The sequence below is a fragment of the Homarus americanus genome, unplaced genomic scaffold, assembly GCF_018991925.1.
Source record: "Homarus americanus isolate GMGI-L3 unplaced genomic scaffold, GMGI_Hamer_2.0 scaffold18703, whole genome shotgun sequence".
In the NCBI taxonomy this organism is placed as follows: Eukaryota; Metazoa; Arthropoda; class Malacostraca; order Decapoda; family Nephropidae; genus Homarus; species Homarus americanus.
In genome coordinates this window covers 2,271,995-2,344,083 of record NW_024749779.1, presented here as the reverse complement: position 1 = coordinate 2,344,083, position 72,089 = coordinate 2,271,995, and the positions used below count along the sequence as shown (strand labels likewise).

The following is a 72,089-nucleotide window of genomic DNA, read 5'->3' as shown; positions in this document are numbered from 1 at the left end:
CCGACGTTAACCATAAACGTAATGTTGACAGATGCTCACATAATATAGATGGATAACACAGGTTGAGGAGCTATAAATGTTGCAAGCAGTTAGGTTACTTCTTGACTTAGCGTGAAGAATTATAGATAGTGTTGTTGTGGTCACTGATGAGAGAAAGATTACAGATCCCAGAGGTGTGTGAGGACTCTGGTGCGGTGTTAGTGTGTCGGGGCCTCAACTCCTCCCTCAGGATCATCCCCATTTCCTCTGACGGTGGCTGCTGACTGATGATTTCCGATGTTATGGGAGAGAGACCTGGCTCAAATATTCTGTCCATTAGTCTTCAAATTATGAATACAAATTAGTTTATTAAGTTGACCTAATGACTTATTACTTCGAGGCATTACTTAAGACATCTCCCTGCCTACATCATCCTGCCGTAAACTACTTAAGAGAGCCACGAGAGAGAGAGAGAGAGAGAGAGAGAGAGAGAGAGAGAGAGAGAGAGAGAGAGAGAGAGAGAGACGGTACCTTATTTTCTCAAGACTTATCAGCTATATCTTGGCTGTTACACCTGCCAGAAAAAAAAAATCCCTGACAAATTCTGGCCTTTCGCCTTTATACCTCTTATTAGCCGTACATCAACTGTGGTTAGTGTGTTTGTCTGGGCCCTGCTGTCTGTTTGTTCACATTCTGCCGTGTGAGCTGTCTAATGGGGTGTGTGTTTGTACTCTGGCCACAGCCTGGGGTCTGCTCCATGGTACTCGTAAAACTTTGCCGCTGTGTAATTTTCAGCTGTTTGGCGGCTCCCGTTTGTGTTTGTGTTTTTTTTATCGCCGGCATTACAGCGTGGGAGATCTAAGCAATGTGTTGCCCGAGCGTCGGGAACTGCCTCGTTTGTTGCCCTGCGTGGTGGTTTGCTCGTTAGCCAGAGGTCGGAGCTGATTGGTGGGGGGTAGAAGGGGAGGGTTGGACCACCTGCAGTGTCACTGTCGTTGTCTCTCCAGGTGACATTAGTTACCCGCAGGTGAGGTGGCTTGGATACTTGTAGGTCGGGATGATATGGAGAGTAGGTCTGGCTTACATAGAATAGGTCTGGCTTCCTTAGAGTAGGTCTAGATTATATTAAGGGAACTCTGAGTTGTATACCTGTAGAGGAAGCTTCTGTCTTATGAGTCACCCTACACCTTACCCAATGTTTAGTGCTCTTTAACAGATAAAAATCATCGAATTCAAACATAGGTTAATAGCTTAAAAGTCGTGTGTGGCTGCCGAGTGGCTACTACAACTGCCTCCTGTACTAAAAGTCTCTGGTTCGCCCTCACGGCACCCCTAGTTCATCTAACAGGACTACCTAAGTATACAGTTGGGGAAGTGAATTGGATCAGGTACAGTGCCAGGCTAAAATAATAACTGCCATCAATAAACTGGGAAGAAATCTGCTAGTGGCCACAAGGAGCTGGTATCTCTCCGACCTCCTCACCCCGTACACCTCGACCCCACTGAGGAATAACTATAAACCTACAAGATACTTTTAACTTTCCTTAACATAATAAGATAGGCGTTAATAGATCAATAAGAGAGCTTGTTGAACAAGGTACACGGGAGCTACAAACACAACCCGGTAGAATAATTATAACTTGCTATTGATACGTCTCCTCCCTGCTAAGATAAACTAAAAATACTATAGTTAAATTGCTTAGTTTTCTTTCTCCAACTTTTGGTAAACTATATTTGTAATGATAGGAGTCTGAATTTAATGGGTGGAGCCTGAATTTAATGGGTGGAGCCTGAATTTAAAGGGTGGAGCCTGAATTTAATGGGTGGAGTCTGAAGTTAAAGGGTGGAGCATATATTAAATGGGTGGAGCCCCGACTTACTGCTGTACATGGGTGGAGCCTAGATCACACGAAGGTCTGGTCTTCAGTGGAGGTGGCTGGGTGAAGGTCATGTTAATAACCAGGAAGCTCAGACTGTCACCTGGGCGTTAACCTAATAACTGAGCCAGGGGAAGGGGAGGTTAATGTCAGATTTACTACACCTTGGTTCATCACCTTGTTATCTTATTTACATGTATATTAATATAGTTATCACATCACTGTGGAAATTATGGGATTTGGGGTCATCGTTTTCGGAATAGTTGTGTGTTTTATGTTCGAAATAATCCCCCTTTATGTAGAATTCATATTTCAGGAGTGCCGGATAGCCTACTGAAACAATTCCACACTTTGGCAAAAATAACGAATGGTATTTATACAGATTACTTGGTGTTCATTCTGACGTGTGTCACTCACTAACTTATTTACGTCTCTGAGGTTAATTATGAAGAACAAATTATTTATAAATTGATATTTTAAGAATGAAGGAAAAAATTAGATTTTTTTCTCAAACACTTGTACAATAATCTTAAAGTATTAAATCTTTTGTGTAAAATAACCAAAGGATAAATTAACTAATATACAGTAAATTAAGGTCACCCAAGACAGCTGTATCACTTTTCCTGGACACCAGTTTTATCTCGTGAGTCTGGTACATTATGACGCCATTTTATAAAGACACAGAGAAGCCAAAATAGGCGACATACATCTTAATAAATGTGAACCGGTGAGCCACAGCCCCGCCAACAATGCTACTGATCAAAAGTAAATAAAGTCTGGATTTTACAGATTTATAACGCCGATTTGTGCTTACATAGATGTTGAGTGTCCGAACAGCGCAATTAAACATACTACTGTACAAGAAACAGTCCCGAGCGAGAACTAAAATAGATTATTAAAACATTACCAGAGACACCCTTCGCCAAGGTTCGAACACAGTAGTGGTCAATTGAGCTGAGTAACACATACATCTGTTCTGGTGCCGACAAGGCCACGAGTCATGCCCAGGTTAGTTAAACACTTGATAAATTTTCTCGTAGCTATTTATCTCGCCTCCCTACACGTGTTAAGTATATTTTTCATTTATAATCTTACCATAAAAGTCCTTAGGTGAAGTATACACTCAAACAGATGGATGTTGAAAAAATAAAGAAAATCAAGTAAATTATTTGGCCAACAGAAAAAAAAAATTATTTTGTGTGAGACGAATTATGACTGTGGCAGCTATACAAGTTACATAGTGATTCTGTGTCAGTTATTAACAATTAACACTACAAATTGTTTTCTGTTAGTGAGAACAATGGGACCACTCATCATTATACTATTAACTGTCATCCAGGTTACAGGAAAAAAATGCAAGAATAGTTTACCTATACTTTGGACGTTGGTAAAAGATCGTCCTTGCCCTTACAGCAGCCATGAACCCATCCAGCTGTACTGTAGGTCACCTCCATGACTCTCCAGTGAGCGGATCATGAGTAGGCTACCTGCAGAGGTTCAATTTCTCTTGATACTGTGGTCACGTACGATACTGTGGCCACGTACGATACTGTGGCCACATACAATACTGTGGCCACGTACGATATTTTGGCCATGTGTAATAGAATTGTCACATACGAAAGAATGATTGCGTAAGATAGAATGGCCACGCACGATACGGTGGACAGGTACAAGGCCATGACCACTCTATAGAACGTTGAATATCGTGAATATTTCACTGAAATATAATGGTAGAATGTGTTGCATATATATATATATGCAGTATATATATATATATATATATATATATATATATATATATATATATATATATATATATATATATATAGAGAGAGAGAGAGATTTATATGTGAAAACAAATGGAAAAGAAGAGTGGTGGACGGTTCGTATAAGAACTGGATGGATAGTAAATTAATAAAGGTCAGAGTGTTGTTATCATTTGATATTTGTTATAATTTAATTTTTGTCTGATCAGTTAGTTCTTCTGGTAGCCAGTATCATTTGCCCACGGAACGAATTACTAATTGAAAAATACCTCCAGTGATAAGAATTAGATAGAAAAAAGCATCATTATGGCGTTCTCGTGAGCGTTCCTCCGTCTACTAAGTTATAGTGACAAAAACAAAGATTACAGCTCACGACAACCACGAGCAGTGAGTCAAGTCTGAGCGCCGCGCGGCCACCAGGCTTATTATATAGTTGCAATAGAGCCGGGTCATGTTACCAGACCACAGCCGCCCCGCCCACACCCAGCCAGTGATCTGTGGCCTGCAATTGGCGCCGTTACGCTCTAATGGTTAATTTCACCGTAATCATCGGAAAGGTAAACAAGAAATCCCCATCCCTTGAACAATAGTGTTGATTCTGCGGTCAGGAGAGAGGAGGAGGTGATTATGTGCGGTGATAATATGGTTTGCGCGACACGGAGTTAACGAGAGGTTACAGGTGGGTGATTTTCCCGCCATATTCCCTTGCGTTTTGTTGGAATTTACGCGAGGAACTGTAGCGCCTGTCACCGTGCATGAAGTCGCCCGTTAAAACTCTGATAAATGGACGACGTCGACCATATGTAGCTTTAAGATCCATTACATTTACATTTTATTACCGGGGAGGAGAGGAAGGCGGCTAATTACCAGATATACAGCTCTGGGACGCGGGGAGGCTGTGGGCGGGCGAGGAGGAGGGGGGACAACAGGACCCCTTACCTTCGTGCTTTATGTCCTCTTATTTCTACAGCAGTTATGGCTTTATTTCAACATTCCTCTGACTAACTCCACCAGACCAGGTACCTCCTTCCTTTGTTAATACTTGTGTAGTTAAGAAAATGATCACAGGTTTGTTTATTTTGTGGAGAAACAGTGTGGGAACTTTGTCTTATGAGATTACGAGGTGAGACGAGGATAAAGGTGAGGAAAAAAAGAATTCTCATTAAAGATTTAAATTTAGAAGAAAATAATCATCGAATAATTTGAGAAAAATCAGTAGAAACACGTGAAAGATTATAAAAAAAATGGAGGACAAATTTGAGGTAGAATAATCGAAGTAACAGAGAGAGAATTAAGAAAAACAGCGAGCTTGTTGCGTGACTCAAGGAAGACATCCTCTCTCTGTGATTGGCGGCGGCGTGATAATGGACGATGACGTGACGCGCTCTCATTGGTCGGCGGGCGAAAATTGGCTGTAAATTTACGCTTCTTCATTGGCTCCCCCTTTTTATAGCGAGAACTTAAGTCCAAAATAATTACAGGAAAAGCTGAACATTGACCAGAATTACATCCCATTTTGAAGTCTCCGCGACGAGTGTGGTCGGAGGCCAAAATAAACACTGCCTTATTGAGTCCTGTAAAAAATAAATGAGGTAATTTGTCAGGTAAAATTCTGAGCGGGCATCGCCACCTGGCCAGGAGGGGACGCCGTGGGTGTCCATCACAAGCGCCGCCGCCAGCCCCTGATGTCCCCGCTGAGGCAAGGTGAGAATAGTCAACCCTTGCCCCCGCCGTGGTCAGGTGAGGAAAGTCAACCCTTGTCCCAGCTGAGGACAGGTGAGGATAGTCAGTCCCTGTCCTCACGGTGGTCAGGTGAGGATAGTCAACCCTTGCCCCCGCTGAGGATAGTCAGCCCCTGTCCCCGCTGAGGCCAAGTGAGGATAGTCAATCCCTGACCTCACGGTAGCCAGCCAGGTGAGGATAGGTAGTTGGGGAAGGTGGGCTGTCGGGGGTGGGAGGGTTGTCAAGTGAAAGGTGGGCTGCTGAGGGGAGGTGGGTGGCCGAAAGGGGGGGGGAGAAGTGGAATCCTGGGGGGTGAGGTAAGTTGCCGAGGGAGTAAGGTGGGCTACCAAGTGGGAGGTGGGTTACCTGAGAAAGGGCTGCTGCGGGAGGTTAGTTACTTGAAGAAGGTGATCTGTCGGTGGAGGTGGGCTACTTGAGAGAGGTGGGCTGGCCTGCTCAAGGAGGTGGGCTACTGGGGGAAATAGAGAGGAGAGAAAGACAAAAATTACAAAGATGCAAGGAATAAGATAGATAGACAGACAGACAAGTAGAGAGAGAGAGAATAATATCCATAAACGATATATAACTTACTTACTCTTTTATGGAGGCAAATTATCAACCACGTGGGAGTATTATAGGAAGTGATCTGATTATCCTCCCCAGAGACGGCGTGTGTGGCCTCCCCTCTCCCCTACTGCTCTCATTCTCCTCCCTGTCTCCCCCTCTTGCTTCTCATTCTCTCCCCCTGTTGATCTCATTCTTCCTCTACCCTCTGTTTTCTGTTCTCTCTCTCTCCATTCGTTCTCATTTGTCTCCTCCTCCCCTTCTTTTCTCAAGGAGTGAGGAAGACGGTGTAGGGGGGGGGGGATGAAGGGTAGACAATAAGAAACTAGTGTTGTGCTTTACGAGTAAGTTTTAGGGGACAGATAAGATGGGGTTATGTAGGAAATTAACTGGTGGAGACAGATAGATATTTTGGGCCCTTTTTATTTATTGGGCACCCCTCTACGTCCTTGTTATGGTGAAACGCAGAAACGTTTACAGCGCCCAACAGGGAAGCATGCCAAGTTCATGCTTGCCTTATGTCGCATGAGTTAAGGGCGTAGAAGCCCTTGTTTTGGTAAAGGAACGTCACTGTCGGTCACTTCAGGTCGGGTGTCAGTGATTCTGCCACCCTACTGCACCGTGGAGAGAAAAACGCTTATAACAGTGAAAGGTAAAAAATAAATCGAGCAAGAATAGCTTAAAGAATATGGTTAGGTAAACGGTGTTAATTTTTATTGTATGTTTAAGTATGGGTCAGGTATACTATAAGGTGCTACTTTATACAGTATGTTCAAGTAAAACAAATGGGGAATCTGAGGATCAACTAGAGAAAAAAAAATCTTACATATACTGAACAAGTACACTGGGATACCTTAATGTTATGAGTAGCCTTCCACATCACATTAACTCACACACACACACAGTGACTAGCCCCTGGAGGCACCTAATTCAATTTACCTCACGTTTCCCTCCTCCCTAGGAAAAAAAATTAATAAGGCCATGCCCTCTCCCTCCCCCCTCCTCCTCCCTCCTCCCTCCTCCCTCCCTCTTCCACTTCCTCCATTATTAAACAATAACCCTCCTGTGTGTATACTGAGGCAAGATAATGATACACTCGCCTGAGTTATCGTATGCAATATTGTTTTTTTGTTCCACCAATAATAATAGGAAAGTGTGAGTGTGTCACCAAGAAGCCTGAAATTACACGGAAGCGAGGCATAATGTGGACGGTGAAAGACGACTGTGGACGGACATATACGATTATAGACCGTCGTGTAGGATTAGGGCAGGTCGTATACGATGATGGATTGTCGTATTGGATTATAAACTGTCATATATGCGACGGTAGACAGACATGTAGGATTATGGACGGTCATAATCGGTGGTAGAATCTTATATTGAATCATAGACGGTTGTATATGAGAACAGACATTCTTATATACTTATAGAGATTAAATAAAGATATAGACAGTCATATACAATCATAAACGGTTATATATGACTAAAGATGGTGTTAGACTGGCAGGATGGTGTTAGACTGAGGATGGTGTTAGACTGGCAGGGATGGTGTTAGACTGGCAGGATGGTGTTAGACTGGCAGGATGGTGTTAGACTGGCAGGATGGTGTTAGACTGGTGGTGTTAGACTGACGGGATGGTGACTGACGGGATGGTGACTGGCAGGATGGTGTTAGACTGGCAGGATGGTGTTAGACTGACGGGATGGTTTTAGACTGGCAGGATGATGTTAGACTGGCAGGATGATGTTAGACTGGCAGGATGGTGACTGGCAGGATGGTGTTAGACTGGCAGGATGGTGTTAGACTGGCAGGATGGTGTTAGACTGGCAGGATGGCAGGACTGGCGGATGGTGTTAGACTGGCAGGATGGTGTTAGACTGGCAGGATGGTTAGACTGGCTGGCAGGATGGTTTTAGACTGGCGGATGGTAGACTGGCAGGATGGTGTTAGACTGGCGGATGGACTGGTGGATGTGGAGGTGCTGGCACTGGCATGGAGACTGGCAGGATGGTGTTGACGGGATGGTGTTAGACTGACGGGATGGTGTTAGACTGGCATGGATGGTGTGAGACTGGCAGGATGCTGGCAGGATGATGTTAGACTGGCAGGATGGTGTTAGACTGGCAGGATGGTGTTAGACTTGCAGGATGGTGTTAGACTGACGGGATGGTTTTAGACTGGCAGGATGATGTTAGACTGGCAGGATGATGTTAGACTGGCAGGATGGTGTTAGACTGGCAGGATGGTGTTAGACTGGCAGGATGGTGTTAGACTGGCAGGATTGTGATAGAATGGCAGGATGGCTTAAACAATAATGCTGATGTAGAAATCTTCGCTATAGGTACTAGAAATCTATGAAAACTATTACAACGAAACTCTCTCTAGGAACACTTTATAGACTCGGGTGACTGGCGCGACCAAACTCTATGTTAGCTAAACGGACTATAGACAACACACTCATATCACTTCTAGCCCTTCATTTAGTTTAGAAAAAAAAATGTGTCTTTTTCATTTCTTTCATCCAGAGTTTTCACGTTTTGACTATTAGAACATAGTAACTAAGGTTTGTCACGGTAAACATGTATCCTAAACATAAGCATTCTTGAGTTATGCTGAGGATATATTTTATACATACTCATCTGTATTCATACACTTATTGTTATATACTGCATTGACTGTCTACTTCATGATCCGGTCGTTGTTAGTAAATATATGTCTAACAAGGATAGAAATTATAATACATTCATCATTCATCCAATTGTTTTAGCTTTAATTACATTATTGACTTGGAAGTGTTTGGTGTATACGAGTATCTCTGTCAAGTGGAGTAATTGTTCAGGTCTTCCTTTTATTACCCATGGAAGGAAAGACTCCAGGGTCTCTGCTGGTGACGGTGTGAGGGACGGCTGGGTGTTGTTCCCAGGGAGACACAGCGTCCTACTGCTGGGAGTATGACGAGCCTTTGATCCTACGCTGCTGGCTGGGTCTCACGGTGAGCTGGTCACCATAGTGAGCTGGTCACCACAATGAGCTGATTACCGCAGTAGGTTGATCACCACGATGAGCTGGTCACAGTAATGGGCATAATCACCACAGTGGGCTGGTCACCACAAGGGGCTGGTGATCACTAGGACCACGATGACCTTATCACTAATGGGCTGGTCACCACAATGGGATGATCGCGATGATGTGCTGGTCACCTCAATGGGCTGGTCATCTCAATGGGCTGGTCTCCGGGTGGGTTGATCAGCTAGAAAGAGATATTTAGACAGGATCAGGCCACTAATCTGGGGGTCTTAGCACATTCGCGTGGCAGTGTTTGGTGTAGTGACGTGGCAGTCATATAAGGGTGAGGCGGGGACCATGGTTGTGAGGCACCACCTTCTACCCACCCTCACTTCTCCAGCACCACCTTCCACCACCCTCACTCTCCAGCACCACCTTCTACCCACCCTTACTTCTCCAGCATCACTTTCCACCCACCCTCACTCCTCCAGCACCACCTCCTACCCACCCTCACTTCTCCCAGCATCACCTTCCACCCACCCTCCTCCTCAGCACCACCTCCTACCCACCCCTCACTTCTCCAGCATCACCTTCCACCCACCCCTCACTCCTCCAGCACCACCTCCTACCCACCCTCACTCCAGCACCACCTCCTACCCACCTCACTCCTCCACCACCTCCTCCCCCCTCACTCCCAGCACCACCTCCTACCCACCCCTCACTCCTCCAGCACCACCTTCTACCCCACCCTCACTCCTCCAGCACCACCTCCTACCCACCCCTCCCCACTCCTCCAGCACCACCTCCTACCCACCCTCACTCCTCCAGCACCTCCCACCCACCCTCCTCCAGCACCTTCCACCCACCCTCACTCCTCCAGCACCACCTCCTACCCACCCTCACTCCCAGCACCACCTCCTCCACCCTCCTCCCCTGCCCACCCACCCTACCCACTCTCTCCTCCACACCTTCACCCACCCTCACTCCTCCAGCACCCCCCCTCCCACCACCCTCTCCTCCGCTTTTTCCACCCACCCTCACTAATCCAGCACCACCTCCTACCCACCCTCACTCCTCCAGCACCACCTCCTATCCACTCTCACTCCTCCAGCACCACCTCCCTACCCCCTCCTCCTCCTCCAGCACCACCTCTCCTACCCCACCCCTCACTCCTCCAGCACCACCTCCTACCCTCACCCACCCTCCTCCCACCAGCACCACCTCCTACCCACCCTCACTCCACCAGCACCACCTCCTACCCACCAAAACCCCTCATAGATTCCTCGCCTTCACCCACACCACCAAGACACTCGCTAAACTGTTAAGTCAACACACATCTATTAACGATGGTGTCCGCTGTAAACGCTTGTTGTGATGCGGGTTATTTTATACCCTGTTTACATCCTTAGGTACATCCACACAATACACTTTTATACCACATACATACACTCACCATACACACGTACAGTAGACAATATACACATCGAGAACATCTACCGTTACTTGTACACGTGTCTATCAGTGTGGACATTTGGTGCACAATAAACTAGCGGTTATCGCCCTTACTCTCGGCCCAATATCATCCTTCATCTCTCTACTCCCTCCTCCCCTTTATTTCCACCCGCTCCCTTATTCCTTCTCTTCCCCTTCCCATCTCTCACCAGTTCTCATTCCCTTCATCCCATTTCCACCCCCCATCCCTACACTCCCCTATTCCTTCTCTCACCCCCTCTATCCCGCTCACACCCCATTCCCCACCACAACCCACTCCCTCACTTTTACTCTACACCCCCCCCCACCCATCCGCTCACTCATCGCCACCTTTTCGCCCCTTCCCGCATCCCTTTCCACAACCCCTCCCTTACGTCCTCCTCCCCTTTTTAATTCCCCTAAAACAAAATGCTTCCCCTCCTCTATTTCCTCCCTCATTCGCGATCACAAACGCGGGGATGGGAAGGGGGAGTAGAAAATGAGGGGGTATGAAGGGGAAAAGGGGGAAGGAGAAGGAAAGGGTGAAAGAGGCGAGGTTGCCACACTTGGAACAGGAGGGTGAGTGTCAGAGGAAGGGTGCCATTCTTGGATAGGTAGGGGGAGGGTGTCACACTTGGAGGAGGGGGGGGGAGGAGGTAAGGGGGGAGGGTGTCATATGTGGCACCCCTTACCCACCAGGGAACGACTCACTAATTGGTGGTTGAGAGGTGATTTAGTGACACAGTTGTGGTGTTTGGCTGACCCTCCACCACTCAGCTGTGTCTGTCACCACTCTGAGTTTCATGTCTTTGAGTCTTTTATGAGTTCAGTGTCTGGCAGCGTTTGTTATGGCTCCAGTGTGTGTGTGTGTGTGTGTGTGTAATAATAATAATAATAATAATAAAAATTTTATTCTTATTATTAGTAGTGTTATCATTATTATTATTTACTGTATACTGAAAATAAAACAGTGATAAGTTAAAAGCGTACAAAATACATGCGTGATACATACAGTATAGCATAACAGTAAGATGGTGATGACGAGGGTGTTGCAGCAGCCTCATCCCAAACTAATATATTAAAGAGAGTTGAGAAGGCCAATGGATTAAGTGCCTCTTGATAGTTAGTGTAAGAAGAGTGTAAAATCATCTTTAACACTCTTTTCCGCTCCCTCTAGTTGTCTTTATTGTGTTAGAGAGTTTGAGAAATATGAACACTGTATTTTTTCTTGAGTTCAGACGCAGGAATTCCAAGGGTCTTGAGACGAAGACAAATGTGGAGACGATAGGTGGAAGATTTGACGAATGTTGTGACGTGTACACTCCACCTCAGTTTGTGGATGGTAATGATGATAATGACTGAGTTTGGTGGATGGGAGGGTGTTGGGACCCAGTGTGGCAAGAGGAGGTGGAGGATGGTTGGATTAGAGGCTAACGTGTATTACTACAGTCTTGATATGGATAATGGTGACGAAAATGACAATGATCCAATTGAGGAAACTCTTGGGGATGTTCTGGAAGACGTTTTAACCAAGGTATAGGCAACATCAACATCAATGGTGTTATAGTCAATATCCTTCCAGTGAGTAAGAGATGTTCCATACTTGAACCCTGAAGGACGCAATTGACTGAAAGATGGAAATGGTCCCTCTGAAGTACACAGCTTGATGTCATTCGCTAACCGAGCCTAGGAGCTAAGAAATGAGACCTCAGGATCACAAGGCTTTATTTATAATCATGTTGTGGCTGATTACGACGGAAAATGTCACAGAGGCCTTAGACTTCTTCAGGATGCAATGGATTAAATCTTAGCCGTATGATTATTTCCCCGTGGTTTTTTGGGAACGTTTCTTCGTGGGTCCATCTGTGTGTGTGTGTGTGTGTGTGTGTGTGTGTGTGTGTGTGTGTGTGTGTGTGTGTGTGTGTGTGTGTGTGTGTGTGTGTGTGTGTGTGTGTGTGTGTGTGTGCCGTTTCATATGTATGACTGTAATAATGGTAAGATACATTTACGCCAGCTAAGGAGAGGAACACGCTGTAATGTGAATGGTATTATAGTCACTTACTGAGGAATACACGTAGGCCTAGGATAAAATGTTAACTAGGTACTATATGGTCTCACTGCGCATAGGTGAAGCAATTTATGGATACCTAGATCTTACCTAATAAAGAGGCTCAGATATCACGATAGGGTGATAAAATAAACAAATAAGATAAGGCGGCCATTAAGCTAAGTGGTTGGCAGCCATGGGGCAGGTGGGGGGTGCGGGAGTGGTGGCAGCCCTGGCGGTATGGCCGCACGACACCTTGGAGTCGTCAATGGCTGGCTTGTTTCCTTCCCAAAGATGGCTCTAATGTTTTCCTTAGAGGTGGTGTTCATGATAGGCTCAAGGGAGGGTTGTCTCGCCTCCGCCTAATAACTGTAGGACTAACACATATACTCTGTGGACGCCGCCTCAGCTATGTAAAAAATTTCTTGTAAAGAATTATATATATATATATATATATATATATATATATATATATATATATATATATATATATATATATATATATATATATATATATATATATATATATATATATATATATATATATACATACATACATACTGTGTGTGTGTGTGTGTGTGTGTGTGTGTGTGTGTGTGTTTTCTACAAAATATCAACCTTTTTAGACTAGCATTTCCTTCTTAATCATGTAGATATTCATAATATTGTATATATAAATAAATTGCTTCATACATAAATTAACCTGACTTAACCTACTCGTACTGTATATGTCGAGTACCACAGAATTATTATGAATGCGTTTGAGAAATCGTCATTTTAAGTTAGGGGCTTAACTTAGCCATTTCTACCATAGAAGATGACTCATTATCAAAATTACCACAGGTGCAGCATAATCAATCACACGCCTGTCTATCGGTCTAGCATTTCTAATGTTAGCATCATTGTTTGGGTTACAGCCAACAACAGCATTGAAGAGAATGTCTCTATATTTTTTACAAGGGAGTACTCTACTTGCAGTGTGGCATCTCAAAGTCAAATTACTTACCCTTTTTAACACAGTCTATGAAGGTACTGTACTAATGAACTGAATATTCTTGAGAGTGTGGGATGTTGTCTACTAAGATCTTGGTTTTCTCACTCGAGATAATAAAACCGAGTTCAGTACATAATTTCTGGGTTTGATCAAGAATGAGCTGTGCGTTATTAAATCCTCGTGTATGGATTAGTATGTCATCCGCTTTCTGTATAGCTGATGGTCACATGGGTTGGTTCGCTCGGTATAGCTCGCAGGAAGACATTAATCAACATATTATACAAGGTGGGGCTCAGAACTCCTCCTTGTGGTTTGCCATCTTAGTTACACTTTTATACCCTTGATACAAGACAGAAGACTACGTATTAGTTTAATACCCCTGAGTCTACTTTAAGAGACATCCTCCACATCCATTTTTGCTGACACATGAAGTATGACCAGTCCATTGGCAACATCAGAGGCAGCTTTGGGGTCAAGGAAGGTGGTGAACCTGTTCTCACTGTAGACACATCATAAAGGCAAGCATGAACTCCTCATGCTTCCCCGATGGGCACTGTAAACGCTTCTGCGCTTCACCTTGCACAGGATGCAAGGGGGTGCCCAATAAACTAGCCCACTCGTGGGCAATCTAATCTAATCTAGGTTGCTAATGCAAGTTGCGGACAACAACGTATGATCAACTGGGCATATTACTTACGCCAAACACAAATCTTACTTGATAAATTTCATCATCGTAGACAACAAATTCTTGTCTGCTTGACAGTCTTAAATATTCAAGTGTCTTTGTTAGTTGCAAGTTTAGCTAGACCACCAAGGCTCTGTGGGAGGGGATCCACAGTAGCATAATCCTGAAACCCTTATCAGCAGAACACTCATATTTGTGTCTGGTTTTAGAGAAAAATGTGTGACGCTCTGAGTTGAGGGTGTTAAGATGAAGCACTGAGGATAGAGTCGGCGATGATGAGACTGGCTGTGGTAGTGAGTTTTACAAATCTGCGAGTTTTAATCTATTCAACTTTCTCAAAACCTAACCCACCACGAAGGACCAAGGCTGATGCGAGGTAATCTATGCGAAATCTTATGTAACCTATAAGTACCTACTACACCCCTAAGACGATTAAGTCTGTCTATACATTGATGGGTGATGGCAGTTAAGGTACAGGGGACAGAGATACCACGGTGTCTCTATTCCCTGTTGAACATTTTAGTTTTGCAGTGGAGATAACGAGACTAAAGTTCGCATAGGCTACGTGTATGTGGTTTAGGGTAGTTTGCATTTAACGATGGGCTTCAATATGTACAAGAATATCATCTACATAGTTGACTCTGATATTATTTGGGCTCTCTGTGATTGGTAGAACAGGTCGTGGGTTGATGGGAGAGGACGTGGGTTGGTGACAGGGGGTGTTGGTTTGTGGGAGGGGGTGTACTGTAGGTGGTGGGAAGAGGTGTGGGTTGGTGGAAGAAAACCTGATTTGGTGGGAGGAGATGGGAGGTGATGGGAGAGGAGATAGAGGTGGCTTGGTGGTGGAGAATTTGAGTGAACAATAGATTACATGTCTAGGGATTTTCAACAGACCGGATGAATTATTGAATAGAAAACTCACTCTCATACCAGGGAGATGAAGGTATAGAAGGTGGTGGTAGTGGTGGTGCTGGTGTGGCAGGGCTGGAGTAGGAGGTAAGGTAGTGGGAAGGAGGAGGAGGAAAAAGAGTATGGTAGTGGTGGTGGTAGTGGCGGAGGGCGTAGAAGGAGGAGGAGGAGGAGTGAGGTGGCGTTGGGTGGTGGTGGTGGTGGTGGTGGGTGGTAGTGGTGTTGGTGGGTGTAGCAGAGAGAGAGGTGGAGAGGGGGGGCGTGGTGATAGTGCTATCGGCCCAGTAAGAGCCTGCATTAACGTCAGCTATAACCTTAACCCTGCCGGATACTGCACCACGCCCAGGGAGGGACGGGAGGGGAGGAAAGGGAAGGAAGGGAGGGGTAAGAGTGAGACAGAGCAAATAAAAAACCCACAAATGAATTAGATGAGACTGATTATGGTTTATAAATACGGTAATTTTAACGTCAAAACTGTCTGGGGGAAAATAACCAAGAAAGGTAGAAATTATAAGACTAATAATACATACAAGGACACTAAGGAATGTAAAGGAAAATGTGACTATGGGTACAGGGAAAGGCGGCGACGAGAGGAAGCAAAGTCATGAAAACAAATGTGAGGGTGAGAGGGTACATGTTTTATTCAGGGGTGAGAGACAACTAACCCGGATTTGTAACCCCGTACCATTCCACTCTCCCTCCACTTCTCCACTCCTCCAGAAATCAGCAATACTCCATCCCCTCCACCTTTCCATTATTCCACTCCACCATCCCCTCTATTCCTCCAATACTCCACTCTTGCATCCCTCCATCCCACCATATTTTCATCCCTTCATACCTCCACCATCCATCTATCCTTCACCACCACAAATATTACACCATCACAAACACTACACCACCACAAATACTACACCATCACAAGCACTACACCACCACAAACACTTCACCACTACAAACACTTCACTACCGCAAACACTACACCACCACAAACACTACACCACCACAAACACGACACCACCACAGACATTACACCACCACAAACACTTCACCACTACAAACACTCTACCACCACAAACACTACACCACCACAAACATTACACCGTCACAAACACTACACCACCACAAACACTTCACTACAAACACTTCACTACCACAAACACTATACCACCACAAACGCCTCACAACCATAAAGACACTTCATCACCACAAATACTACACCACCATCATTCTTACAACGCCACAATCACGTCACCACCACATCAACCTCTCCTCCGACCTTGTCCCACCCCCTTCCATTACTCTAGGCCCCAACACACCCCAGGTTGTAGACTCCACTAAGCTCCTCGGTGTCACTATAGATAACAACTAAATTGGAAAACACACGTCAGTGAAGTTGTCAAATCCTCCAGTTTCCGTCTCCACCTCCTCCGTCAATTCAAGTCTCTTGGAGTTCCTGCGCCCGAGCTCCTCGGTGTTTACTGAACATTCATACTTCCCAAGCTCACCTATGCCTTCCCTGCCTGGTCTTCCTCCCTAAATGCCACACAACGTAAACACCTAGAAAAAGTGCAAAAGAGGGCATGCAAGATTATTTTCTCCCTTTCCTACTCCACATATCAAGAAGCGCTTAACACACTGACCCTCTCGGCTCTCTCTGACCATCACCACGACCTCATCTGCAAATTTGGTGAGAAGTTTCTGCACCATCCTCAACACCGGCTCCTACTACTACCCGAGATCCCTCGTTCGCGAATTGCTGTTCGACACCACAACCGCATCCAGCCCATACGAGCACGTACTGATCGCTATAAGAACAGCCCAGTCCCAACCACTGTAAAAATTATCAATAACTTGTAATCAACCAGTGTATTCACTCCCAGTCAATTTTTTCAGACTTCCGGCTGCCATGCTATTTCAATAAAACGTTAATTATTATTATTACTATTATTATTAACACTACACCACTAAAAACACCTCACCACCACAAATACATCACCATCATCCTTACACCGCCCAAACACAACACCCGGACAACACCCGGACACACCCTGCTGGGCTTACACGCCTTTGCACTCCGACTGATCATCTATGTTTTTTGTTTGTTTTTAATTTCTGATGTATGAGTAAACTAAACATTATATACACAAACAGACAAACTTAGGTTGATAAAGACTGAATAAAGCTTGAGAGAGTCATTCGCATGCATACTCATCGACGCACATAAACAACATGTAGAAAAACAAGTACAAAATACATACACATAATTACACACAGGTAGAAACACAAATACACACACGTAGCCACACGCACATAGGTACACATAACATACAAGTATACTTACATAGACACACAATAAATACAAAAATACACCCAAATGCACACACGTAATAGGAGGACCAACTAAACCAACCTGAAGACCGTAGAGGAGTTTCTTAGGGCGATGTGTGCACCACCCAACGAGCATTTACAAACCACCCTACGTTAAGTCTCACTCTCTCTCTCTCTTGCCATTCCTTCTTCCTCTCTAATTTTCTCTCTAGACCACTCCTCCTTTCTCCCTATTCATTATCTCCTTCATAATCTCTCTCCACATCACTCCCCTCTCACCTTCTTCCTTTCTCTCCCCCTTATTTTCTCTCTAAATATTCCTTCCTCTTCTGTTATTCTCTTATTCACTTATTCAATTTCTTCTCCCCCTCTTATTCTCTCGTTAAAGTACTCCCTCTTTCTCCTCCTCATCCCTCCTCTCTTCTCTCCCCCTCCCCCCTTGGGCAGTGAGCAGTAGCGTGTAATAGGGCAGTACCTGTGTGTGTTTGTTTGAGGGTAGTGTGGATAGCCCTCGCCTTGTCTCGCGTTCTGGCCCTTACAGACCACCCAGTACCTCCCTCTATACGCTTTCTCAACGTCGTCTCCTCCACGCTTCTTCAACGCCACCCACCTCCCACATTCTTCTTAGATGTCACCTCTTCCACGCCCCCTTCAAGTCTGCCTCTTCTCTCCCATACTCCTTCAGTGTCTCCTTCTCCACGCCCCATCAACGTCACCTTCTCCCTTCCCCCTTCAACGCCGCCTGCTCCATTCTCTTCTGGTGCCACTTCCTTTACATCTCTTCAACGCTGCCTAGACGTAAACCCCAAATGGTGAATGAGAGCCCATCCAACGCCTCTTAGTGTCCCTATGCAACTCTGGTTGAGGGTCTCGTCGTCTCATTGCTAACTGAACACTGCCTCATCTCCTCTTCAATGATGTTTAAAAGCTAAATGAAGAAACTGTTACCATAGTCTCACCTCCCCTCCAACACAAAAGTCACGGGATAGGAATTTGTTATACTGTCCTGTACTTTATTTACAAGTCTCAGGGAGTGTTTTATGCCAGGAATCATGAAATACTTCATGTCGAGGTTCATGTAATTCATCATACTACGAGTCATGGAGTACCTCTTGTCGAAGGTCATGTAGTATTTCATGTTAAGGGTCATGGATTGCTACATCCCACGAGTCTTGAAATGCTTCGTATCAAGAGTAATGGACTTCTTCATGTCAAAGATCATAGAGCATTTCAAGGGTCAGGCCAGGTCACCGTGTGTTTTTGTCTGTGACGCGGACGTTCCTGTGTGCTGAGCATTTATTAAGAATGAATAAGATAATATGTGAGCATTGAACGGTAGTCACAGTTAAATGAGTTAAAGACGACTAGTCAAATTAATCCCCAAATCCTGCTGTGACCGTTTTAGGTCCTCCTCACTCGCAGGAAGCTCGAGTTTTGTGTTGTTAGAACCATGATTCTAAGGACTCCAAGGAAGCTATTGTATGTGTAGCTCACCGTCTCTTTTAGTTCAAGTATATTTATATAAGAAAGTCACAGACACAGCTACAGTTCTTCAATAATTAAATGTTCGCTAACATTTATAGAAGACCTCTTTAAATAATCTGAAACAACACCACATAAGTAGTCACGACAAGATCAGGCCATCACGTAACCTCGCTCCATTTATCACTAAACTGCTTGGCCTCTGACCCAGCGTTTGTGTGGCTGCAGTCAGTCGGCTGTGCTTTATTACAGTGCGGCTGACGTCACATATCACTACTCGTCTCCTTACCTCGCATCTGGTCGACCATCCTTGTGGTTGGAGATGATGCTTAGCCTAAAGCCGCACTCATGACGTCACTGAGCATCCGCCAATCAGTGCCCGTGTATATCCATGACGTTATGAGTATAATAGGTAAACAGAGGCGGACTGGTGAGGATGCACCTGTGCTTTATGGCTTCCTGGTGACACTCTTCATAATCCAAGTACATAATTACCTTGAGCCAACCCATCATCTGTATTATAGCTCTGGTCTCAATTTGTATGTAGATTATAGCAGCAGCTGCCTGACGATTATAGTCCTCACACCGACAATGACTTAATTATACTACTGCAGATGATGTAAGTGTTATTGATGAATTGTAATTAAGTGAAGAAGAGGTTAACTTTATTGACGCCACGCCCTCCTCCTCCCCCCCCACACCCTTATCCTCCCTCCCACACCCTTATCCCCCTCCCACACCCTTATCCCTCTCCCCACCCTCACCACCCTAAAGGTAGCTAAGGAGGGTTAATGACTCCTCCCTATATTTCGCGGTTTATCTCCCTTCCTCATCGTCTCCCTCACCTCTTATCTCCCTCCCTCCCATGATTCGCTGCCTCCTCGTCTCTTTTCCTCTTTGTCTTCTCTCTTGTCTCACTCTGTCTTAACCTTCTTACTTCTCTGTCTCCTTTCCTCCTTGTGTCTTTTCCTACTTTATCTCCCTCCATTCCATTCTCCCTCATTCCTAGTCTCCCTTCCCCTTTCACTTTCTTTTCCCTCCTTCTTGAACTTTATTCCTCTTTGTTTTCATCCTTCTTTACTTCCCTCCCACCTTCCACCCAACCATTGTTCCCCTTCCTCATCTTCTTCCCCCTTGTTTCCCTCCCTCATTGCTATTCTCCTTGCCTTCCTTCTCATCTCTCTCCCTCTTTGTTGCACTCCTAATCTCCTACCTTGTCTCTCTCATTGTCTTCCTCCTTACTCCTCTCCTTCCTTTACTCTTTATCCATCAACATCCCCCCCCCTCTACTTTTCCCCTCCTCCCCTTCCTATCCTTTTTACCGTCCCTTTCCACCTTACATTTTCCTTTCCCTTCCAAACCTTCCCTTCACCCAGCTACCCCTACCCTCTCCACCACTCCCACCTACCAGCCTTCCTCCTCCTCACCCAGATGTCACCACGCCAGCCTGTGTTTGAGTACGTGTGTTCTTAGGTTACGCCCGCCAGGAAAATGTGTGATAATAGAAGTGTAATAAAAAGTTAACAATAATAATAATAAAAGGTTCATAGCTAGCAAGTTAGTAAAGGTGGAATAAGAGCAAGGCGGCCGAGTAGCTACAGCGCTCGTCTCATTCCTTAGAGTATCTGGTTCGTACGCCACGGGACCCCTAGTTCACCCAGCTGTGATTGGGTACCTGACAACTAAGAATGTCTAGCGCTACTCTTTAAATGACTTCCTTTTATATATCAGAGTCTAAGTTTTCAGTGTACTGTGTCTGTTCCTCTCTCTGACCGTCAAGCACGCGGAACCTATCTTCTCTATTGGTAGGAATGAATTATTAAATGAGGTAGTGAAATATCCCGTCTCCACAATACAGACAAATGTAGTGAACGTACTAGTTAACAAAGAGCCTAATGAAGACAGTCTACTTAAAGCAAACAAGTGAAGTATCATTAAGACTCTGTCACACTTGGTACAGTTACATTGTCACACTATGTTGTAATAATAAAAAACTCAGGAACAACGAACAAGACACCCGTGAAGGTAGCAATAGCGAGCGTTCACACCATCCGCTTCTAGTGAAAATATCCTCAGAGGCTAGTTGATGTTGTTTCACTATGTCCTGCTCCTCCACTACATTACCTCAATAGAGTAGTAATGTTCAGAAGCTTATACCTCCGTCTATCTCTCCTTTCGTTATATTTCCGTCCGTCATTTTGTCAGCCTACCCATCTTATTATGTCTATATGTGTGTGTGATGTTTACGCTATAGAAAAGTGTGTTAATTTATTGCAATTGATCGTAGTTAAAAATAGCCCAAAGAAAGAGACTTCTCCTTACATAACAAAATCTTTACATAAAAGTTAGTTTATTTTTTTTAGTTCATGAGAGAATAACACAGTAATCGTAAAGCAGTCGGAGTGATACAATGATCCACTGACCCTGTATACATCTGGTCTCACAATCTCCTGCCTAGTAACATTGTCGATGGTATAACCTGGGTTAGAAAGGTGAAAAAATCCTTGTATATTATATCGTGTTTGTTGCCAGTTAGTTACCCATGAGGGAAGATGAAGGAGGCTAAGGCAGGGTGTACTGTCCTGCCCTTTTCCTACCTGAAGCACATAACAGAGATGAGTAAATCAATAGACTTGTAAATGAAAAAAAATCTGTTTATTGAATCTGTGTAATGATTTAGGAAAGATGTAAACAAACTTATTTCTTGTAGTTAGTATATTGAAAATCTATGATGAGGAAGAAGATTTTATGTCTTCGTTGTGTTCTTAAGGTGTTATGTCTCAGTGTTATGTTTTCGTTGTGTTCTTAAGGTGTTATGTCTCAGTGTTATGTCTTTGTTGTGTTCTTAAGGTGTTATGTCTCAGTGTTATGTTTTCGTTGTGTTCTTAAGGTGTTATGTCTCAGTGTTATGTTTTCGTTGTGTTCTTAAGGTGTTATGTCTCAGTGTTATGTCTTCGTTGTGTTCTTAAGGTGTTATGTCTCAGTGTTATGTTTTCGTTGTGTTCTTAAGGTGTTATGTCTCAGTGTTATGTCTTCGTTGTGTTCTTAAGGTGTTATGTCTCAGTGTTATGTCTTCGTTGTGTTCTTAAGGTGTTATGTCTCAGTGTTATGTCTTTGTTGTGTTCTTAAGGTGTTATGTCTCAGTGTTATGTTTTCGTTGTGTTCTTAAGGTGTTATGTCTCAGTGTTATGTTTTCGTTGTGTTCTTAAGGTGTTATGTCTCAGTGTTATGTCTTCGTTGTGTTCTTAAGGTGTTATGTCTCAGTGTTATGTCTCACCATGTCCAATCGGCTCCTGGTCACTTGGCCGACAAACGTTTGGCCGACGGACATTTCACCGACGGACATTTCACTGACGGACATTTGGCCGAACGGACATTTAGCCGAATGGACAAATGGCCGAACCTAACCTAACCTAGCCTAGCCTAGCCTATACAAATGTGCAAAAAAGAATTTTCTATCATTCAAATGTATCACATTGCAATTATATTATCTTTTTATCCTGTGTTTTATAAAGCAAATACATTGCAAAGAAAAAAGAAAAAAGTAAAAGAAAAAGGCCATATGTCCATTCGCCCAAATGTCCGTTCGGCCAAATGTCTGTCGGCTCAATGTCCGTTCGGTCAAATGTCCGTCGGTGAAAAGTCCGCCGGCCAAATGCCCTTCGGCCATCTGTCCGGCCACGGTTCAATTGGTATTTATCCTTACCATGTCCCCTGTAATAACATGTCCTAATTTTATGACACTTTTACGTCCTCTTCATGTCCTCTTGCTGCCATGATACCTTTACTACCATGTCCCCTCGCTACCAAGTCCCATCACTAACATGTCCCCTCTCTACCATGGCCCCTCTCTACCATGTCCCTTCAGTAACATGTCCCCTTACTACCATGTCCCCTCTCTACCATGTCCCCTCACTACCATGTCCCCTCACTAGCATTTCCTCTCACTACCATGTCCCCTCACTACCATGACCCCTCACTACCACGACCCCTCACTACCACGTCCCCTCACTACCAAGTCCCCTCACTACCATGTCCCCTCACAACCATGTCCCCTCACTACCATTTCCTCTCATGACCCCTCCTGCCATGTCCCCTCACCTGCCATGTCCCCTCTCACTACCATGTCCCCTCACTACCATGTCCCCTCACTACCACTGGCCCCTCACTACCATGTCCCTCACTACCATGTCCCCTCACTACCATGTCCCCTCACTACCGGCCTCTCCTACCATGTCCCCTCCACTACCACGTGACCCCTCCTGCCATGTCCCCTCACCACCATGTCCCCTCACTACCATGTCCCCTCACTACCATGTCCCCTCACTACCATGTCCCCTCACTACCATGTCCCCTCACTACCATGTCCCCTCACTACCATGTCCCCTCACTACCATGTCCCCTCACTACCATGTCCCCTCACTACCATGTCCCCTCTCTACAACTGCGTCCTTTCACTGCCATATCTTCGGCTCCGTACCTTGTCCATACAGTGTTCCCCTCAGGTCACGTGTCCTATCCTCTGCTGTGTCTAACTTTAAGGTGTTTCTTTTATGCTCCAAGCGTGTCCCATGCGTATCCCAGGCATGTCTAGGACGTGTCTTATGCGTGTCCCATATGTGTCTCTTGCGTGTTTCATGCATGTCTTCAGCGTGTCTTCAGCGTGTCTCGGGAGTGTCTGAGGCCTGTCCCGGGAGTGGCCATGGGGTGGGGAATGGAGGGTACTAGTTCCGGGAGGGGGCGACACCGGACACGTCACCAGGTCTTGTTATGCCAACTATGCTAATTGGCCAACGACCACACAACTGTTGTGCTGTTACTGCCAGGGAGGGAGGGAAGGAGGGAGGTTAGGGAGGAAGGGAAGGAAGAGGGGACGGAGGAAGATAGAATCAGCAGTGGAGGGAAGGAGGAACGTTTGATGGAGGGATTGGGAGGGAAGGCTTAGATAAATGACATCGGAAGGGAGAGGTGCTGTGGAAAGGAGGTTTATGGGATATCAAGCGTAGGAAGGTGAGTGGGAGGGATAGTGAGAGAGGAAGACAAGGAAGAGAGGGAGGGAGGGAGGAAGAGAAGAGGGGAACCCTGCACGTGGCAATTTACACTTTATAGCGGGGTTCAGGGGAGAGGGTCGGGGGAGGTGATGGGAGAGGGGGAGAGAGAGGTGATGGGAGAAAGGAGATGGTTGGAGAGGGTAATGGGAGAGGGGAGAGATAGAGAGGTGATGGGAGAAGGGAGAGAGAGAGGTGATGGGAGAGAGGAGAGAGAGGTGATGGGAGAGAGAAGATGATTGGAGAGGGTAATGGGAGAGGGGAAAGAGAGAGGTGATGGGAGAGAGGAGAGGGTTGGGGAGAGTATTGGGAGAGGGGAGAGTGTCGAGAGAAGTGATAGGAGAGGGAAGAGGGATGGGAAGGTGATGATGGAGGGCAGAGGTTTGTGAAAGGTGATGGGAAAGAAAGGGAGGAAGGTCATAGGGGAAGATGAAGGGAGAAGAACGAGGGTCGGGGGGAGAATAGTGTGAGAGGGAGATAGGTCCAGGGAGAGTGGTGTGAGAGGGAGGTAGGTCCAGGGAGAGTGGTGTGAGAGGGAGGTAGGTCTAGGGAGAGTGGTGTGAGAGAGAGAACAAACTTTTTTGTTCTGGTTTACAGCTTAATGCATTTATATTCTTCCTCTCTTGTGATATACTGTATTATATTAAGCTTATTATTATTATTATTATTATTATTATTATTATTATTATTATTATTATTTCTGTGATTTTTATTTTAGTATTTTTGTCAATAATCAATATTTATTTACTTCACTTGCTCATAGCTTTGTTGTATTAATTTATGCACCCCAAGTTATTATCACCGGGAATGAGAGAGAAACACTGATAATGAAAATGTGTTTATTACTAAGGGTAGCGTCATACAGTCTATCATACACAAGATACTATACACAATATACACTATGACTAGAACCTGTCAGACACACCTACACTACTGCTACAACATTGGTAACATTGATCATCTAGTGTTTCTCTATATTGGCACCATTGCTACGTGTTGTTTAAACCATTTGCTTGCAACATTGGTACCAAAGTTATCATTGGTACCTTGTAGTTATTCCCAACCTTGACAAACAACACTTAACATTAGGAATATTACACTTGATTACAGTCAACAATGTTACCAACTATGGATACTGGTAACACTGATCATCCTCATTGGTTACGATTTTTTAACACAACTGACCGCTGCACCACTGGAAAACTTAACATATAAAACAATATAAATTTGTACACGTGGTGACAATATTCACCATAACACAGTGACATGAAGGTGTAACGTAGTGTGACGTAACGAGAATAACACAACATTAAATATTTGTATACAACCAACACACACACACACTTATGAGTATGGGTGTTATTTTGTTCACACTACTACATACTTTAACATCACACTTATCTCCCTTAAAAACATGATAACTTACACCTTAAAAGATAAAAAAATAGTATTGTATTAATTTATTTTTATTTCTCTGCATATTTTCGTTTATGCTTCATTAATGCCAGTTGTAGGGTAAAAAAAAAAATTCTCGATTTATTTTCTGAATCACTTGGAGATGATTGATGCTCCTCAGGTGTGATCTTCAGTATTCTAAACAGGTAGCTTTGTTGTTTACCTCACCTGTGTTGGCTCATTTGTTATCACCCGCCAGGTAAGTATTGTTGATGTTGTGAGTTTGTACCAGGGAGTAATAAATATCTTTTCCTGATTATTATGGTAAGTATATCAATGACTCACATGACTCACAATGTTACTCACACGGTTACTCACTCACAGTAACACTCACACCGTCACTCACACTGTCACTCACACCATCAGTCTCGTTCATACATCCAGGTATAAGGTCTTCTCCCCCTCCTATGGCCCAGACGTGTCACTTAATCACTATTTTTTTCATGCTCATTCCCTTATCTTATAAATTAAACCATATTATCTGTTCATAATGACCTGTGTTTGTTATTGTGTCCACCTGACGATCGGTAAATATAAACTCAATTATCTAAATCAGCTTCAGAGACTTTACTAATGATTGTTAATTTAGTATAGTCAAGCATAAGAAACCTTGAGATGACCTTAATTACGTGTTTGATGTCACCGCTTCCCCTCCCTTACCACTATCCTTCCCCTCCCTCTCCCCTCCCCTCCGTGCCTTTCACTGCGGTATTCAAGGTAATACACGAATACCGAGGAGGCTTCTCTTGTAGTCTAAACTGAGATATACAGTTAAAGGCAGATAATCTTGATACTAAAAATTGAAATGAATTGAGAAAAATATGGTTTAATTCTTTAGACAGGCGGAGAACTGCGTTGTCCAGTAGATTGCTCATTAAGCTTCAGTCATTCTCCAATCAATCAGTCAGTTTAAAAATGAATCGGTGAGTAAAGGAGTTGTTTATTAGTTCTTTAATATAAGCTTTCCCAGCCAGCCACACCAACTGTTGTACACGTTTACCTACACGCTACCACACACACACACACATACGTACGCCCATATATCACACTCTTGACACTACCACACACACACACACACCAAAATCCACTCCCCGTCTATACTAACTTTCTGCAGACATGACAATAATTCTCAACATTGTGTATCTGCAGGCGACACACCTCCTCAACACGACTTATATCTACAACATTAAGTATTTAAGTACACAAAACCGCGCTCTTTGTGTCCCTGTGCGAACACTTGAGGTGCTGTGTGCAGGAGAGAGAGAGAGAGAGAGAGAGAGAGAGAGAGAGAGAGAGAGAGAGAGAGAGAGAGGAGAGGGATATATTACATGTCTTAATAACTAATACCTTTTCCAAATTAATGACACATCCACCGAAAAGAAAATGTGTGTGAATATAATAATCTTTTAAATATTGTATACAAATTAATGATAGATAATATTGCTTTATTATTCAATCATAGACTTTAATTAAATATCCTGTCCTCCCACTACCTCCACCTCAAGCACTTGCAGCACCATACAGGTAGTAAACTAAACAACATATACAGATAAAGTTTGTACAGGAACAAGGTAGTGGCTGGTGGGTGTAGCTGCTGTAGGTGAATCTACTACACCACCAAGCTGTGTCTCTCTTATGTACTACGGCTTCCTAACTACGACACTCCTAGTTACAGTAACTCCGCCACCCTTAACTATGAGATGAAATGTGTACGTGTGTTGAGTATAACTTTAAATATGTGGAAATATTCATCTATATCAAATATGCTTTACATTCAAAAGCTGTGAAACAATATGTAATGGATTGCATAAATTTGTGTCATGTGCATTTTAAAGGCTATCAGGTTACTTAATATATTGCAGGTCACGTAAGTATGTATACAGATTGCATTTATTATATACTATATATATATACTGATAAGTTATGTATGAGTTGTAGTGGACACCTTCTACACGACTCACACACCTTGGCACTGTGGAAGCTCTACTGATTACTACCTGGCACTGCACCCGGACACCTGCCTGCTCTTGCACGCCAGCTGCACCAAGTCAGACCATGATAAGTTGGCTGCAACAAACTAGGTCATGATAAACAGCTGTGGCTTGCAAGGCCATAAGCCACCTGTAAGATACCCCAGGCCATGGTAAGCCACACGGAAGAAGTCTGGCCATGGTAAGCCCGCTGCAACAAACTCAAGGCAATGGTAACCCAGCTGCAAGATACCAGGCATGATAAGCCAACTTTGACAAACCATAATAAGCCAGGTATGGACACAAGGGCGTACAACCCGTGCGCTACGAACACACACACACACACATATATATATATATATATATATATATATATATATATATATATATATATATATATATATATATATATATATATATATATATATATATATATATATATATATATATATACGCTAATAGGCTCAACATTAATACTAATTAAAGTCAAGCCACTTGGAATGGAAGGGTTTTAACATGGCCGTCCTTGGAGACAGCGGTGGGATCTTGGAGACCAAGCCTGGGGGACATGTTATGTAGGAGTGCTGTAAACGCTGGAGAACCCAGTAGGGTTCACTGTATAGGAGGGCGAAAATGAGGAGCACGAAGAGGAGGAAAAGAGAAAAGACGTCGGCACAATAACATGATCACGAGGAACTTGGAGGATCACGAGAGTACCTGGAGACCTTCTGTGATATTGTTGAGTGGATTCTGACACTATCTGGAGACCTTACGCGTTGCCTCTTGTAGATCCTCACACCGTATACAGAGCTTCATAAGTGTTTTTGTAGATTGCAATAGCCAGGAGAGTGAAGGGCCCCAACTCATATGGGAGCTGCATACTGTTGATCAAGAGCTCCATACAGGCAAGTGAGGAGGACTTTGTCTACTGGGATGGCCTGAAAGTGACACTGTCGAGCCGTCGAGGTTGTGTGCCTGAAAAGAGTGGAAATACATCGTGAGACTCTGGGCCAAAGTGTGACTGAGGTTTACTGCATATGGTAAAGTCTTCCGTAACGTATTTGTTGTTATAAAGGAAGAGAAAAGTAAAGTAGAACCTAGACCATTAGGTAAGAACATAAGAACATAAGACTGGAGGAAACTGCAGCGGGCCTATTGGCCCATACTGGGCAGTCCCGTTTACACCCAACCCCTATTGCTCATATGAGCATCCAACCTATGTTTGAAGCAATTCAGCGTATTCGAGTTAATGATGATATTTGGTAACTTGTTCCATTCATCCACTACTCTGTTTCCAAACCAGTGTTTACCTATTTCACGCCTAAATCTAAATTTGTCTAATTTAAAACCATTGTTACGAGTTCGCTCCTGGTTGGATAATTTGAGTACCTTTGTAATGTCCCCTTTGTTTAGCCCTGCCTTCCACTTATACACCTCTATCAGGTCGCCCCTCGCTCTACGTCTCTCAAGGGAGTGCAAATTAAGATGCTTTAACCTGTCTTTATACTCAAGGTTCCTAATGCCCGGGATTAGTCTTGTCATTCTCCTCTGAATTCTTTCCAAGGATTCTATATCCATTCTGTAATACGGTGACCAGAACTGAACTGCGTAATTCAGGTGTGGTCTCACAGGAGCAAGAGCAAGTACTTTATTAGCCTTGTTACCAGCAAAAACACATTGTTTACTTGGCTTAAGGTTCCTACTTATCATTACTCCTAAATCTCTCTCGCAGTCGGATTTCTCTATGGCATCGTTGTTCATCTGGTATCTGGTTTCCCTGTTTACATCTCCTATACTGAGTACTTTACATTTGTCGACGTTGAATTTCATCTGCCATTTTTCAGACCATTCGAAAAATTTGTTTAGATCTTTCCTGTAGTTTTGCGGAGTCCTCGTCAGATTTGATAACACGTCCTATTTTAGTGTCATCAGCAAATTTACTTATGTTGCTGTCTATGCCGATATCTATGTCGTTTACGTATATAATAAACAGCCAATGGTCCAAGCATTGAGCCTTGTGTAGTCCTACTCAGACGTTGCTCCAATGGGACTTAGGTGCCGTTAATGCTCACTCGCTGTTTCCTGTCCTGTAACTAATGCCCTAATCCATTTAAGGATGTCACCTTTTTGATGCCATGAGCTTCAATTTTCTAATTAGCCCTTTCGTGGGGATCATCGAAGGCTTTGCTAAAGTTTCACGAGATATACCACATCATAATTGTGCCCCTCGTCCATCGATTCGAAAACTGATGAAAAGAATGTTAATAGATTAGTTAGACAAGAACGTCCGCTTGTGAAGCCATGCTGGGAATCATTGATCAATCGGTGCTTCTCCAGGTGATTTTGAATAGAGTTTGAAATGATTGCTTCCAGTAATTTGCCTACTATTGATGTTAGACTGATTGGGCGGTAGTTAGAGGATAGTGATCTATCCCCCTTCTTGAAAATCGGTATTACATTCGCTATCCTCCAGGATTCTGGTACTACACCTGTTTTTAAGGACATGTTAAACATCTTTGCTAAGGGCATACTAAGCTCTTCCTTACATTCCTTTAATACTCTGGCAAATATCTCATCGGGACCAGGTGACTTATTAGGCTTTAGTTTGTCTATTTGCTTACTAACATCGTTAAAAATGATTTGATTTGGTGTGATTGAATAATTGGGTCAGAACGGGATAAGAGTGTAAGATGCTGTCTAAGGCTCTGGGTAACAGGGACTAGGTAAGGTTGGGTAGGTCTCCGGGGAAGGTAGACGCCCTTGGGACACCCAGGACGAAACGCTACACCTACTACAGGGTGTAGAATCAGCCCCTCACACCCTCCCTACACACAAACATAACATACACAGGCACAAACACATACCGTACATGAACCTAAAATATCAAGAGTAAAACAATGAGAACAAGAAAGGGTAATAAGAACTAAGGTTGTATTTCCATAGGACGAACAAGGACAAGCTAGTGTATTATGTTGGTTTTGTTTTGTATTTCCCAGGACGTACAAGGCCCCAGTTCGATTTTATCTATTTGTTGATCACATTTAATCGTAAACTATATTTTTTCCACAAACAACTGACCTCATCTCTACACTTGACCTCATCTCTACACCTGACCTCATCTCTACACCTGACCTCATCTCTACACCTGACCTCATCTCTACACCTACTTAACCTCTACACCTGTTTAACCTCTACACCTGACCTCATCTCTACACTTAACTAAATGCTCGACCTGTACTCCACGTAATGGCGCCTCTACACACTGAGACAACCTCCTCCGCCTCTCTCCTTACCCCCCACTACACCTACAACACGACCCCTAAAACACCCCCATGGGACCATTATCTCCCCACCTCCATCACCCCCCCAACCCCCAGATAAGCGGGGCACCAACACAACACATTCTAGACATGACTCACTTTAATTAGATTTATTCTGAACTCTTTGTGTCTCTTTCCTTCTATGTATTTTTTTTTCGTTGTCAATTTTCGTCTATTGTCATAAAGTATATTATTGGTTTCCTTTGTCTGTCTGTCTGTCTGTCTGTCTGTCTGTCTGTCTCTCTCTCTCTCTCTCTCTCTCTCTCTCTCTCTCTCTCTCTCTCAACAAATTTGTCATCGTTCACTCTGCCTCCCTTCTCTCGCTCCACACCTAACACATTCTCGCTTTCCTGCTCTCCCTCCCCCCCCTTACCCTCTCGCTTACATCTTTTATGGGGGGAGGGGGGGTGAGGAGGGGATATGAGAGAACGGAAGGTAAAGGCAAGAAACAAAAGGTGTATATGTTGTGTGTTTGTTTAGTTTATATGTAAGGGATTTATTGAATATTTTTTCTTTGTACCTTGTTTATGTATACCCACCACCATCATCATCACCACTACCACCACTACCAACACCACCTCTCCCACTACCACCATCATCACCTCTCCTACTACTACTACCACCACCATCATCACCTCTCCCACTATCACCATCATCACCTCTCCCACTACCACCATCATCACCTCTCCTACTACTACTACCACCATCATCACCTTTCCCACTATCACCATCATCACCTCTCCCACTCCCACCATCACCTCTCCCACTCATCCCTATAACTTCCCATTCCCTTCTATCATTTATTCCTGTTCCCTTCCTCTGCAACCTCCATAAGCACTCTTTCCCTCTCATCATCCATGCCTTCTATAACTCTCTCTTCCCTCTTCCTAATTCCTTTCTTTTTTTCCTTCTACTTCCCTCTTTCATTCTGTTCCTCCCTTCATCACTCCCTCCATCATCCATCCTTTCCACGCTCCTTCCCCCTTGCTTCCCTACCTCCCTCCTTCCTGGTTTTCCCCCCTCCCAGCCTGCCTGTGCCCAGGTCACGAGGTCAGAGGGATGGAGTTACCCGGGGAGGCTACAATATAATTCATCTTTCCTTTATTCCCGTGCCTGACGCCCTCCCCTTCCTCTCTCCCTCCCTCCTCCATCCCCCTATCCCTCTCGCTCCCCTCTCTCCCTCCCTCCTCCCTTCCTCCATCCCTCTCCCTCAATCACTCTCCCTCCACCCCCCCCACCCTCCTAAGCCATATTGTTGTACAGTGTTCGGTCCTGTCATGCTGCCCCTCCAGTGTATATTGTAGTGTATGATGTTTCATAACACTATACCTTGGAATATCTGCAGCATGTGTAGTTTGTCGTGTATGAATATAGAATACAGAGTGGTTCAGTCCTTCACCGGGAGGTATACAATAAAGTAGGAGTTGTTTATTGTGTATATATAAACTATATAGGAGAGTATACTATATTATAATACCTTGCTAATCATAATATACAGTGAATATAGTTTTGTGACGTACAAACATAATATTTTATAATGTACGCGTGTATACATAAGACATGATAAGAGAGTAAAATACTTATCTGGTTTATATTATTACAATACGTATCATCATCATCATCATCATCATAATAATAATAATAATAATAATAATAATAATAATAATAATAATAATAATAATAGCAACAACTATAATTTTGGTCATTTAAACAAGTCACGTGATCAGTTGGGTCTCTGTTATACATGTTCAGGTTTTTTTATGCATCTGAAATGTTCCAGTGTTGGTTAATTTTGAACTTAAAGACACCTGGTCTTATCACAACATTTTCTAGCAGATTATTTTAAAGATTCGCAACTCATTTGGCGATCATCCGTGAAGTCCAGATAATTGTTGTATATTTAACAGAGTAACGCCCTTTGAGGAGGTGATGTGTGGCTGATAGAAACGTAAAAACTCTTTCCATTGTAAACGTTTTATTCTCTAGGGGTAAATGAAGTGTCTGGGCGCCAACAGTCCAACACCAGTTTGGTTCTTCTCTTATTTGGTCGTTTTTAGTCAATTGGCCGTCTATGATATATCTCGGAGACCAAATAGAGTTGCAGTCCCCCAAGTGAGGTAGAACTAAGCCATTGGAAACTCTCATTTAAGGCAGATCATCTAAGTGTGTATAGGATCTTCGTATTAAACCAACTAGTGTATTAACAAGACTTACTTTCTTCTCGCATTGATCCGAGAACTTCAGGTCATTATCATCACAAACACTCACACCTTTCTCACATTTAGTTTCAGTAAGGGAAATGTCTTCATTACGTTGGGACATGTGATACGCTTCTTAACTATTATTACGACCAAGGTGCATCCTCTGACATTTCGCAACGTTGAATGTCACCATCCATTCCTGTGACGGTGCTTGAAGCCAATGGATTTCGTCGTGTAAAACTTCACAGCCTCTTAGGTCTTTAATTTCCACAAATAATTCAACATCATCGGCATTATTTTATATGGAAGGCTAATGGGCTATATAGCATCTGGTATTAATTTATGAAAGAGACAAACAACATCGGTCCAAGCACACTGACTTGCGGCACACCACTGGCAAGAGTACACATGACGATTTCCTGGCGATGATTACTAGACATTATTTGTCATTATAAAGTCACCGATCCATTAAAGGACGTGTCCTTGTACGCTGCATCTGTTCAATTTAAGTTTCAGGCTTTGAGATATACTGTAAAATGCCTTGGAAAAATGTTAGTAGGATTCGCGATCATTCCTCCAAGCATAAATCCACACACGACGCTGTTCTTCTATATTGACTAAAAAACAAATAAGCATATAACCAAGTCGGTGAGTCAATGAAGAAAAAGAAGAAAAAAATACCACAGAAACAGATAAACAATTAAAATTACAGATTGTTTAATGACTTGTTTACACTAAAGGTAATGTAAAGTGACCACCACGTGTTAATATATGGTCATTTTCAGCAATTCTCACACACCAAGGACTATATAGGTTAAATAGAGGCAGAGGATTTGATGTTGCATAGGTGTTGTGATGGTGTGTCGGGTACAACTACAACACTTACACGGGCGACAGTATTATTGTGTGTGCGCGTGTGTGTGTATGTGTGTGTGTGTGTGTGTGTGTGTGTGTGTGTGTGTGTGTGTGTGTGTGGCGATACAGTTTGGTGTTTTACTGTTGTGACAAAAGAACACCAAAGTATGACTCACCTCTTTTGGTAGAGGCATCGCACATATGACGTGACGACGATGAAGTGACGACGATGTGGTGTCATTTTCTTCCTCCGACGATGATTATTGATGATACATCCTGTTGACCACGGCGATGATGTTTTGATGGTGATGACTATACAAGTGATGATGGTGACGTTGATCCTGACGATGATGACGATGACCATGATGACGTTGATGTTGGTGCTGACGGTGATCATGATGACATTGATGTTGGTGCTGACGATGACCATGATAACGACGATGTTGGTGTTGACGATGACCATGATAACGACGATATTGGTGTTGACGATGACCATGATAACGACGATGTTGGTGCTGACGATGACCATGATAACGACGATGCTGACACTCATAAAGATTACCAGCGTCTAATGACAGTGAAGATGCTGACGATGGGGATGACAGTGACGAAGACTTCAACCCTGTTACTGATAAACATGACGAGGACGAGGCTGTACACGTCACCTTCATCCAGGGTATGTGGTCCCGATACATTTGAACTTTTGTGGTGATGTAGTAATTTTGGAATGTTCCCTCACACCCCCACACCTCTTGTCTCCTGTGCGTGAAAACTCCTCACAGCTGACGAGAGGATATTTGCCAAAATATATACTTAGAACTCCTTCAGATATGGTCAGGCAATACAGTAATGACCTTAGATATTGCTTCTTGGTCGTGTGTGTGTGTGTATGCTACTTCAAATGTTTTAGACATCAACCTTGATTGTGTTTAGTGCCTTGTATGCGTTGACGTCCTCGGTGCTACACACACGTACACACACACAAAAAAAAACGCACGTCACTCTCCATATTCTCACATTAGTTACCAAATATTTTAATGCCATTTTGTTGACCATACATCTCCTTTAGTGTCAATGGATCAGCTCTATTAAATGTCTATGTGTTGTAATTCGCAGCTCCTAAAACATGTTCCAGCATCTCTTGTGTAATGCTTGATCTTCCTCCTCATATTCTTCTCCTTCACAATATTTTCCTCACATCAAATATTTGTCTCTTTCTCCAGTACTTCAGTCGCACCAGATTTGTTCTTTCTTGTTTAAGTTTTCCTCCACAATAAATGTTCTCTCCATCATTTTCCTCTCACCTAGAGTTTATTATCCTCCTCCTCCTCCTCCTCCTCCTCCTCCTCCTCCTCCGACACAGCTGTGGACACTAACTCCCTGGCCAGATAACCCCGCCGGTGTTGTGTGGCTCCTGGTGTAGTGTGAGGGAGACGGGCATGGTGGCAGGTCTACTTCTTCAGTTCCTGGGCCCACACCTCCTGTGGCCACCCTGTACGCCCACGCTTACACTCTGGGCTGGTGGTGGGCTGCGGTGTCACTTGCTGTAGGGTAAGAAAGACCAATGTCACAAACAGGTATAAATAATTAGGATATATTCAATAACTATTTCTCTTTCTTATTGAATTTCTAATAAAAAAAATTGTTAGTTTCTGAAATTATTATATACATGATTAGCTGTGGATTTATATTTAATTTATATATAAAAGGAGATATAATGAGGAGGTATAAGAATGTACAGAACACCTGATGATAAAAATGGCTAAACAGGGACTCAGGAAATATAATTTCTGGTTTATTCAGGTATTTTATATTATATTCAGTAAACATCGTAATGCTTTAATCGAGTAAAATAGTCACCAGCAGTGTCAGGTGTGGGTAGTGTACCAGAGATCAAGACACAGGTAACATTGGTAGAAGGTGTCAGGTGGAGGTAGGGGCAGGTGACGTCATATTATACACATGATTGAGTGTTTCCCGCTTAAAGTGTGTCCCGGGGCCATGTTGTGTCCTTTATACACGGAATATTACGCAAGTCCTCTCTGACGTTACGTTCCCCGAAAATGACAGATTGTGGGAAGAAGAGAAAATAATCACAAGATATTAAAGTTTTTTTTTATGATGGCGTCCTGTCATGTTTCATTGTGTATTAATATGTATGATGAAACCTGCGTCAGAGGAGCCAGAGGCAATAATTTTACGTCCGTCGCCCTCCTACTCGCTGTCCTCACTGGCGAAAGAAGAAAAAATATCCACCTGTCAAGAACAAAGAAAAGGAAGATGGCCTTTCGTGACGCATCAAACCTTGTGACGTCATAACCGGTGTGGCGGGTCGTGCACTGTACAAGAGTGCCGCGGGCTGCTGCTGCCCCTGGATCACACACACACACACACACACACACACACACACACATATTACATCATGACGAAAAAAAGTTATATACACTTCGAACACCTGTTGATTTGTACAGTGGAATAAATACTCATCATTACCAAAGAAAACATACACATGTACAGAAGTGTGTGTGCATCTGTGTGTGTGTGTGACAGGTTAACCTTGAGAAGAATGTGGCCGCCCAAGGTCCAGGTTTCCGTTCCAGTGTTAATTTCATCTCCAGGTGTGTAATGCATAGCCTTACTTCACTTCCCCTACACTCCAGGTCACCTTATACATGTACTCACTTATGAGGAGGAAATGGACACCATGTTAAGACACTGAGACACAGGAGCCAAGCTTAAGTCATAAGAATTACCCATTTTTGGTGATGGGTTTCCGACAGTTGATGAGGATGGTGTCAGGGATACCTTGATCATGTACCTTATAATGTTTTAGTGTAATTTATCAGTAATAGTAGTAGTAGTAGTAGTAGTAGTAGTAGTAGTAGGTAATACAATGGAGAAGGTGTGGCTATTGAGGGAGGCTGGAGACCATTTTATGCAAACAAAAAGTAGTAGTAGTAGTAGTAGTAGTAATAAATGCATTATATCAAGTAATATATTTAAATGGCTGACCCACCAATTCCATGGACTTCCTTTGAACTTGTTAATGACAGACAAACTACGACCTCATCCACTAGATCTGCTCTGTGAACAAGGTCAAATTAAAGATCTAGATTAAGTAGTGAACATGAGTGAACGAGTTACGGGTGGTTGGTGAAAAAGGAAGGAGTGGATGATAAACATAGGCCAGGGGGGTGGGAAATGGATGAACAAAGGACGAGTAGGTGATGAACAACGTATAAAGGTGATGAATAAGGTACGAAGGTAATGAACAAGGTACGTAGGTAATGAACAAGATACTGAGGTGATGAACATGGTGTGGGAGGTGATGAACAAGGTGTGGGACGTGATGAACAAGGGGCGGGGAAGAACAGTAGTACAACAGGCTCACTAACACTGGCCAGACACTGTAATTATCTTCACACTGGCGCTCCTGGGACGTCTGGTACCCGGGGGAGGGAGGAGGAAGGAAGGGGGAGAGACACCAACAGTAGCAGCAGGAGAAGAAGAAGGAGTAGGTACACAACAGCAGGAGAAGGAGGAGGTACAGCAGCAGTAGGTACACAACAGCAGGAGAAGGAGGAGGTACAGCAGCAGTAGGTACACAACAGCAGGAGAAGGAGGGGGTACAGCAGCAGCAGGTACACAACAGCAGGAGAAGGAGGAGGTACAGCAGCAGCAGGTACACAACAGCAGGAGAAGGAGGAGGTACAGCAGCAGCAGGTACACAACAGCAGGAGAAAGGAGGAAATTACAGCAACAGTGAACTAACCAGCTGGGAGAAGGAGGGGGTACAGCGAGCAGCATTTTAACAACAGGAAGAGGAGGTGCATGACAACAGGTGCACAAGCAATGCGAAGGAGGAGGTGCAGCAGCAGCAGGTGCCACAACAACAGGAGGGTACAGCAACAACAGGTGCCTAACAACGGAAGAGGAAAGGTGCAGCAACAGAAGTGGGTACACAACAGCAACAGGTGCAACAACTAGGAGGAGGATATAGCAGCAGCAATTTTACAACAACGGAGAAAGATACAGCAGCAACAGATTTCTCTATGGGAGAATACAACAACCGATGAATTTCTAACAGCAGGAGAGGGAATTTACAGCAGCAGCAGGTTACTAACAACGAACTGAAAGGAATTACAGTAGCAGCAATTTTACAACATGTAAAGTGAAGGAGGAGGTACAGCAGCAGCAGATTACACAACAACAGGTGAAAGGAGAGGGTGCAACCTTGAATTTTAACAGCAGAGAGGAGAAGGAGGAGTACTGTAACTTGGGAGATACACAACAACAGGAGAAGGAGATTTTAACAAGCAGCAATTACCACATAACAGGAAAGGAGGTACATCAGCAGCAATTTTTGAAACAGCAGGAGAAAGAGTGCATAGCATACAAAGATTGAAGGAGGGGGTACAGTAGGAACAGCAGCAACAGAAGGTGAGAGGAACAGAGACTTCTTAATAATGACTTCAATATCAAACGTTCCAACTAATTTGATCAACTCTTTTCAATGGTAACTATTTATGTACGTAAGAACAACCAAAGACATACAAAAACAAACTAAAACAGAGAAATTGAAATAAACAGAATTGGAAATAAAAAAATAAAAAATCCTAACCTACACGAGTAACTAACAATTATTCGTAGTGAAAATAATCATCATCATTATATTACTTTCACCATTATCCATGTCACAATGATCAACTTTAGGGTAATTGTTGTAGTTATAAAAGACTCAATAAATGACAACCAAGTCCATATGAACAAAGGTATATCCTCCTCCCTCCCTCCCACCTCCATATACCTTCACCCATTGGTCACACCTCGTAACATTAACTACCTTGAAGACAAGTGGTGTCATTTCCTAGTTATGTGTGTGTGTGTGTGTGTGTGTGTGTGTGTTAGAGAGCGACATTGAGTAAGTGTGAATGTTTTTTTACGTGTCCTAAGTGTATATTATGGTCCTAACCCATCCTAACCCTAACCTAAACCTAACCTAACCTAACCTAACCTAATAGTGTCACAGAGAATGTATAGACAAACCCTTGAGAGAGATCCGGGTAGTGTCAAGGTCGACGACTCTACACTATTATGTAAATGTGGGGCAGGTATAGGAGGGCGACACGCTGTCTGGCCTTCTCCTATCTGAGACTACGAGCACCACCACCTGCAGCAGCCGAAGGAGTTGCAGCAGAAGGAACACCAAGAAAAACCACAGGAACAGCAGGTAAAGAAGAGAATTATAGAGACTGTAAGAGAAAGCGAAATGAGAATAATAACTTGGAAGAGGAAAATAAACTTATGGAAGAGATAAACAAAAGGAAAGTTGAGATATCGTTTTAATAAGGAATAAGATGAGGATGAGGATATTGAAGAGAATAAGAGATGAGTGAGGTAGAGAAAAGTGATCAACAACAGGTGGAGGTGTGAACTGCATGACACACCACCTCTAGTTATACCTGCCTGCGTATATATTGTATTTTATGACAATATTCCTGGCCCAACCTCACTGCCTTCCACGTCACCGCCCACATCATCTCACCACACCACCTCACACACCAGTCCATTACCCCTACACCACCCGCTTCGGCCTCACAACCTCCCACATCTCCCTCACTACATCTCACTCCAATACTCCTGCACTACTCCCCATGGCCTCATAACCTCCTACATCTCCCACACCCCCCCCACCCCCGTCCCCACGTCAATCTTCACCTCTCCCCCATCATTAGACATTTTTTTGTCGGCTCCAACTTTTGTATGAGTGTTTTTGTCGGCGTTGATGGTGAGGTCGCGGGTCGTGCAGGTGATTCATACAGTCATTAAGGCTGGAGTCCCTAATGGAAGTAATTGTGTGGAGATCGTTGCCTGGTCACGCCGGGTGATTACGACCCTAACAAGTGAATTAGTAAACATATATAATTACTGTGAAGGAGGAGGAGTCTACAATCATTTCCTGCTACTCTAATGAGGAACTCTTTAACAAGTCAACACTCACTCAGGTTACTTAACTTGTGACGGATCTACCACAACGATCGTCAGCTTTAGAACACTTCTCTCTTGCTGGACGTACAGGAATGACTTATAAACTCTATAGGAGGCAGACGAAGGATGGGGGAAATATAAATATAAAATGAGCTGGGAATGAATGCTGTAATATATCAAAAACAAAGAGAAATGAAAGGAGAAACAAAATAAAGAAGAGGATAATAAAGTACGAACGATACGAAGGAAGCAGTGTGATAATAATAGAGACAGGAAGACAGTAAGATACAGGAGATAAAAGGGAGGCGGTGCAATAATAATAGACAAAGAGAGACAGTCAGATTCGGGAGATAAAACGAAGACGGTGCAATAATAATAGAGACAGAAGGGCAGTAAGATATGGGAGATAAGAGGGAGGCGGTGTAAAGTGTGTCAGGGAGCCTCTGGGGGTTGGTGGAGGTGACGCTCAAGTGAGATGTGTCAGGTCCTCCGGTATTTCCCCAAGTGGTGGTGACCAGGTGCGTCCTGCAGGTGAGTCCCCCGGGGGAGGTTGGAGGAAGGAAGGTTTCGCAAACAGGTGGACAAGACATCAGGGGACAGTATCCGGGCGGAGGCGCTGGTGGTGCAGGTGTTGAGAGGCCCAGGAAACACGCGGTGAAATGGAGGCCACAGGAAGAATGTCTCTAGGTGTTAGTATTTCATGTCCCTCATCAGCACTTACACCCTGGTCTAGGTAGTGTATGTTAATTCAAGTTCCTCACCATCATTATGAGGAACTTCACCAACGTAGGAAGGTTTGTCTTACCTACGAGTACTAATCAATAATGTACTTGAATATCTCTCGTCCAATTTATACAGTATATAGATCAAGTGTCCCTCGTCCCTTGTGTAGTATAAGTATCTTTAAACCATCAGATAAAACTGAAGTCTCTCTCCTCCCCTGGCAGTGACCTACTTGATGAATACACCTATACTATTGTTGCTCGCCCCTCTACAACCCACGTCTTCCCACCTATACTCTCTTCTTCTTCCTCTACCTTCCCTAACCCCTTCCTTCATCCTTCTTCCACCTCCTCTCCTCCCTCCTCTACCTCCCCTCGTATCTTTCATCTACCTCCCCTCCTCTCCTCCTTCCCCCACTTCCCTTCTCCTCCTCCCCCTCCACCTACCCTCCCTTCCTTCTCTGGCTCTCCTCCCCTCATCCCTCCTCCACCTACCCTCCCCTCCTTACCCTTCCATCTCCCTTCCTGACTTTCCATTACCACAGACACTTACCCTCACGCCACACACTCGTCAGACACACTTGGTACCCACACCATGAGAAGTCACTTAACTTACCCAACAAAGCACACCCATAATTCTTCTTCGTTTACGATCTGACTAATGAGTATTTTCTAAAATAAATAAGTAAATAAATAAAACTTATCACAACCCTGAATTAAGACCCTTGAGATGCACTCCATTAACACCTGAAGTAAAATTAAGATAAGTGTTTCCTTTTAATGATCAGGTTAATTATACAGGTGATAAAACATTAATAAAGGTAAATAATTTTCCTGCTTGTGATAAGAACTCAACGATGAAGACACCTTGAGAGGAACCCTTTGTAAATACTGAGTAGCCATTAGTGATTGGTCATTATTTATAAAGTAGACATGAGAACGAGTTATGTGGGCGTGGTGTGTGGGCGTGGCGTGTGGGTGTGGTGTGTGGGCGTGGTATATGGGCGTGAATTAAACAACCATCCCCATCACCACCACCTGGCCTGGTCTACTCACTCCCTTTCGGTTGGACCTGTAAGGCCACTGTCTGGACCACTGGACCACCCGTGGCCCCCTTACACCTCCACCTGGATCACTGGACCACCCGCGGCCTCCTTACACTTCACCTGGACCACTGGACCACTCGCGGCCTCCTTACACTTCACCTGGACCACCCGCGGCCTCCTTACACTTCACCTGGACCACTGGACCACCCGCGACCCCCTTACACCTCCACCTGAACCACTGGACCACCCGGCCTCCTTACACTTCACCTGGACCACTGGACCACCGCGGCCTCCTTACACCTCCACCTGGACCACTGGATCACCTGCGGCCCCCACCTTCACCTGGACCACTGGACCACCCGTGGCCCCTCCACCCCTGGACCACTGGACCACCCGGCCCCTTACACCTCCTCCTGGACCACTGGACCCCCTGCGGCCCCCTTACACTTCACCTGGACCACTGGACCACCCGCGGCCCCCTTACACCTTCACCTGGACCGCTGGACCACCCGCGGCACCCCTCACAACGGCCAGCACTGTTTGTTGAAGCCGCTGCGGAAATCTGGACAGGTAATTACAGGTGGTGGCCGGCGGGGTAGGTAACCCTGTCATCTCGGGGGTGGGGTGGGGGGGGGTGGGTGGAGGGTTTGTTGTGTACTCTTTGTTTTCTTCTTTCTCTTCTGATCATTCTTCTTCTCTAACTATATCACTCACTTTTTCTTAGTTTTCATCACCACTGACCTACTCCTCATTTCTATTTTACATGAAGGTAGTCTAATGATATATCCAACTTGATATCGTGAGAGCAAAGTCGGTGTTTACATAACAACCTTCTTAATTTTCTCCCTCAACATATCATAAGATAACGTCATCGTGGTCAGCACTGCCTGACGTACGACCAGTCGCCTATGATCAGTCAACATTGACACAAACTGTCAATTACCAAAGAGAATTGGGCACCACTACTCACCACCCTTCACTACCTGCCCACCTCCCTTCCTCGTGGCCAGAGATACCCAGGTGCTCATTGTGTACTCTAGCATTCACTCCCTCATACCCGGCGACACCCAGGCGCTCACTTGTATAATTATGCATATATTTTTTTTCTTTATTAGTCTTTATATTTAAACAGAAGAGCTGCACGTGGCATCATAGATCACCTCACTATGTCTTGAACAATCTGTCTGCGTATTATATTAACGTACATCTTCCAATGTTCTTTAATGACCTTATAGAATCTATATCATTCTTATATTAACCACTATATATTTCACAGCCATGCGTCATCACTGGTAGTACAAACTGGTCAGTTACTTCAATTTTGTAACAGAGGAGGATAACTGTAGTCCACCCCTGGAATATTTCCTGTCCTACCTGTAAATTATCTGTTACAGATGACAGTGTGGTTCTGAGGGGTATTATTACTCACAACATGACCAATATACTCAAATTGGCTCTTCTCTTACTAACTAACATCCAGTTTATTACCCTACAATTATTTCGGGTCGCTGCAGGTGTTGAGCTGATTGACTGATACATTTTGATCTAGGTGTTCACTATGTAATATAATAGTTTCATTTCCGTTGGACTTTCCAAACAGATATGAGTACAGATACTTAACTCAGGCCTCTCAAATACTTTACCATAAGAAATTTCCTGTACCCATCTATATGAGTTCGTTGTTGCCAAGAGCAAAGTACGCAGGCACCTGGCATAGTTTGAATCCTAAATTAGAAGTGACCAGAAAGGCTACAAAACAACTTGGTTGCAAAAATTGCCCCAAATTCGAGAAAACAAACAAAACAGTAGGGAATATACCACCATATATGACATCATCACGCACTCATATAAATGTAAACTCAACCACTCTGAAAACTCGTAACAATACTGACAATAATACAGTATACAGCGACTGACACCCTTTTAACCTATAAGATTAATGTAATGTGAATTGGTATTTTCTCAGCTGCATTATTTTTTCACCTTTCCTCTTCTCTTGTCTCCCCTCCTACATCTCCCGGTCAGTGATGGCACAGGTGGATCCATAAGTCCATTATGATGTAGTGTATCGGGAGAAACACATGTGTGGAGAAACAAACACTGACCGCGTGACCAGTCTAACACATGTACAGTAGTAACAGCCAGGCTGTGTCTTGCCAACAAGCACTTGTTGCAGTTCAGTGTGTGCACGTACAGTGACACAGATCACTCGAAATGTACAGTATATGAGCAAGTCTATGACCAATAATTGGAAACTTCAAGGATAGGGAACATAACAGGGGCCATTGTTCAGAGGTTGTCTATCTGTTTCATTATCAACGATACCTTACCCAGAGTCCTGGGAAAATGTTATTAGTTTACATACAGTAGATAACTCGTATACTGTATAAGTATTGTGTACTTATCTATCACTCCGAGACAAAGATTAACATTTACACTTTTATAGCTTCGTGTTCGAGACATCAACTCTTAATATAAAAAAAAATGTTAACAGTAGTAGAAATACTACTCCATTAATGAGCCCCTCGTGTAGTAGCAATAAATATTTTAACAATAATAAATATTTTGTTCTCTTTGAAGTTAAACTCTACTAAACACTCATCCAAATGGGGCTTTATAGACTAGACTTATCGCTTCAACAAACTTTGGTTCATAAAAAATAAATATTTTTACCCGATACACTTTTCTAAAAATAAAAAGAGTAAAATACAATATTTTTGGGGAAATAAATTTGAAGCAATCAAACTTGTTCCACTACGCAAAAGAAATAATGAAAAAAAAGATGAAAGTGTCAGAAAGGTGGGAAAAGGTTGTAGTAAGATGAGAAGCATTAGTCGCCCCGCTAGAGAATAATTATGTTTGGTGAGGGTAATGTGCGGTCCACTGACCTAAGTGACCACTCCTCGTCCTGGGTCAACCACACAGTGCCAGGCCCTTCCCCTCACCCCTCACTCACCCCTTCCTCTCATACACCCTCATCCCATTCTCTCCCTCCACCTCGTCCCTAACTTGCCAACCAATTACAGCCTGGAATATAGGCTTAAGTATTTATCTATATATACAAACTAGTGTACTATATTATCACACACACACAAATACTAATTTTCGAATACAATTAATCCCTTACTTTACAGGGTGGACAAAACACTAAAATATCACACATACAAGGAGAGTAATGCAAAATTAGTAAAAATGACGTCAGTAACAATATTTACTTTGTTCTGAGCTAAGAGAAGTAGGGGTTTAGCCAGCTATAGGTGACCCTGTCCCCTATTCTCGTGACCGCACCCCACCCCCCATTCACTCCCCATAACCGCACGCCTGGGTGACAGCACCTCCCCCTCCCCTCCTCCATAACCGCAAGTCCTCGACTCGACAGTTTGTTTATGTAACTCGACACACAAGGACGATTTTTTCTGGTGTTTGTGGTCGAGTGTCGCCTTGCTCTTCCTGGTCGCGTTACATGGGAGGGTGCGCATGCGTCGGCTCCTCGCGTTAACATCATGCATTAAATTTGTCAACGGGTCTTGCTGAGTGATGTACTGAGTGGCTTCCATTAATGTTTAAAATGCGTCGGGTAACAGGACTCATACTCGTGTACTTTTATCAGTTGGTCGAATAATTGATGAGCACTTTTCTGTTGCACGTCTGTGAAGAGATCCAACTGATACATGCGTCGGTAGCTGTGGCAGGTAGTGTGCATCCTTAGACGCCTCAACTAAACACGGCAGAGGTGTCAGCCAATCAGATAGACAATGAGACTATATGAGGTGGAAGACCAGAGGAGTGAGGGCGAGGTTCGGGGCCAGGAGGAAGGTACTGTATCCTGTATAGGGCGGTGTATAGCTGGCCTTCACCCCCCTCTCATCTGTTAATGTTAAAACTGGAAGCACTGTTAACTGCCAACACTCATAAAATTATCGACTTCTTTATGAATAGACATTGTGCAATTAGTTAATGTAGCATGTAGTCTGTCAGTTAATTTTGTAACTAAGGATTGGGTAAACTCAAGTAACCTTAATGAATTTATTATATTATTCGTTATATCTTACGTACTTTTAAAATTAATTAAAGACACTATTTCTTAAGTTCAGTTAGGTGGACTCTCAATTTATGCGGCAGTACTAAGTAAGGCCAGAGAGAGGGTTTTGAACACTCAACCACAAACCAACTTAAACTGAATCTCAGGTCTCAAAGTCCAGTTTCAGTATAAATACCAATATTAATATAACAGTCAACATGTTCCTGATCAAAAAAGTAAAAGCTATATATATCAAGTGAAGATGATTTATGCCATCACCAAGAAACAAAGTAATGCTTCGCCAGCTGACTACCGTACTACGCCTAATGTCTACCTCATAAAAGTGTTTACTGTACCAGCCTAAGTTTTATCCGTCAAACAGTTATTAAGATAGTGGTGGGAGAACTCGCTTGTCCCGCCACCATACATATTGGCGAGTCACAGGAAGAAGAAAAATTATCAGGCGAGAAGTTATATACATTTGTTATTGTTCTTAAGCCTATTATTATTATTATTATTTTTATGATTATTATTATTATTATTATTATTATTATTATTATTATTATTATATTATTATTATTATTATTATTATTATTATTATTATTGCTCTATTAATGAGACCTTTTTATGGTGATTGATATTGTTTTAAAAAATCATAATTAGCCTACTGTACTGTTAAACCTCCATTCATTCTGACATTATATACTGAGAGATCGCACTTCCCTCTCCAGTACACAACTTTACTTTAATATTCCCCTGCAAACTTCATTAGAATATACTGACATTCTCCCTAGACCTATCACCAGACTGAGCTAACAGCAAAACATACTTTACATACAATAGATGTGATCGGTCTTACGAAATACCCAAATGAACCCAAATATATCCAACTGAAAGTCAACTTACCCAACTGAAGCCACAGAGTACATCAGTGAGGTTAAAAAAGTTTGGATAAGGCTTGAGGACGAGAAGTACATCTTGTATGTGATATGTGAAGTGAAAACTTTAGAAGATTCAACACCAATGTGTGACAATTTTGTAGAGTTCGGCAGTGACCCTTTTGGTTGGTGTTACCGTTAAGTGATATATTTCTTTGGAATTCTTACGCTCATTATAGCTCCCTTTATCTTTATTGACAGGAAGAGTACCACCCTTAAAACACTCTCTGGCTGCCGCCCGCTCTCCCAGGTAAACATTCACATTTTTCACATTCATTTCACCATGATTTCTCCTAACTTGTATTTATAATCAATTGCGAGGGTAGATGAAGACTTACTTATTATTGAAAATCGCAGTACTGTAGTAGTTCTCTAATGGTCGATATATATACACAACGGACTCTCTTATTAAATAGTAATACCTTTTGTTCTCGTTGTTGTTAACCACGTGTTTGTTTGTTTTATGGATATCCACAGGGTTGGTTGTATGTGTAGTACACCAGGCCGAATTTTAGGGGAAAAATCCGAAATATGTTGTCACCATCACTATGACACGATTATCCTTAACGAATAACAACGGTCAAAACTTTCTGTGTAAAATTCCTTGGAAATTATCTAAGATACATAATGTACTGAATAAACATAATGCGACAATTTTAATGACAAAGGTTCATTAGATAATGAAGCGTCGCTTCATTGATGAGATGTGATCCAGGGGCTGGTGCAGGTTTGTCTCTTCAATGTACATTTTTATTTTTGCAAAACTAAGAATATTGTCAATAAATGTGTTGACTACACCATAATCATGTTGTATATGAAGAGCGAATTATACAAGCACTATACAACTGGTCGCACTCGACACATGAACACTCCACACGGAGGTAGAACAGGTGAGTGTAATGTGTGGGAGAACACTAGAACATAAGAACGGAGGAAACTGCATCAGCTCATACTAGGCAGCCCCGTCTACACCCAACATCTTTTACTCGTATATCCGTCCAACCTATAAAACATTATCAGGGCCTGACCGGGAGTTGAACCCGGGACCTCTCGCACCCTAAGCGAGAATCATACCACTAGACCATCAGGCCGCTGATAACTTTAGACGGTAAAATCATACACATTTCTACGTTATTCTTATCTTACTCCTTGTTTGTATTTACTTTTCCAAAAGGAAGTTGATTTCCTCAAATTTAAAAAGGTAGAAGATACAACCTTCGGGTAGTAGAATGTGTGTGTGGGGAGGGGGAAGTATTACCTAGGAAGTTTTTAGGAAAATCATTGTTAACATTTTGGTGCAATCTGGCATATACAGTATAGTAGTAGGTGTTGATGGTTGACATTTAGAATATTTTGAAAGGAAGGTCTCGCAGTGTTAAAAAATGTTAGAGCAAATTTGCTTTAAATTTTTAAGCAGCTTTTTTTTGCAATTTTGTGCTTTTGTGTGTTTATAATATCTTGTGTATTTGGTACTAGAGTCATATATAATACTGTTGAAGTTATTGTTGTTAGAATACTTCGTGATTAATTACTAACGGTTTGTAATCTATAATGCATTACGAACTTTACTGGAACATTATTATTATTATTATTATTATTATTTGTATTATTATTATTCTTGTTATGCACTAGCTTATCATGTAATTTATAAACAATGTAATTAAGTGGCTTACAGTGAACCTCTATTAAAACTAATTGTGACTTTAAATAGGAAAAAGTGTCTGGTGGTATTTATGATAAACGTGGATATGCTTTTGGAAAACTGAGTATGAGTGCTTCATGAAGAATGAGACACTCCCATTATGAATCCACCACTGTCATCACTTCACAAACAGTAATATCAAAGGTTACCGGGTGATACAATTACGGCTTTAGTAACGGCAAGGGTGAATCAGGCTCTTGTAATAAACACACATAGCACACACATCAACCGACCCGAGGGTGTGTCCAGAGGCAGGAGTGTGGTGTTAACTGAAGACAAACGTTCTTCACACGAACTGGAGTCTAACAAAAAGCTATTATGGTCCCCAAGTGATATTTTAAACCACTTTGGTCTCCCCAGCAGACCAGGTAGGAAGCTAATTACCATAATTATGGGCAGGTAGTGAGAAGGGTAGAGGGCCTGTAGGCCTACTCTCCCGCCACCTCCTCACTCTTTCCGCGAAATATTTACCGCGCACGGTCGGTCTTGGCCCAGGTGTGAGAGCCGCCAGGTAGTAAGCTAATTGGCTGATAATTGGTCAGTGGGCGGAGCTGAGTGACACCCGCGAAGGTGATTGGCTGTCATTACGCGCTCTCCTGGGGGGGTACCGCCCCGTGATCTACCACAATGAAACAGAGAGGCAATACAATTTTGTGTTTCCTGTGGGGGGCTGATCGCCGTACTGCCTCTTATTTACACAGCTCATGTGGAACCCACAGTGTGGTACACCCGCACTGACTAGGCCGCACATGTCGCATATCGGCTAGATCTGAATTTAATGAATTTATAGACAATCAATTAATTATCAACATGTAAAATAATAAAACCGTTTAATGCCATGAAAAAACATCCGAATCCTGCTTTGATAGAGGAATAAACCAGTAGTTTAGCATCACTTTGTTCTAGACACAACACACTTATAAGGTGGAGCGAAAAGGTGACAAGATGTATTATGTGTATTAAAAATAACACAGGTATTAAGACAAGTTGTGTCATGAGAGTAACTTTTGGACTACTAGTAACGTTGTGTATTGTATGTAGGTCTGGGCTAAGAGGGCCGGGGGAGTTAAGAGGGTCAGGGGAGTTAAGAGGGTGGGGAGTTAAGAGGTAGGGGAGTTAAGAGGGTAGGGAGAGGGTAGGGGGAGTTAAGAGGGTAGGGGAGTTAAGAGGGAGCAGAGGGTAGGGGAGTTAAGAGGGTAGGGGGAGTTAAGAGGGTAGGGGAGTAAGAGGGTAGGGGGAGTTAAGAGGTAGGGGAGTTAAGAGGAGGGGAGAGGGTAGGGGAGTTAAGAGGGTAGGGGAGTTAAGAGGGTAGGGGAGTTAAGAGGGTAGGGGGGGGTAGTTAAGAGGGTTAAGAGGGTAGGGGGAGTTAAGAGGGTAGGGGAGTTAAGAGGGTAGGGGGAGTTAAGAGGGTAGGGGGAGTTAAGAGGGTAGGGGAATTAAGAGGGTAGGGGGAGTTAAGAGGGTAGGGGAGTTAAGAGGGTAGGGTGAGTTAAGAGGGTAGGGGAGCAAGAGGAGTTAAGAGGGTAGGGGAGTTAAGAGGTGGGGAGTTAAGAGGGTAGGGGAGTTAAGAGGGTCGGGGAGTTAAAGAGAGTCGGGGAGTTAAGAGGGTAGGGAGTTAAGAGGGTCGGGGAGTTAAGAGGGTCGGGGAGTTAAAGAGAGTCGGGAGTTAAAGAGGGTCGGAGGAGTTAAGAGGGTCGGAGGAGTTAAGAGGGTCGGGGAGTTAAAGAGGGTCGGGGGAGTTAAGAGGGTCAGGGGAGTTAAAAGAGAGTCGGGGAGTTAAAGAGGGTCGGGGAGTTAAGAGGGTCGGGGAGTTAAAGAGAGTCGGGGAGTTAAAGAGGGTCGGAAGAGTTAAGAGGGTCGGGGGATAAGAGGATCCGACGCGTTTTAAGAGGAAGGTAGACAGAGGGAGGAGTTGAGGGAAGGGGAGGGAGGGAGGGGTGGAGGGAGGGAGGGAGGGAAGACCACTAACAACACCAGTAGAGCCAACAGGTCATTACAACAAGAAGGAGTTGTTTGTCCCTCACCCCCCAACGCCACTCCCTGGGGACCCCTCGCTCAACCCCCCTTTGTTCCTGGGGTTTTAGGGCCTTCCTCCTCCTCCTCCTGCTCCCCTCACTCATCCAGGTTAATGTTATGTTTTCCCTTTGCTCTGTGTGTGTGTGTGTGTGTGTGTGTACTTTACGTCATACGGTATACATTATTTGTGCATATTTGTATGTATAAAATATGTATCTGTGGCTTTGTGTATGTATTTCTCTTTACGTGAGTGTGTATGTCTAAGTGTGTATGATTATAACTAACTGTATACAAACACTCCCCAGTATACACCAGCCTCCGTAGAACATTTATACAGGCTCAGCTGCAGCGATTTACTTATAACTTATCCCACACTACACGCTCCTAACTTTTAATCTCCTCAAACACTTATACTTTATATATCCGCATTGGTTGTTTTCCTCTCACTGTATTATTTAAGAATTGAATTTATTAAGTATAAATATTTTTAGATTAATTATATAGCCGTTTCTTCTTCCCTGATGATGGTGAAGTAGTGAGTGAAGATACAATGTGGTGGATAAGTGTGGTGGTGGTGGTGGTGCTGGACATGGTTTGAATGTGGTGCACGTCTGTGACTTAAGTGTCTAACCCGCATTTTTCTCCCAATTCGAGAAATTCTGCTATGGGTAAAAAAAAAAAGTGCCGTCGTAATCAAACTTACCAAAATTAACCCAAAACTAATATAACATATTTTATAAAGTAGAGATCGATCAGAAAAATAATGACGTTGAAAGTCGCCCCTGCGCCTGAGACTCCTACACAACAATCATCCTGATGGTGTCCGGTTATGTTACTGCAATTTGCCTTTTCAAGGAAGCGTTTTGGGTATGCGAAAGGATTATTATTATTATTATTATTATTATTATTATTATTTTTATTATTATTATTTTTATTATTATGCTGATAATAACTCCATAACTTTCACAAGTCCATAACTGCACCAAAAGAGAAAAGATAACCAACAACAGGACACACTGCGTGACCAGCTGGTGACCAGGTTGAGTGGTGACCACCAGTCAGTGAAGGTAACACCAGAGTGTCACACTCAATCAGTGTGTCACTCTTATCAAGACTTTGTCGTGACGGTGTGTGACGCAGCAAGAGTATTATATGTCATTACTGAATCACGGCAAAGGTCACCAAGTCACGGGTCACACCCACACCAAATATCATTGGCCAAATTACCCCTGAGTGAGAGACGAAAACTGCGGGGGCAGGACGCGGGTCGCTCTACCACCATCATCTCGCTCTATCACCTAACGAGACTCAGTAATTGATATGATAACTCGCTGTTTCAGCAAGATCACAGTAATCTCCGCGGGCAAGTTAGCATTAGGGAGAAACACAGTAATTATGAACGGGCACCGAGAGCGTGTGCTGCTTCACACACCAACAAAAACTGTCCGCCATGATAACTGTTGGCCACCTCCCACCTCCTGCTTCCCTGTTGACTTAATACTACCATCATGTTTACCTCATAACTCACCCTCACTCCTCCACCTCATGCCACTCACTCCTCCACCTAACGCCTCCCATCCACTTCTCCCACTCACCCTCTTAACTACTCAGCTAAAGTAAGCTCACACATCACTAGCTTATTATAGGTAAGAAAATGTCGTACTGTGATTGTTGTCTTATTTAGATCTCTACACTACTGACGGTGTTTTGCCAGTGTAGGATCTCTACTCATCTGAGCTATCCTCTACCCGTCGGGGGATGTCCTCCACCGGTCGGGATAATGCCTGGGTAGCTGAGGGGCAACAGTACGCGAGGCGAATATGATTATATAAAGTATATAATATATATATATATATATATATATATATATATATATATATATATATATATATATATATATATATATATATATATATATATATATATATATATATATATATATATATATACACACACATGTATATATATATGTGCGGGTCGGTGTTGACTCAGCCAAGGTCTTAACTGTGGAGGTGCGAGGCAGGAGGAGGGAGGGAGGGAGGGGAGATAAATGAAGGGATAGGTTGATAATTTCAAATAATCTGACAGAAAGATTAAATGAAACAGGAAAAAAAAAATCTATATATCAAAAGAGATAAATTTATGAAGAAGATGTGACAAAAATAAGACAAAGAGAGAGAGAGAGAGAGAGAGAGAGAGAGAGAGAGAGAGAGAGAGGTGGTCAGTATAGTTGAGAGGCGCACTAACAACGTCTCAAGGGATGAGAACCTCTAATGAGCGGCGTTATTTAGTTCCTCCCTCACCTACACCCACTACACCCTCCTCATACACTATACCCACTACACCCTCTTCTACACCCACTACAACCTCTTTTACACGCACTACACCCTCTACACTCTCCTCATACACTACACCCTCCTCATACACTATACCCACTACACCCTCTTCTACACCCACTACAACCTCTTCTACACGCACTACACCCTGTACACTCTCCTCATACACTACACCCACTTCACCCTCCTCATACACAACACCCATTACACCTTCATATACTCTATACACCCACAACGCCATTTCCTCCAAATTACACCATTTACACCGACACCTTTTTTTCCTTTACAGTCATCCTCATTACAGTACACTTAAAAACACCCATCTACCTTACACCACACCTTTTACCTCACCTGTGTAGGATACTATGATAGAGGCGGCGGTCACGGGATCTGCATGGTGGTGAGGCAGTTTGGTACATACTCGTAATTAGAGGCAGTTGTGGCACTAGAGGCAGTAAACCCATAGTGACCACAAGACGAGGCAATATGAAGCGTCTTACTCACTATATATTATAACTCTCTATTTGTACTCTGTCCCTGGGTCCTGTACTCTATCCAACCTGTGCTATGAACTGTGTACTCTTGTCTCTGTGTCCTGTACTCAACCCGTGTCATGATATATATCGTTCTTAGTCTCTTGTTCGGCATCCAATCATCTCCTCACATTTACAGATTGAAAACTTCATGTAGAAATTGATAATGATTTTTCTATTCTCCTGCTCCTCGTGTTCACATCCTCCTTAATCAATTTTTTTTATGTGTGAGTTGTTGAGTTGGCGACTTGTTACCTCCAGCTAGTGTGATCTTATAAAATATAATAATAATAATGATAATACTACTACTACTACTACTAATAATAATAATAATAATAATATAATAATAATAATAATAAAAGACAGGCGCTCAACGGCTGCTTTCATGAAAAACAATGTGTGACAAAAATGAAAGCTGTCTTAGTATAAGATGTCCACGAGGGTGAGATCTTTCAGTGGAAAAAATCGGGAGATAGAAATAAAATATTTTATTTTTATTTTCCTTTGTCCTGGGGTGAGGGGAGGTGCAGGCTACTCCTCCCTTTTTGTAAGGTTGGTGCGCCTCACTTAATAAACCATGAGTACATTACTGTTTTTTAGAAGTATAAGCAGATGGCGAAAGCAAAACATAATTTACGTCAAACATAAATTTAGAGCCTAAAGACTGACCTGCCGACAACCGCCTGAGGAGGTTGACAAAGAACCATCAGGAAATATTACACTACTAAAAAATATTTATTTAATATTATAACGGCCTAATAATACATCGCTGATAAGTTTTATGCCATGGTCAAGTGAGAACGTGATTTCCTGTAGACGGCAACACTCACAAGCGAGCTAAGAAATATAATGTTCTTACGGCGACACTCGTTGACCAGGCCATCACGGAACACCGCTCAGTATTCACAACAAATCCTCAGGTATCTCTGCCATATACAGGTAATAGGTCTTCCTTATTCAAAATTTTAGTGTTCGTCATGTGCACGGTGCCACTTGCCCCTGACTCTCAAGGTACGATACACGGGAAGTCCTTAGACAGAAATCCCGGAAGGTTAGAGTCACATTGTCATTTTTGGTAGATTATTATTTATTCTTGTACTCAGCGTAAGATTGTGGTACTGCAGATCGGAATAGCTAAAGACAGCCAACGTAGCCAGAGTCGAACAGGATTCTTTTTTTATTTAATATTAGCGAAGGTCCTCAGTGCCTATAGGCCAGATTGACTGATCTGAAATATTTTAATCTGAAAACATTGATAATACGCGATGAATGTATATACTGTGTGCAACAAATCATACACTCAGACCACACAAACAAAAGAAAACTATTTGCGTTACTGGCAACAAGGTGACATAGGGTGTACAATAAACTAACCGCTCCCACACAAAAGCTAAAACTGAATTAAAATTATTTATTGTAACTAAACCATTGGATAAATTCCACATTTGTAACTTTCACCAAAGATCAATAACAAAGAAAGTAAAACAAACACAATCAGCGACCAAAAACAAGTAAAGAAAATCACAAGTAAATACTCAGAGAAAGATCGTTCATTAACAAACAATAACACGGAGATGAACAACACCACAACCTACAGAGAAAATGACAATAACAACTTCTGAAATTAAACATACCAACAAACCATGACTGAAGGATCACAAACAACACGAGAGACAGAGACCTTCACAAACAAACCAGAAAAATAAAGTGTTCAGACAGAGACCCAAACAAACAAACCACGTCACAAGCAACTAAAATCATGATTATAAAAGCACATGACACAAACACCAGTGACAACCCATACACAAACATAAATACCAACCAATGACACAAAAACTAATAATAGGGTCAGGGGTCACATAAACCACAGGTCAGAGTCACATAAACCATGGGTCAAAGGTCACATAAACCATGGGTCAGTGGTCACATAAACCATGGGTCAAAGGTCACATAAACCATGGGTCAAAGGTCACATGAACTATGAGTCAGAAGTCACATAAGCCAAGGACTAGAGGTCACATAAACCGACGCCTGAGGTCACATATCCGATGGAAAAAAGTAAATGCAATCCAAGGTCAAACAAACCACAGTGTAAAACCGGTATAGGTGACACAAACCACGACCTATACTCCACACTGAACGCTAAAACAACACCACACATCCAGTTGGTCGTAGGTGTAAGACAAACGTTCAGGAAACTCGTTCAAGTCGTTTACATAGTTTTCTACCGAGGCTCTTAACCCTTCCACCTGAGTACAAGGAATTAATGCACTGAGGAAGATATTCTAACCGCTTGAGTACAATGACTTTATCCCTTGATTACAATATCTTAACCCTTTGAATAGGTTAATATATTTCCTTGAGTTCGATGACATTGTACTCAAGGTTAGGTTAGGTTATATTGTGTTATATAGCTTTCTACCAAAAATAATTGTGTGTAATAAATTTCTTTAAGAACGACGGGTCTGTGGTATATAATGAATATTTTAGGGGGGTTATAATTGATGTTTTTAGTTGAATGTTATAAAAGCTTTTTGTAACTAGTGTTTTCGATAATAACTCTACCTAATAATAACCACTGCGTTACTCCGTACAACTAGTCACAGACGTAACTCATCATGTGACCATTACCATCAGGACATTGGTGTTATTATGTTATTACTGCACTCCAATAACTATGGTCTTTAAATGCATATAACGAGGTACAGTACATCAGAGCGACAGCGTAATTTCTATACACCATCTCGGCGCCGACACTGTGAGGTTCCTTGTGTACGGGTCTCCTCTGAGCTGAATAAAATCATCTAGCATTAGCCAAATAAAATAGTAAAAACGACGTCCCCATAATGAAGGGATTAAGAGAGACAGAAATTTATCGTACGATTCTCTGTTAATTTTGGAGGTAAGCATCACGACTTTTTATTGATCCTTATGTCTACTGTATGTCTATTGCCGTCTGACCAGCGACCTTGTGTCACTGTTATGTCTCCTCTTTATTGTATTTTCTCTTATTATATATAAACAAAACTCAATTCCTTCCCTTTTATTACTTTTCATCAACATTTTTGTCATCTTCGTCACTCGTAATTTTGATAATTTCGTAATACTAAGTTGTGTTACCGGAAGTGGATTGTTTACAACTCGGGTTCAAAGAAAGTGAGAGCTATTAATATATGTTTTGGCTGTTTTATTATGATTATTATTATTATTACTATTATTATTATTATTATTATTAGTAGTAGTAGTAGTAGTAGTAGTATTATCATTATTCCTAATATTATTATCATTTTCATTGGCATACTTTTGGGTTTATTATATGATGATTAATACAACTAAAAAAATTCGTTATACTTATTATTATTATCATTTTTGTTATCAATCGTTATTATTATTATCATTGTTAGTATTTATATCATTTTATGCATTATCACTTTTCTTACCATTCCCGTCATTATTATACTTCACCATTACTACACCATCATCTGACCTTCACTACACCCACCCTTCACCATCATCTCATCACTATGATTCACCACCCAAGAACAACACCATCTTACCCACAGATTAGTCCAATTTTATCAGCGTGGATGAACACGCTCACAGTGCATAATAATAATAAAACAAGTCAAAGGGCCAATTTACACGAGAGCATAAAACGTGACCTCCCCTATATCCGTACCCAGTCCCATTTTCCTCGCTTCTGGTTAAGTTAGGTTAGGTTTGATTGTGTCAATTTGATTAATGCTGATGTTGTTCACAAATAATTTTCTGTCTGTTCAAGTTGTTGACATATAACGAACTAGTGCTGTATTCGTGTGTGCTAACAAGTCCTCGTCTCACTGGGTCAAATATTGGTTGTGTTGGATACCATTAAAGGGACGCCATTGTAAATCACAGACACATACTTGTTTTTGAAGTATTTTTATTGTATTAAATGATTTGCTGAATCAACCTGCCTTGTCACACTACGGGATCTCACTGACACATGTGTCGGATTTGACCTTCTTTCAGCACCTGAGTTTTTAACATCTGATCTTACCGGAGTCAGATTTTAAGAGGACTTCCTGGCAGCGTGTGTTTGTATATCATCATAATTATGTGGTGGTGACTGAGGAGGGGAAGGGGGTGTGTGGGAGCTGTGCCAAACAGTGATGAGTTGAAGACTTTTAGTCACTGAACTACGCTGTCTGGTGCCACAAAACTACAGCTGAGGCAACTGTCTGGTGCCACAAAACTACTGCTGAGGCAACTGTCTGGTGCCACAAAACTATAGCTGAGGCAACTGTCTGGTGCCACAAGACTACAGCTGAGGTAACTGTCTGGTGCCACAAAACTACTGCTATGGTGCCCGGTGTAACTAGACGCTCACCGTAACACTCACCTTGTCATGATGGGCGGGTTGTTGGGTGGTAGGGTTGGTCCTGGGTCTGGGCGGCAGGTCGGCACGGAAAGGCTCGGGCGGCGGGGCGGGCTGGGCGTCCTCAGCGTGAAGGACCTCCATGAGGTAAGCGATGTAGGAGGTGGCGAGGCGCAGGGTCTTGATCTTGGAGAGTTTGGTGTCAGAGGGCACGTTAGGGATGCACTCCCTTAGCTCGGCGAAGGCGTTGTTGATGCTCTGCGTTCGTCGCCGCTCCTTCTTGTTGGCGGACGACCGTCGCTTCACCACCCTCCCGCACCCGTCCACCATCTCGATGGTGTAGTCCCCGCCAAGGTCGTGGGGGGACCCGGGCCCTACCACGAACCCCCCAGACACCCCATACTCAGGGCACGCCACCGCCACCTCCGAGGAATAGCCTGGAGAGTAGCCTGCAGGCGTGTAGCCCCATCCCGGGTACAAGGCCTGCCCTGGGGGGCTAGGGTGGGAGTAATAGGGAGAATAGAGCGCCTCGGGGGAGGGCGTCGCCCCCATGGCGGCGTGGCCGTAACTCTGCGGCATCGAGTACCCTCCTACTAAACTCATCTTCACTCACACTGACCTCCACGGCCCAAAGGTTCAACAACAAGTGCCAAGTCTCGAGTCAGACACCATCATACCTACTCAAGATAGAACAAGCCAAGCTCCGCCCACCCTCGGTATTTCGCCGTCGTCATTGGTCTATCAAGTTACTAGACACCGCCCAATTTGTTTTCCATCGGCCCAGGGCAGCCAATGGCAAGGCAGTGGGCGGAGCGTTGGGGTGACGTATGGGCGCGACAATGATGATACTTGTAACTCAATTATGGTAAATTAGTGCCCGTTTCCCGCGCACTTTACTGGATTAGCCCCGCTGTAGGAGTGACTTAGGAAGCCATAAGTTGCGAGGGTACTGGAGACCACCGCTAAATTACCCCCTTGAAATGAATGATTCTTAGGTCTGTTTGGTTAATAATTACTCCTCCACCTTGGCCCCCAGACCAAGACAAAGCGCATAGCCATCACCTCCCACTGTAAGACACCAACACTGGTGAGCGCCCCACCAACTAATTCCCACACACGGTTAATTACTTCCTTTTGGCGGTCACATATGGCAACAATCGTATATTTAAGGCAAAGCGATCCTATTATCAGAAAAAAATTGCTCACCACACTTAGGAAATTATACATTACATATATTCACGGAAAAGGAAACTAAGATCTAAGAGAGGAAGCAAACTTATCTCGGCTGGCAGTTCCGCTCTCCTGTGACGTGTGTTGATATTTCCTATATGAAACACGCTAGCAGGAAGTGTGGACATGTTTATGTGTGATTAATAATAAAGGAAGGAGATGTGTACACACCACCTCCCCCCCCCCCTCTTGCTGCTATGCGTACAGCCTCTCCCCCCCTCCCAGCTCCCATGAAACGGGGGTGGGGGGTGATAGGTGGAGGGTGGTAGGAAGAGTGTTTTAGCTGATGGGTGACCAGTGTGGGTGGCGGAAAGAGGTATTATAGGTGGTAAGTGGCCAATGTGGGTGGTGTGAGGGACGAGATGGGGTATCATATGGGTGGCTAATATGGATGGCATGATGGGTGAGAGGGGAGGGAAAGGAGAGGGAGGGAAGGGTGTGGGGAGGGCGGGGGGGTAGGGACAGTGAAGATGGCCGCCCAGGTATACAATAATGGTAGTGAGTGTGGAAGGTGTAGGTCGATACTCCTCCTCTCATTCCTCAAAGGTCTTCCTCCTCCCTCTGTGTTTGTTGCTCTGTAAAGTCGTGTCTTCCTGCGTGGGACCTGGAATTCACGTGGGTTTTATTTTCGGAGTTTATGATACGAACAGCGGAAATGTGTGTGTGTGTGTGTGTGTGTGTTGAGGGGAAATAGTGGATGAAAGTGGAGAGGAATAAAGTTGACTCATCTCTATATTAATAACTGTATAATGATATCAAAGCGTCCACACACAATACAATACCTATAATTAATAAAGCATTCTAAAATATTATCTTAATATATTGCAGTTCACCTTACGCGTCTAACCTAAGATTGTATTTTTATTTTATTTTATATAGTGTGGATGTATATTGTAAAAGTGCTGTATATGTACCTATCACTGGGGCCTAAATTCGAGGTTATTTGTGTACTTGTAACTTTTTGTGACGAGCGAAGGTCTAGGATGTACAATAAACTAGCTTGCTCCGCCTCTTTCCTATACCCATGCACCTTCATCCACCTCCTTAGCCATCCACGTCTCCTGCCAACCACCTTCATTCACTTTTCCTGTCACCCAGTTTCACCTATTCCTCCCCAGCCATCCATACACCTTTACCCACATCCCCAGCCATTCATTTTCACCCACCTCCCCAGCTATCCACCTTTACCCACCTCTCCAGCCATCCATCTTCACCCACCTCCCCAGCCATCCACCTTTACCCACCTCTCCTGCCACCCACCTTCATTCACCTCCCCAGCCATCCATCTTCACCCACCTCCCCAGCCATCCATCTTCACCCACCTCCCCTGCCATCCACGTTCACCCACCTCCTCAGCCATCCACCTTCACCCACATTCCCTGCTATCCACCTTCACTCACCTCTCCTACCACCCACTTTCATCCATAAACAAAGTTGACGTCACCCATTCTACCCTCCCACCATCTAACACACCTGACATCCTTTCCCCATAGTACACCCTAACGTCGCTCCATCTCAACCACCCATATTAGCCACCCACTACCCGTAATACACCCCTTCCGCAAATCCCCACCCACCCACTCTCTCTCTTTCCGCAAGGGGTTACCTTCAGCTAAACAAGATGCCCTATAATTTTGGGAAATTTTGAAATAGTGAGTGTGACATGCTCGGTGAGTGTGACATGCTTGGTGAGTGTGACATGCTCGGTGAGTGTGACATGCTTGGTGAGTGTGACATGCTGGGTGAGTGTGACATGCTCGGTGAGTGTGACATGCTCGGTGAGTGTGACTTGCTTGGTGAGTGTGACATGCTCGGTGAGTGTGACATGCTTGGTGAGTGTGACATGCTGGGTGAGTGTGACATGCTCGGTGAGTGTGACATGCTTGGTGAGTGTGACATGCTGGGTGAGTGTGACATGCTCGGTGAGTGTGACATGCTCGGTGAGTGTGACATGCTCGGTGAGTGTGACATACTGGGTGAGTGTTTATGATACAGTAGAATTATGTGATAGCTGGTACAGCATTCTCGATACAATGCTCCGGCATGTATGAAGCATTGTTCCGATACATGATACAGTGTTCCTGATTCATTGTTCTGGTACTTGATAGAGGGTCCTTGATACATGATACACTGTTCCTGATACAATGTTCTTGATACATTATACACATTGTTACAGATATATGATACAGTGTTCCTCATACATTATACAGTGATGCTAACCCAATACTAACACAGTCGCTTCTTGCAGTGTTAACAGTACTCGTTAACTTTAAGAGCTTCTCAGTTTCAACTATTTAATAGACAATGATACACAGGGGCATAAATTTGCCTATTTACTGTTCCCTCACCAAATCATTTTAATCGGTTGGTAAATATATTGAATTATTTCACTGTGACGTCATTGTTAGTTTACAGTTTGGTCCCGGTAGGTATAGGTCTCTCGAGGCCAGTTTGGTCCTGGAAGGTATACTGTAGGCCTCTCGAGGACAAAACAGTGTTTGGAATGTGTTACGATCAGAGCCGTTAAGCTATTTATGCTTGACGACACAAAGCAACATATACCAGTCTATAATTTAACGTCAGGGAAAATTTTGGTTGAATTGTTTAGGCTTTGCTAGTTCATGTAGTTTGCTGTCAGGAAATAACTATACATTTAGCCTCGTCATAATTTCAACAGTTAGTTGGTGAAATATATTTTATTTCACAGACATGCATCGACCTTTAAACCCAGTGTTTCTGTTAACTCTTAATGAAGCTCTCAAACAGCATTAACACCACTGTATTGATGCTGTACAAACCACGTTGGAAACATCGCTTTTTATCCGGACAGCGAAGTGAAGCAACGTATAGGGTCTATTTAGTACTTGGATGGGTGACCGCCTAGCTCTAGAACAACACCAAGACTGCTGGCATAAGGACTCACATGGTAATAAGCCTCTCATGGCTTTGTCGGCTGTCCATGGTCAAATTGACTGAATATCAATTAATATTATTATTATTATTATTATTATTATTATTATTATTATTATTATTATTATTATTATTATTATTATTATTATTATAGCCAAGTTTTTGGTTACCACCTTGTACAAGCTGACACACATCACAAATAGCACAAACTTAACCAGTTTGTTTTCCGGCCCAGCCCTCGCACACTTTATTCATAATAATATTTTATCAAGCGTAAATATTTTTTTTTAATTTCAAGATAAAAAAATCTTCAGAAAATAGAACAGGATATCGATTCATCATGTAGAATTGCTGGCCGGCTGAGTAGTTGGGTCTACCCCAAACATTGTAAACATAAATTATGACGTTTTTATTTCATAAGCAACACACGATCTATTGTACTTATATACTGTAAACATCTTTATCTGCCCTGTCAGTCATTAACGATAAGAAGTCGAACACGTAAGTTAGCATTATAGTCTCTTAGTCTCTGTTGAAGATCTTGTATTGAAATTCTTATTAAAATTATCTTTAATATGTTTCTTGGATGTAGTGCACACACACACACACACACACACACACACAACTGTATATTTTCAGCCTTCTGGCTGCCAAGCTCTTTCAATAAACCGTTAATTATTATTATTATTATTATTATTACACACATGTAGTGCACACAGCCACACACACACAGACACACACAGACACACACACACACACACACACACACACACACACACACACACACACTAACGCCTCCCCCGCCTCAGAGGTAAACAATAGTAAACACAGGAGTGGTGGAGGTGGAGGGAAGACATCAAGGCTCAGGTTACCCAGGACGGTTGCGCCTTGTGTCGAAACTAGATCATTAGTTCTCAAGTACCCACCTGCAGCTGACCCCGACCACGTGTTTATTGTGCCACGTGCTCATAGTGACCCCAACCACGTATTTGTTGTCCCACGTGCTGATAGTGACCCGGAAAATATGTTTTTATTTTTACCGTGTGATAGTTTTGATGGTGGTGATGGTGATAGTTAAATTGGTGGTGATGGTAAGATTGATACTCGTGTTAATAGTGCAGGTAGTAGTGATGCTTACGGTGCGATGATGGAGGTCGCTGGTGATAGTGGTGACTGCAGGTGAGGATGATCATGATGTTGGTGGTTAGTGGTGGTGATGTAATATTAATGTTGGTGATGGTGGTGGTGAAGATGGCAAGGACGATAATGTTGGTGAGGAATGTGATGATGGTGGTAAGGGTGGTAGTAATGGTGGGGATAACGGCGGTGTAATGGTGGTGGTGATGGAAGTGGTATTGAGAGGATGGTGTAGGTCATCATTTTGTTGGTGGTAGTGGTATTGTTATTGGTATTAATAGTGAGGATAATGGTGGCAATGGTAGCAGTGATGATGGTAGTGATGGCTATGGTGGTGATGATGGCTTTGGTGGTGATGGTGGTAGTAGTGATGGTGACAGACTACAACATAATTGTGACACAGAAAACATAGGTAAAGGGGTGAGCGTGTAGGGTGAAGATGAAGGTGTAGGGTGTAGGGTGAAGGTAAGAGTGTAGGGTGAGGGTGTAGGATGAAGATGATGGTGTAGTGTGGAGGATGAGGGAGAAGGGGTGAGTGTGAAGGTGAGAGTGTAGGGTGAAGGTGAGAGTGTAGGGTGAAGGTAAGAAAGTGTAGGGTGGAGGGTGACGATGAAACTGTAGGGTGAGGGTGTAGGGTGGAGAGTGAGGGAGAAGGGGTGAGTGTGAAGGTGAGGGTGTAGGCTGAGGATGTAAGGTGAGGCGAATATCGTGTTAAAGGCCCAAAATATCACAAAGCTGCAACATCCTGAGTCGAGTTTCTCAGTTTTATGAAAATAAAGCTTAGGTGAGGGGGAGGCGGGGCGCACGTGGCCGTCCTACCGTAAACAGTTTACACCAGCCACGGCAACACCCGCCACGTGCACCCGGACTTTGGGGGTGTAGCCAGGGTGAGGGAGATGACACCCTAGCTCAGGGAGAAGACCAGGAAGGAGAAGATAATACATGAATGAGTGACGAAAGTGTTAACAGAGCCACGGAGGAAGGAAGGGAGCAACGGAGGGAGGGAGAGTATTGCCATCACGTAAACAAGATCATATCGAGAGCGGAAGGGAGACACATTCAGGGTAAAGCGAGGGAGACACACTCAGGGAGGACATGTGGAAGAGATACTAATGGAAGAGGATAAAATACTGAAGAAGGAAGGAAGGAAGGAAGGAAGGGAGGAAGGAAGGAAGGAAGGAAGGAAGGAAGCAGTAACACTGTCTAAGACTTCAGGCCACCTGGCTTATTGTATCATGAACTTTGTAATTATTACATTGAATCAGGGGTGCTTGAGAAAATTCTTGCTGTTTATACAAAATTTACTGCTAGCCTACACTGATTAGTCCTTAATTAGAATTAGAATATGACTTCTAATGTATATGGACCATTGTCCTGCGTGGCCGTGAACAGTGATATCGCCCACATGACTCTGACCAATATATACTCTTAATAAATATGATCGATTTCTTTGTGTATGAACCTCTGTCCTGCTTGGCAGTGAGAAGTGATACCACCCTCAGTGTCAAGACCTGACTGAATTACTCAGAATAGGCAAACTGTACTACAAGCTTTGTCAATAAATTTGTTAACCGTTAACCGTGTAGAGAGACAGGGAGAAGATAGAGAGATTGAGGGCGTTCAATCGTATAGCATTATTATGTAGTTGGTAAGATAGAGAGAGAGAGAGAGAGAGAGAGAGAGAGAGAGATGGGAGTAACAGATACTCAGGGTGCGACGCTCTTATAACATGAGATAAATATTTACTCTGTCTTGTCTACAGTGACAGTGAACCTCTGATGCCTTACCTCCCTCTTTCCTCCCTCTCTCTTCCTCCCTCCTTCCCTCCCTCTCTCTTCCTCCCTCATTCCCTCTCTCTCTTGCTCCCTCACTCCCTCCGTCATGTCTGTTAACCTTTCTTGCTGATCCTCCCTCTCCCCTGTTGTCCTTTCCTCCTTCCCGCTGGCCTTTATCACCTGGTGGCCCTCACTCCTTCCTGCTGGCCCTCCTTCCTTCCGGCTGGCCCTCCCTCCTTCCTGCTAGCCCTCACTCCTTCATGCTGGCACTCACTCCTTCCTGTTGACCCTTCTTCCTTCTTCCTGCTGGCCTTCCCTTCTTCCTGATGGCCTTCCCTCCTCCCTACTGAACCTCTCTTATTCCTGTTGGCCCTCCCTCCTTCCTGTTGTCCCTCCCTCCTTCCTACTGATCCTCCCTTCCTTTTACTTACCCTTCTTCCTTCCTCATGACCTCCTTACTTCGTCCTGTCCCTTTCTCTCCTTCCACTCACCTCTCCTCCTTTCTTCCTACTGATCCTCCCTCTCCAACTCTCCTCCTCCTTTCCTGCTGATTCCCCCCTTCATGTTAACCATCTTTCCCTCACCTCTCCTCACCCCTACACCGCTCCATCCTCCCTATCCTGTTCCCACCCTTACTACACACTATTACCACCTTCCTTTTCCAAGTATCGTCCCAGCTTTGGTCAAAGAATATTGAAAAATTGGCGGATTATACTGAAAACGTAACCGTGACTACATCTGGCCTGGTGCGCTTGACTAGATATAACCTTCGAGTCTAAAGAATGATAGTTTGAATAGTGAACTTACTATTATGTTATGGAATACTTGTTTATAGGGATTATTACCTAATATCGATAACTACTATTTTTTTTAACTACTAACTGGCCATAGGCGATCATGTATACGTAAATAGTTCATTGAAAGAATAACTTAACCTAACCTTAACGAATATTATCTCGCTCTTATTTTTTGTTTTGTTTTAAATACAAGATTATCATAATGGATGACATTATATTATGATATATTCTAATAAATGAATATGTTAACACAACTTTTCGAGACATGTAATTAAATCTAAAGTTACTTAAGACAACAGTAAAGGCTTGAACTATATAAGAGACGAAAACAAATATCATAGTAATAAGTGTAAGTACCTGTAATAAATAACTAAATAAACCCTTTTTTTATACGTTACAGTAATATTTACTTACAACACTTATATAAAGACGTAAAGCTAGATGACCCCCCGGACAACTAAATGCTGTCAGGGGTTAACCAGCGCGTTCGTATTGGGTATTATCATCTCGATTTAATCATATTACAAAATCTACTTCGGAGTTTGTCAATGTTCCTTTTGATAACATATTATTTTCTTACCCAAGTATCAACAAATAAATTACTTAGAAATACAAAGACAAACAAATAAAATTGGAAATCCACCCGACTAGATATAGTATATTTGTCAAAGCGTTGTTGTTGTTTACCTATACGTTGGTTAAGTTCATCTCACACACTCTGTAGATTATGTACTTTAATACCTTCTATATGTTAATGTTAAATCTGGTTCAGTTCTTAAGTTTGATTTATCTCGATAGGTTAAGTTAGATTAGATAGGTTGGGTTAATATGGGTTAAATAAGGAGAGATTAGGTTAAGGTAAAAAGGTTAGGTATATGTTTTAAGGTTAAACGTTAGGATGAGTTAGAATCGATTAGGTTAAGATAAGGGAGGTTAGGTTAGATTAGGTTAGGTTAGGTTAGGTTAGGTTCCGTGTGTACAGATTTGTAATGAATTTTCTGGTAGTGCTTTTACAGTTTAATTATCTTCCCTCACAGCGATCCATCTTGTATCTGTTTGTATTAGTATATTCTAACACTTATATACTTGAAAATATATTTATAGGCTATGTATATGTTGTTTACACTATTACACTTACAGGTGGGATAAGTAAGACGAGCTGAACAACAACACATCCCGCACTGCTTCTCTGCTTCACTATCGTATATAACTTCCCAACTCATTAAAATCATATTAAGGTAATAGGCAAGACATTATAGCCGCCACGCCTAACCTCAATTATCAACGTAACGCCAATCCTCTCTCTCTCTCTCTCTCTCTCTCTCTCTCTCTCTCTCTCTCTCTCTCTCTCTCTCTCTCTCTCTCTCTCTCTCTCTCTCTCTCTCGGCATCCCTCGCTCCCCCAAATGGTTACGTTAAGAGCACAAAGATTGATATCAAGTGGCCATAATTACATCAGCCTATTTCCCGCCCGTTCCAAATTGAATTAATCTGGTGTTGCCATCTTCATGTATTTATCATATCTTGTTCTAAATAGTTTTATCATAACTGCATCATGTGTTTCATAAGGTGTATATCAATGACAATTTGTGTATAATAGTTTGACATTTTTGGCACAATATTTAGGCTGTGAGTAATAATACAGAGGTGTTTATTCAGTAATCTCTCCCTGGCAACTGTACTTGATTCAGTCGGGAAGGGTGCGAGGGTAAACAAAGAATTTGGCGGGAAAACTGACGCTATCTGACCCCCGAATCACGCCAGACACAAATAATAGTTATTGGTGGCGAGGATTGGGGGAGAGGTGGAGTAAGGGAAAGGGGAGAGAAGAGGGAGGGGGAGAGAGTAGGGGGTAGGAAGAGAGGAGACGGAGGGGAGAGAGGAAGAGAGGGGAAGGGAAAAGAGAGGAGAGGGAGGGCGGCATTGTTTGTTGTGCCGCCACCCAGAGACCACGAGTATTTTATCTCGATATTTTTATTGTGATTTTATGGCGTTTTTATGACCTTGATACAAACTGGTATAAAAAAATAAACAGTGTTACTTGAATATATTTACCTGTCTTACTTTAGCATCTGTTGTTATCATTGCATTGTTCGGATAAATGGGACAACCTGGATATTGTACAGTTCTATTTTTATTGAAACACAAGTGTGAGGAGTTGACAGTCGAACAAGTGTGCACGTATTAGTTTGTGTGTGTGTGTGTGTGTGCGTGTGTTGTATGAATCACCTACCACTATATAGTTACAGGTCATTGCTAGATTACCCATTAGTTAAGTTTCCAGGACAATTAACAGTAACACACACACACACACACACACACACACACAGTACTCAGGAGACGGTGCCATAAGCGTTGTGGTTGACAGTTTTGGCGCCAACCACTAATGTGTCGTCCACGGTCAGGCGAGCGTCTGTGAGTTATGGGTGGCCGGGACGCGGGGAGTCAGTTGAGAAGCTAAATCACATGTGTCAATTATGGCTGGCCCTCTCAAGAGAGTTCCAGCCGCAGCTTCCCCCCTTCTCGCGGTGACTTGTCGATCTTACAATGTTTTTCGTGATGAGTTTCATTAAGTCGAAGATATGTTCTTTACTATGTACGAACCATTGAGTTGTGAAGTGTATTAAGCATTTTAGAGTTATTAATTAAATATGATACTTGTAGATAAATGACTCTCTCTCTCTCTTTCTCTCTCTCTCTCTCTCTCTCTCTCTCTCTCTCTCTCTCTCTCTCTCTCTTTCTCCCAAACACTAGAAAGAAAATTGCTTCCGTGTGTGAATCTATAGAGAAAATTTTATTTAAATGGACATTAATACCCCATAATGTTTATTTATTCAGGCCATAGGGCGTCAATATCCCCTTCCATCGACCACTATAAATTCCACACCGTCACTTGGTTGAGTGCTCGGAGTCCAATTTCATTTCCACCAATTAGGGAACTTCCCCATTTTGCCGCCAAATTACCACATAATATAGCGGTCTGTGAGAAAAAAAATCCAGTGTTACCAACGTTGATGCTGACAAATTTGTTGCCGGGTTTGGTTTATCCTTAGAATTATTCTCTTTCTTTCTGATATATAAGCAGTACAGTTTTTAATTATGGCCAAGATTAGCTTTGATGCTAAGGTTATTTTCTCATTGGCGGATCTAATGGAAGGGAAGGGGGAAAGGGGAGAGGAAGGAAAGGGAAGGGGGGGAAGGGGAGACGGAGGAAGAGCGAGTGAGGACACCACATGTTTTCCTGGATCCTCGAAGCAATATAATAACACACAGCCTCCATTTTTTAACCAGTTGCCTTCTTGGACGTAATCCGAACCACTTTAAAGCACGGTTCTGTCAGTTGGTATTTATTTACGACTGTGTACAGCAGCCACACAACGCCGACGTTGCCTGCTGGACCAATGCCGCAAGGAGGGGCTTATAAGTACAATAACTACTACAGTATTATTACAAGTGATCGCGGGCCCTTCGTGACCTTGTGAAAGTTTTAACGCTAGTGACAGCGTACAGGGACTGAGGGTGCGCCAAATCTGTAGACTTGCATGGTTAATTAGGGTGCCCCAGGTCCGTCGACTTGCATCGTTTTCCATCGTAAATAAAATTGTTAATTAATGCCTTCCTGAATAAACCATCGACATGGGACGAGGTTTGTTCCACTCTACGATTTTTTTGCGGTTTTTCCACCAAGTTTGATGAAAAACGATTGTGCCGTTTTGGCTGCCCAGAACAGACACACACACACAAACACGCCTAGTCCGATAGTATATTAGATTACAAAACGCGCACACACATTTCTGAGTCTCATCAAGAAATGCACTGGTACACACAATACACACACGTATACATTTATGCAAATACACACACACTTAGAGGCAAACACATCCACAGCCTATCCTATAATGTAATGCATCGAGAGAAACACATACTGGGAGCAAAAACACTGCAAATAGGTTAAATAACATACTTACGGGTCATAGCCACAATAACACAGGATCTAATGAAACTAATAACCGATGTAAGAACAAACAACCTTATGCTAGTCGTGACTTATCACAACGGAACAAGACAACGATATAATAATAAGTCTCATATAACCATTGAATACACCAATACTTTACCTAAGATGTAACTTTGTCCTTCACCTTTTAGAGAGGTTCTCAGTTTTCAAATATGACATAAAACTATTTTCCAAAATCCGGTACGTAAAATTTTTTTAATTACACTAAATACATCCAATGAAATGCGTGTTTTATTTCCATTGTGTAAATAAGAATTCGTAGGCAATTTGTACTCCTTATCATGTGCTCAGGGGAAATAAGGGTTTGTCAATGATATAATATTAAGTGTCAATTTGTGTGTGTTATAAGAAGCGGGACGTGGCCTTTAAGAAGTATAGTGTTTTTGTGTATGAGTAACGGAACGAAATACTACTATACTCGTCTCTCTCTCTCTCTCTCTCTCTCTCTCTCTCTCTCTCTCTCCGGCACAGGGCCACAGTGTGAGAGAGATACACAGCAGGCACCACTACCGCCTCTCTCTACCAATGTGTCCTACAGGCATTTGTCACCTGACCGCGAGAGCAGGGTGCAGGAGGTGGGAGGGCGGGTAGAGGAGGAAAAGGAGGGAATGAATAAGAAAGGGAACGGAACAGAAGGGGAAAGGGAAGGGGAGGGAGAAAAGAAGGGCTATGGATGGGGACGAAGAAAAAAGAGAATGTGAACGGGAAAGGAAGGGAATGGGAAAGTTAAAGTAGCGTTAATAATAATCGATATTCAGTCAGTTTCATCGAGTATAGCTGACAAAGCCATTATTTGTATTACTTATTATCATCATCCAAACAATACCTGTGGAAAATATGAAGGATTTCGATAGGTAATTTCCATTGCTAACCGTCTCCTCCATTATTACCTATACTAATATGATATTCGGATAGCAATTATAAATCAATTGAAGTTATGTAAACAACTTTCACTTAACATAAAACCCACGAAACAAGTGGTCGTGTTCATTTTCATTAGTTATCCAAGAATTCATAGATAGAAAATGAAAGCTAAATTTTTTTATAGAAAATAGATATTTGGATGGTAGACTCCGAAGAAATAAATTGACTCTACGTTCTTAGTAGAAAGATAGATATTTTTAATTGTCTAAAATATTGTCATAATTTCTCAGTAATTACAAAATGTAATTAAGTAGAATAGTTATAAAGGCAACTCGTAATATATTTTTTTTCCTCAAAAATGTCTATATACTCTCACTTGTCACTGTACACACTAAATAAAAGTGTTCCTCCACACAGTCGTCATTTTCTCTTGGCACCATAAAATGACGTCATATAAAAAACATTGATATCCGCTGTATTGGGCGCCGCAGTGTTATTTTCGGTGATCTTGAGCGAGGATGGTTACGAAGTCTAGCAATATAGAAACATGGGAAGTGCTAAAAACACTTGTTAGCCGGATATTATAAATATAAATAATGAGAAGTTGGGACATTTGAACTCCCGTGGTGGTATGAAAGTTCCAAGAAACGAGTGACTCGCTGAGACCCACGTTAACAAAACAATACACCTGCACCAGATGATTCAGGGTAAGGAAGTTCGGAGACTTATTCCCGTGCGAGTCATGAGGATAAAAGGCGGGCGGGCGGGTCGTGTTGCGTCTCTGTAACAAAGCGTGTTCGGCATTCGGGCCTTCGATGTAGAGCGGCAGAAATTGGACAGTGATTACATAAGTTCGTCAAGATCGTCTTAGTGATGTGAAAGTGTAAATCGATGTAGGACTTTTAATGCTAGACACGATTGTATTTTTGAAAACTCAATTTCCACCGAGTTGGAGGTACAGCCAGGGTCACAGGCCTATAACCACACAATCACTGCCACATGACAAAGCTTTTATTTTATTTTATTTTTTAGGGTGTTGTGGTCACGGCTGTGATAAAGGCCAACCAGGGAGTGTAGTACTGTGCCTTCAGTTAAATCAGTTCATAGTTGTCATCAGTGAATGCAGAAGAGACTATAAATAACTTAAAGTGAATACATATTGGCAATCAAGCTGGTAAGGACAACTGCCAGCCTATTCGTGTCATAGGTGCCACAGAGACTTTAAATTTTATTTTGTTTGTGTGCTTGCTCAAGGACTGAATCTGTGTTTATAATACACCACTCACAGGGAGATACAGTGTACACAGTGATAGTTCATAGTGTCATCAGTGACCGCTGAAGTTGTAAATAACTTAAAGTGAGCGCTCACTAGCAAGCAAGCTGGAAAGGCACCGTGCCAGCTGAAACCAAGTCGTGTCATAGGTGCCACAGAGACTTTAAATTTTATTTTGATTGTGTGCTTTCTCAAGGACTGAAACTGTGCCTACAATACACCATTCACAGGGAGATACAGTGTACGCAGTCACAGACGACAACTCTATAGGCAACAGAGAGTAGCTAAGTACTTTTTCTCTCTTTATTTTTTTAAATAGGTGTAGATTTATACACAGTCTGCACCACCTCCCCCCCCCCTCATAACAACAACAACAACCATGAGTTTGATATGTGATTACTGCAGGGAGACGTCGGATATGGAGGATACAGGCCTGACTAATGCAACGTTTAGGAAGTTACTAACTGCCGTAAAGCATGATGGCTGTTGCTGGTATTGCTCTGGCTGCATAGTCAAGGTGAATGAAGCGATTGCAAGCCATAAGGGAACGAGTTCTCTAGGGACGAAAATAGATGAAGCAGGAGCCCTGCTGGTTGACAAACTGGAGCAAGTTGGGAAAGAGATCCTTGCTAAGACTGAGGAAGTAGCTGATAGAATGGAGGTGGTTGCTTAGAGGAGTTATGCTGACGTATTAGGAGGGCCACGGGGGGGGGGGCGGAGAGTAATGCAGAATCAGTACAGGTTCTAC

The 72,089-nt window shown here is 43.1% G+C and overlaps 1 protein-coding gene and 1 non-coding gene across 2 annotated transcripts; both read right to left on the bottom strand.

The window, feature by feature from the left end:
• Positions 1-27,761: 27,761 nt before the first annotated feature.
• LOC121853909 (heart- and neural crest derivatives-expressed protein 1-like) lies at positions 27,762-57,971 on the bottom strand. Its single transcript, XM_042348302.1, has 3 exons — positions 57,363-57,971; positions 33,856-35,223; positions 27,762-28,278 (listed from the first exon to the last, which is right to left on the bottom strand). The coding sequence occupies exons 1-2, from the start codon at positions 57,939-57,941 to the stop codon at positions 35,131-35,133; spliced, it is 672 nt and encodes a 223-aa protein (XP_042204236.1). The 5' UTR covers positions 57,942-57,971; the 3' UTR covers positions 27,762-28,278; positions 33,856-35,130.
• Trnap-agg lies at positions 47,414-47,485 on the bottom strand. The gene has a single exon. It is a non-coding gene; the product is annotated as a tRNA-Pro (tRNA).
• Positions 57,972-72,089: the final 14,118 nt, after the last annotated feature.

Coding starts and splice junctions, on each gene's coding strand:
- LOC121853909 (XM_042348302.1), bottom strand. CDS start 57,941: ATGAGTTTAGTAGGAGGGTACTCGATGCCGCAGAGTTACGGCCACGCC. Junction 35,224..57,362: donor AACCCGCCCATCATGACAAG/GTGAGTGTTACG, acceptor CTTACCCTACAG/CAAGTGACACCGCAGCCCAC.